Source organism: Rutidosis leptorrhynchoides, chromosome 5 (genome assembly GCF_046630445.1).
Source record: "Rutidosis leptorrhynchoides isolate AG116_Rl617_1_P2 chromosome 5, CSIRO_AGI_Rlap_v1, whole genome shotgun sequence".
Taxonomy (NCBI): domain Eukaryota; kingdom Viridiplantae; phylum Streptophyta; class Magnoliopsida; order Asterales; family Asteraceae; genus Rutidosis; species Rutidosis leptorrhynchoides.
The window spans coordinates 396,127,591-396,199,679 of NC_092337.1; positions in this window are offsets into that span (position 1 = coordinate 396,127,591).

Below are 72,089 nucleotides of genomic sequence, written 5' to 3' on the forward strand. Positions count from 1 at the left end.
TGTTTACAAATAGTTGTTCGTGAATCATTGGGAACGGTCGAAGGTCAATTTGAATATATAAACATAGTTTCAAAATTTTTGAGACTCAACATTACAGACTTTGCTTATCGTATCGAAATCATATGAAGATTAAGTTTAAATTTGGTCGGAAATTTCCGAGTCGTCACAATGGATATCTCCTGATCATTGATACTTAATCATCATTTGTTATATCCAAACCCTCTCTATTATTACACTTTCGGTGTAAATTTTCATATGACTTTCATAAACCCATGTCATTTGAACCCTCAAACATCGATATTACATTTCCTATGTCGAGATGATAAATATCTCATATGCATAATCATTTGAAGAATGGAATCTCCATACGTGTAACGTTTTGACTATCATAGTCAAGAAACTTCTGTACTCGTACACCTACTTATAATAGACTACTTGGCACCATGCAAGTAATGGTGACATACTCAAATAATAATCGATCATTGTCAACTCTAAAATCAAAGGTGAAATACACTATCTCAAGTTGTGGCTTGAGCTAAACTCATCACACCTGAAAAATTGCTGTAACAATTGAAATGATTCCCTCATACTTTAACGTATCCTCCTCCCAGGCCAACAAGGGCTGAATCCAAACGATCATTTCATAGTTGAAAGTCACTGCTTTAGCATTTATTTATACTTGTCTATGCGACTGCCAGCTTATTCATGCCGAGTTCTCGAACTCTCACTATCACTCAAACGATTCAAAGTTGCAAATCTTATTTGAAGTTCTTTCATACATAACTCTAAATCTGAGGGATTTACTCATTTGATGATAATCACATTATCATCCTCCTTACTTTAATGTTAACATTTTTGATTCCAAGGACTCATGCCCTGATAAAAGTCAATTCACTAGTTTTCACTACCTCGAAACAATTATTACACAATTATTCTCCGGAATTTTAAAATCTTCAATCAATTTTTCTCAAACAAATAAACTCTTAAATGATATTTCTTACATGTGTCCTTATTTTCAAATTATCTCAAAGTTTATAAAGAAAATGATTTTTCACTTATGCGATTTATAAAATCTTATACATAAATTTAACTTTACGTACTTTGACTAGTACATATCAAATTATATTTTCGCTTCTACAAATTTCCACTTTGATTAAATCGAAATTACTTTACAAATTTTACGTAATCCTAGTTTTACTATGAACATCATTTTGTCACCTCCTCTAAAGTTACTTTCACTAATTATATAAACACTTTCGCATTTTTATCAATTTACCTTTGTTTTATCAAATTAAACATTCTTTTAATCAACTCTTTTTCGTAATGTTCAAATTATCTCACGTAAAATAATAAGTGTTATACGTAACTCAAGTTTTACTAGTAGCTCCGCTTCGTTTATATTGTTATATCAAACGTCACAACTTTACAAAAAAAATTTACTTTGGCTTATTATTTTTCGTATTGCTCTCCAATGTGTTTGGATCACCTCTATCCTCATTCTCCGTGCAAGAACGAGACTTACCTCCTTACGTACACCATCTCTTCCTTGCTATGCTAATCATTAAGAAGTTTCTACTTTCGGTATTTCACGAATAAACCACAACACACTCGTAAACATCAATTCTACGATCTTTCGAACAAGGAAGCAAAGGTTCCTTCATGGTAGAAACATTACCTTATAGACAATGATTCACATTTATTCTCATCCACATTTAAACTCGTAAGTAAATAATAAACCGACTCCCCATTGGTACGAAAACACTTTTCCTACTCTGAAGGAGTTACCTTTATGAAGATACTCTAAACATTTCTTCCTTCATGAATTGTAACTAGATGTTATTATAGTCAAGTTTTTAATCTATGGTTTGACATGAAACTGAAATCATAAATCTTAAAGCTACATTCTGAAATTATTCCTAAAGACAAGTTCTCATGTATACTGAACGATGTCTTTCATATAATCGCTCATATTATCCTGAGGTCAATGAATCCTCAACTAACATCTCATTTGTCTATTAGACATCTCTTGAAAACTAAATGTATTATGGTTACATTTCTAAACTTGAAGCTGGTACTATCTCTAACAAACACCAGCCATACATCAAACTACGTAACTGAAATCTTTACGTACTCTACTCTATTTTATCTGCCCTAATATTGTGGCATAAACACTCAAGATCTTAACACACTCAATAATACATTTCATGCTGATATAGCATCATTTTTCCTTTTAAAGAAAAACTAGTCAAACGACACTCTTGTTATTCCTTGGAAAATCTTCGCATTTAATGCACTTTGTAAACGACCTATTAAGGTTAAGGATCATGAGATCAAACGTGTAGACAAAATAATATACTTATTATTAACACTCATTCGAATTCACGTAAAGGCCTCGATTGTACCAGGGAACGTGAAAATCAAACTCTATTGTCAAAGTCCATTGGGATTCGCGTAGAAGCCCCTAATATACATGGGAATGCAAAGACCAAATGATACGAAAATATCCCCATCTCTTCTCAACTACTGATGCAAACGAGGAATCTACTTAAAACTTTAGGACGAAGTTTCTAATAACGGGGAGGTACTATAACGACCCTCAATTTTCCATTCTATATTTTTCCAATATTAAATGCCCAAACAATACTTAACAATTAAACTTTAATAGATAATTGTTAAGAATTATAAAACATATTAATTAACTTTGTGTAATAAATGACAAGTTAATAAAAGATAAAAAAAATAATGAGCTAATAAACTTTCGTGAATAAAATGTAAAACTCTAGAACTTGTAGCCTTTAAATATTTGAACTTGAACTAAAAAGGAGCAATTTTAAACAACCAAAAGTACAAAGTTTAAAGTGAAAAAGTTCCAAACTCCTTCCCTAAAACCCTAGCCGAAAATTAAAGGGGTAAAATGTCCATTATACCCTCCAAATTTTCGGCCAAATTAGCCACCATCACCTCCTCATTTAACCTAACTTGTTCCCAAAGTAATTCCTAATTAAACTCTAATTCTAGAATTCTCTAATCCCTCCTATAAATAGAGACCTAGGCTAACCCATTTTCTTGTACCAAATCATTCTCTCAATTCATTCTCAAATCTCTCTCTCCCTCTCCCTATTTTCGGCCAATAACCGAAAACCACCACCACCCCATCGAAAATCATCAACATCATCAAGATCTTCAAGTTGTTCATCATGTTCTTCGCGTTCTTCAAAGATCTTCAAGGTGTTCTTCGATCATCAAGGGTTTTGATCTTCATCTTTAAGTGTTCATCAACTTTTTCTTGTTAGTCTTCATTAATATTCAACAAGGTAAAAACCCTAGATCTAAACTTTTAAAATCCATCTTTTGATTCATGTTCATGTTCATAATCCTATTCATGTTCTTGATTTTAATCATAGTCATAATCATATTGTAAAAAAAAAATATATATATATATATATACATACACATGCATGTACATACACGAAAAAGAAAAAAAAGGATTTTTTTGTTAAACCTTAAAAACCCTAAAGATTTGTTAAATATTTTGTTAGTGTTTAAAAAAGGAAACGAAATATATATATATATATATATATATATATATATATATATATATATATATATATATATATATATATATATATATAAATGGAAACAAAATAATATATACATATACATACATATACATGATATATATATATATACATATATACATATTAAATATTAAAACCCTAATTAAACCTAACCCTAATTTATTAAACCCTAATTTAATAAAACCCTAATACATTAATTAAACCCTAATCATTTATTACTAAACCCTAATCATTAAATACTACTTTAATTAATTAACCCTAATCATTAATTATTATTACTATATTAATTTACTAAAACCCTAATATTATTATATAACACTTATACACTTATATTATTACTAACACATATAATATACTATTATATACGATTACAATAGTCATTCACGATAACGTGAGGATTACTCGAACATCAACGCTACTTAAGGCCTTGGGTGATCCTTGGTACCACTATGGGACGCTTGTGGATTACGAATGCCAAACTTAGATTTTGGTCAAGAAATCCTGGGCCAACCGGTAACAATTGGTCATTCTGGTGACTCGGCGGTGGTATAGATGTTTGGGTATGGTGCATAATATCAACCCGACTATAGTAATTATACACTCAGTTACTTTCACACTTAATAAGTGGTAGACTTATTAAGGACAACTCATTAGTGTTCAACACTAACTTACTAAAAATGAAAGCTTACTATAAATGGAAACTTTCTAAACGTGGAAACTATCTAAATACGGAAACTTACTAAAAGAGGAACTTACTAAAAATGGAAAACTTTCTAAACATGGCAACTTTCTAAATATGGAAACTTTCTAAAAATGGAAATCTACTAAAAGTGGAAATTTACTAAGAATAGAAACTTAGCCAAACGAACTATACTTAAGTACATACATACTTAAACTTAAACGCGGGAAAAACATCTAAACTATTCTTAATGTCATTAGGTTGACATTCGGCTCACGATCATCCAACTCATTTATCTTTCTCTTCCAAGGAATAACGAACTCTTCTCCTATTAAGGTGAATTCATAGCCCCACTCTTTATTACATGCAACTTATTTAACTTTTGGGGTGAGACATGTAGTGACCCGAACTTTTCCATGTTTATATATATATTAAATGAAATTGTTATTTACATGATTAAGTGTTTCCAACATGTTAAGCAATCAAACTTATTAAGACTTGATTAATTGAAATAGGTTTCATATAGACAATTGACCTCCCAAGTTGACCGGTGATTCACGAACGTTATAACTTGTAAAAACTATACGATGACATATATATGGTTATATATATAGTTAACATGATTTTATTATAAGTATGTATCTCATTAGGTATTTTAACAATGAGTTATATACATAAAAATGAGACTATTAATTTAAGAAACTTGAAAACGATATATATAACGATTATCCTTATAACAACGTCTTACTAGGTACATATGAATCATATTAAGATATTGATACACTTGGTTAATTATGTTAAATGATAAGTAAATATATTATTAAGTGTATTAACAATGAAATACATATGTAAAAATAAGACTACTAACTTAATGATTTCGAAACGAGACATATATGTAACGATTATCGTTGTAACGACATTTAACTGTATATATATCATACTAAGATATATTATATATCATAATATCATGATAATATAACAATTTAACATCTCATTTGTTATAATAAACAATGGGTTAACAACATTCAACAAGATCGTTAACCTAAAGGTTTCAAAACAACATTTACATGTAACGACTAACGATGACTTAACGACTCAGTTAAAATGTATATACATGTAGTGTTTTAATATGTATTCATACACTTTTGAAAGACTTCAATACACTTATCAAAATACTTCTAGTTAACAAAAATGCTTACAATTACATCCTCGTTCAGTTTCATCAACAATTCTACTCGTATGCACCCGTATTCGTACTCGTACAATACACAGCTTTTAGATGTATGTACTATTGGTATATATACTCCAATGATCAGCTCTTAACATCCCATGTGAATCACCTAACACATGTGGGAACCATCATTTGGCAACTAGCATGAAATATCTCATAAAATTACAAAAATATGAGTAATCATTCATGACTTATTTACATGAAAACAAAATTACATATCCTTTATATCTAATCCATACACCAACGACCAAAAACACCTACAAACACTTTCATTCTTCAATTTTCTTCATCTAATTGATCTCTCTCAAGTTCTATCTTCAAGTTCTAAGTATTCTTCATAAATTTCAAAAGTTCTAGTTTCATAAAATCAAGAATACTTCCAAGATTGCAAGTTTACTTCCAAGTTTTCTAAATCCATTCCAAGTAATCATCCAAGATCAAGAAACCTTTGTTACTTACAGTAGGTTATCTTTCTAATACAAGGTAATAATCATATTCAAACTTTAATTCAATTTCTATAACTATAACAATCTTATTTCGAGTGGAAATCTTACTTGAAATTGTTTTCGTGTCATGATTCTGCTTCAAGAACTTTCAAGCCATCCAAGGATCCTTTGAAGCTAGATCTATTTTTCTCATTTCTAGTAGGTTTATCCAAGGAACTTGAGGTAGTAATGATGTTCATAACATCATTCGATTCATACATATAAAGCTATCTTATTCGAAGGTTTAAACTTGTAATCACTAGAACATAGTTTAGTAAATTCTAAACTTGTTCGCAAATAAAAGTTAATCCTTCTAACTTGACTTTTAAAATCAACTAAACACATGTTCTATATCTATATGATATGCTAACTTAATGATTTAAAACCTGGAAACACGAAAAACACCGTAAAACTGGATTTACGCCGTCGTAGTAACACCGCGGGCTGTTTTGGGTTAGTTAATTAAAAACTATGATAAACTTTGATTTAAAAGTTGTTATTCTGAGAAAATTATTTTTATCATGAACATGAAACTATATCCAAAAATTATGGTTAAACTCAAAGTGGAAGTATGTTTTCTAAAATGGTCATCTAGACGTCGTTCTTTCGACTGAAATGACTACCTTTACAAAAATGACTTGTAACTTATTTTTCCTACTATAAACCTATACTTTTTCTGTTTATATTCATAAAATAGAGTTCAATATGAAACCATATCAATTTGATTCACTCAAAACGGATTTAAAATGAAGAAGTTATGGGTAAAACAAGATTGGATAATTTTTCTCATTTTAGCTACGTGAAAATTGGTAACAAATCTATTCCAACCATAACTTAATCAACTTGTATTGTATATTATGTAATCTTGAGATACCATAGACACGTATACAATGTTTCGACCTATCATGTCGACACATCTATATATATTTCGGAACAACCATAGACACTCTATATGTGAATGTTGGAGTTAGCTATACAGGGTTGAGGTTGATTCCAAAATATATATAGTTTGAGTTGTGATCAATACTGAGATACGTATACACTGGGTCGTGGATTGATTCAAGATAATATTTATTGATTTATTTCTGTACATCTAACTGTGGACAACTAGTTGTAGGTTACTAACGAGGACAGCTGACTTAATAAACTTAAAACATCAAAATATATTAAAAGTGTTGTAAATATATTTTGAACATACTTTGATATATACATGTATATATTGTTATAGGTTCATGAATCAACCAGTGGCCAAGTCTTACTTCCCGACGAAGTAAAAATCTGTGAAAGTGAGTTATAGTCCCACTTTTAAAATCTAATATTTTTGGGATGAGAATACATGCAGGTTTTATAAATGATTTACAAAATAGACACAAGTACGTGAAACTACATTCTATGGTTGAATTATCGAAATCGAATATGCCCCTTTTTATTAAGTCTGGTAATCTAAGAATTAGGGAACAGACACCCTAATTGACGCGAATCCTAAAGATAGATCTATTGGGCCTAACAAACCCCATCCAAAGTACCGGATGCTTTAGTACTTCAAAATTTATATCATATCCGAAGGGTGTCCAGGAATGATGGGGATATTCTTATATATGCATCTTGTTAATGTCGGTTACCAGGTGTTCACCACATGAATGATTTTTATCTCTATGTATAGGATGTGTATTGAAATATGAAATCTTGTGGTCTATTGTTACGATTTGATATATATAGGTTAAACCTATAACTCACCAACATTTTTGTTGACGTTTAAAGCATGTTTATTCTCAGGTGAATACTAAGAGCTTCCGCTGTTGCATACTAAAATAAGGACAAGATTTGGAGTCCATGTTTGTATGATATTGTGTAAAAACTGCATTCAAGAAACTGATTTCGATGTAATATATTTGTATTGTAAACCATTATGTAATGGTCGTATGTAAACAGGATATTTTAGATTATCATTATTTGATAATCTACGTAAAGCTTTTTAAACCTTTATTTATGAAATAAAGGTTATGGTTTGTTTTAAAAATGAATGCAGTCTTTGAAAAACGTCTCATATAGAGGTCAAAACCTCGCAACGAAATCAATTAATATGGAACGTTTTTAATCAATAAGAACGGGACATTTCAGTTGGTATCCGAGCGTTGGTCTTAGAGAACCAGAAAATTTGCATTAGTGTGTCTTATCGAGTTTGTTAGGATGCATTAGTGAGTCTGGACTTCGACCGTGTTTTCTTTAAAAATGATTGCTTAACATTTTTGTTGGAAACTATATATTATTAACATGTATATATTATGTGATATATTAATCTCTTAACATGTTTGATATTGTGTGATAGATGTCTACCTCTAGCACAAATCCCATTGACTCACCTAATAATAACGAAGAGTCGAATATATATTGGACTGATTCACAAGTTCCCGAAGAAGAACCGGAAGAAGAATCAGAACCGGAAGAAGAATCAGAACCGAAAGAAGAATCGGAACCGGAAGAAGAAATAGAACCAGTGGGGGAAATAATAAAACGGTTAATTAGAAGAAAATCCTCAACCAACCGACCAAAGTTAATTATGGTCAATGGTGTTTCCGCCAAGGAAGCAAAGTATTGGGAGGACTACCAATTCTCCGATGAATCGGATCCCAAAAAGGATTCCGATGATGTTATAGAAATTACCCCAACACAATTTAATTAGTCAAAAGAGAACAATAAGGGAAAGGGCATAAAAATAGAGAAATTTGATTCCAAATACGATGAACTTTATATGTATCGTCAACACCCGTATTTCTTAAGTTGTGACAATAACCCGGGAACCTCTAAACTACCAGGTTTTTCTAAACTAATGTGGAAAACGACGGCTCGTATTAGGGGAACATCATATATCCCTAGAAACTTGGCAAAACGAACCAAAATCGAAGAAGAAGAAACGAGCGAGTCGGAATAAGATAGTTGTATTCGTGTGGTGTAATATATGTAATATAGTGTGCTTATGCTTTATGATATATGTAAAATTGCTTGTATTAATAAGTATTTTTTTATGAATCTAACTCTTGTCTATTTTACAGTATAAAAACACAAAATGGATAGACAACCCAATATTTTAAGAGACCTACCCGGAGACATGATTGATGAAATCTTGTCTAGAGTCGGTCAGAATTCTTCGGCACAACTATTTACGGCGAAATCAGTTTGTAAGACATTCGAAGAACGTTCCAAGAATGTCTTGGTTTATAAGAGACTTTCATTTGAAAGATGGGGGATATCACATTGGGAAACCCATAAGTTACGATGTGTTTACTTTGACGCATATATTGCGGGGAACCCAAATGCTATTTTACGCAATGGGTTAAGAAATTATTTTGACTCAATGTATCCGAATATAGGACTTCATGATTTAGAAAAAGCGGCTAACATGCAACATAAAGAAGCATGCTATGCTTACAGGTTAGTAATGTTCGCTTCTCACCAAAGTGAGAAAAAGAACATCGGGCTACAACTATTAAACAAAACATTCCCACAAGTGACGGAGTCGGTAATTGGGGTAAGAAATGAGGTTTTTAGGTTATTACGAGACTGTTGGTCATTACGTAACCTTCGTCCCTTTGACGACGTTACAACACGCTGTCTTATCAACGGTCATAACGGTTATGTTCCACAAGACCAAGGATGGGAAGTAGTCCTAGTAAAACCAGAATGCATGACTTGTTTCTGGACGTATGAATTACGTGTCTTTATTGCCTTTGCTGAACGACTTGTGTACTAGCTAGAATTATCTTCACAACTATCTTGTATCAAAGTTATTGTGTGCTATATTTCATGCTTTATGTAAAATAAGCGGTATTGTAAGTTTGTAAAATATTGTATAAAAGTTTGAACACGAAATATTATTATAATCAGTTTTTCATATAGAATTGTAGTAGTTGAATTGTATATTAGCTACTAAGTATGAACTTAACGGGTAGGTACTACCCGAATTTAAACTTATAAAACGCTAATATGAAGAAAAAGCTTTTATAAATGAGTTCATATTATGCTACGAAATACTAATAACTACTCTTAATATTCTGTATGATTAACTTGTTCCATTTGACTATTTTGAAGGAAATGGCACCGACTACTCGACACATCGTGAATATGAATGAAGAGGAATTCCGTACTTTTCTAGCTTCAAACATAGCCGCAGTACAGGCTGCGCTACATACCAACAATAACCTTGGATCTAGCAGTACAGGAAATCGTGTAGGATGCACCTACAAAGAATTCACTGCCTGCAAACCTTTGGAATTTGATGGAACCGAAGGACCGATCGGATAGAAACGGTGGACCGAGAAGGTCGAATCGGTGTTTGTCATAAGTAAGAGTACTGAAGAGGACAAAGTGAAGTACGCTACGCATACCTTCACAGGTTCTGAGTTAACATGGTGGAATACCTATCTAGAGCAAGTGAGACAAGATGATGCGTACGCACTACCGTGGTCAGCATTCAAGCACTTGATGAACGAGAAGTACCGTCCCAGAACCGAGGTCAATAAGCTCAAGACAGAACTTAGAGGGTTACGAACCCAAGGATTTGATATTACCACGTACGAAAGACGATTCACAGAATTGTGCCTATTGTGTCCGGGAGCGTTCGAAGATGAGGAAGAGAAGATCGACGCGTTTGTGAAAGGATTACCGGAAAGAATCCAAGAATATATAAGTTCACACGAGCCCGCCTCCATACAATAGGCATGTAGAATGGCTCACAAACTAGTGAACCAGATTGAGGAAAGAATTAAAGAACAGACGGCTGAAGAGGCCAATGTGAAGCAAGTTAAAAGAAAGTGAGAGGAAAACGGTGATAAGAATCACCAATACAACAACAACAGCAATTACAATAATAATCGCAACAATTATCCCAACAATCACAACATCAATCGCAACTACAACAAACGGCCCAACAACAACAACAACAACAACAATAACAACACCAGCAACTACAACAATCATCTCAACAACAATAACAACCGCAACAACAACAACAATCAGAAGCAGCTATGCCAAAGGTGTGAAAAGTATCACTCGGGGTTCTGCACCAAATTTTGCAACAAGTGTAAAAGAAATGGTCATAGCGCAGTGAAGTGTGAGGTCTACAGACCAGGAGTTAACAGAACGAAAGGAACAAATGGTGTCAGAACGAGTAATGGCGGAGCAAGTAGTGTCAGAGCAAGTTATGCCAATGTAGTTTGTTATAAATGTGGAAAACCGGGCCACATTATTAGAAATTTCTCGAACCAGGAGAACACGAATGGACAAGGCCGCGGAAGAGTTTTCAATATTAATGCGGCAGAGGCACAGGAAGACCCGGAGCTTGTTACGGGTACGTTTCTTATTGACAATAAATCTGCTTACGTTTTATTTGATTCGGGTGCGGATAGAAGCTATATGAGTAGAGATTTTTGTGCTAAATTAAGTTGTCCATTGACGCCGTTGGATATAAATTTTTACTCGAATTAGCAAACGGTAAATTAATTTCAGCAGATAATATATGCCGGAATCGAGAAATTAAACTGGGTAGCGAAATATTTAAGATTGATTTGATACCAGTAGAGTTAGGGAGTTTTGATGTAATAGTTGGCATGGACTGGCTGAAGAAGGTGAAAGCAGAGATCGTATGTTATAAAAATGCAATTCGCATTGTACGGAAAAAAGGAGAACCCTTAATGGTGTACAGAGAAAAGGGCAACATGAAGCTACATCTTATTAGTAATTTGAAGGCACAAAAACTAATAAGAAAAGGTTGCTATGCTGTTCTAGCACACGTCGAGAAAGTACAAACTGAAGAAAAGAGCATCAATGATGTTCCCGTCGCAAAAGAATCTCCCGATGTATTTCCGAAAGAATTACCGGGACTACCTCCACATCGATCTGTTGAATTTCAAATAGATCTTGTACCAAGAGCTGCACCAATAGCTCGTACTCCTTATAGACTCGCACCTAGCGAGATGAAAGAACTGCAAAGCCAACTGCAAGAACTATTAGAACGTGGTTTCATTCGACCAAGCACATCACCATGGGGAGCTCCTGTTTTGTTTGTCAAGAAGAAGGATGGTACATTTTGGTTGTGTATTGACTACAGAGAGTTGAACAAACTTACCATCAAAAACCGTTATCCACTGCCGAGAATTGACGACTTATTTGATCAACTACAAGGCTCGTCGGTTTATTCAAAGATCGATTTACGTTCTGGATATCATCAAATGCGAGTAAAGGAGGATGATATTCCAAAAACTGCTTTTAGGACGCGTTATGGTCATTACGAGTTTATGGTTATGCCGTTTGGATTGACTAACGCACCAGCTGTGTTCATGGATCTTATGAACCGAGTGTGTGGGCCATATCTTGACAAGTTTGTCATTGTTTTCATCGATGACATACTTATTTACTCAAAGAATGATCAACAGCACGAAGAACATTTGAGAAAAGTGGTAGAAGTATTGAGGAAAGAAAAACTGTACGCTAAGTTTTCAAAGTGTGCATTTTGGTTGGAAGAAGTTCAATTCCTCGGTCACATAGTGAACAAAGAAGGTATCCAGGTGGACCCGGCAAAGATCGAAATCGTTGAAAAGTGGGAAACCCCAAAAACTCCGAAGCATATACGTCAATTTTTAGGATTGGCTGGTTACTACAGAAGATTCATCCAAGATTTCTCCAAAATAGCAAAACCCTTGACTGCATTAACGCATAAAGGGAAGAAATTTGAATGGAAGGATGAACAAGAGAAGGCGTTTCAATTATTGAAGAAAAAGCTAACTACGGCACCTATATTGTCATTGCCTGAAGGGAATGATGATTTTGTGATTTATTGTGACGCATCAAAGCAAGGTCTCGGTTGTGTATTAATGCAACGGACGAAGATGATTGCTTATGCGTCTAGACAATTGAAGATTCACGAGCAAAATTATACGACGCATGATTTGGAATTAGGCGCGGTTGTTTTTGCATTAAAGACTTGGAGGCACTACTTATATGGGGTCAAAAGTATTATATATACCGACCACAAAAGTCTTCAACACATATTTAATCAGAAACAACTGAATATGAGGCAGCGTAGGTGGATTGAATTGTTGAATGATTACGACTTTGAGATTCGTTACCACCCGGGGAAGGCAAATGTGGTAGCCGACGCCTTGAGCAGAAAGGACAGAGAACCCATTCGAGTAAAATCTATGAATATAATGATTCACACTAACCTTACTACTTAAATAAAGGAGGCGCAACAAGGAGTTTTAAAAGAGGGAAATTTAAAGGATGAAATACCCAAAGGATCGGAGAAGCATCTTAATATTCGGGAAGATGGAACCTGGTATAGGGCTGAAAGAATTTGGGTACCAAAATTTGGAGATATGAGAGAAATGGTACTTAGAGAAGCTCATAAAACCAGATACTCAATACATCCTAGAACGGGGAAGATGTACAAGGATCTTAAGAAACATTTTTGGTGGCCAGGTATGAAAGCCGATATTGCTAAATATGTAGGAGAATGTTTGACGTGTTCTAAGGTCAAAGCTGAACATCAGAAACCATCAGGTCTACTACAACAACCTGAAATCCCGGAATGGAAATGGGAAAACATTACCATGGATTTCATTACTAAATTGCCACGGACTGCAAGTGGTTATGATACTATTTGGGTAATAGTTGATCGTCTCACCAAGTCAGCACACTTTCTGCCAATAAGAGAAGATGACAAGATGGAGAAGTTAGCACGACTGTATTTGAAGGAAGTCGTCTCCAGACATGGAATACCAATCTCTATTATCTCTGATAGGGATGGCAGATTTATTTCAAGATTCTGGTAGACATTACAGCAAGCATTAGGAACTCGTCTAGACATGAGTACTGCCTATCATCCACAAACTGATGGGCAGAGCGAAAGGACGATACAAACGCTTGAAGACATGCTACGAGCATGTGTTATTGATTTCGGAAACAGTTGGGATCGACATCTACCGTTAGCAGAATTTTCCTACAACAATAGCTATCATTCAAGCATTGAGATGGCGCCGTTTGAAGCACTTTATGGAAGAAAGTGCAGGTCTCCGATTTGTTGGAGTGAAGTGGGGGATAGACAGATTACGGGTCCGGAGATAATACAAGAAACTACCGAGAAAATCATCCAAATTCAACAAAGATTGAAAACCGCCCAGAGTCGACAAAAGAGCTACGCGAATAGTAAAAGAAAAGATATAGAGTTTGAAATTGGAGAAATGGTCATGCTTAAGGTTTCACCTTGGAAAGGCGTTGTTCGATTTGGTAAACGTGGGAAACTAAATCCAAGGTACATTGGACCATTCAAGATTATAGATCGTGTCGGACCAGTAGCTTACCAACTGGAGCTACCTCAACAACTCGCGGCTGTACATAACACTTTCCACGTCTCAAATTTGAAGAAATGTTTTGCTAAAGAAGATCTCACTATTCCGTTGGACGAAATCCAAATCAATGAAAAACTTCAATTCATTGAAGAACCCGTCGAAATAATGGATCGTGAGGTTAAGAGACTTAAACAAAACAAGATACCGATTGTTAAGGTTCGATAGAATGCTCGTAGAGGACCCAAGTTCACCTGGGAGCGTGAAGATTAGATGAAGAAGAAATACCCGCATTTATTTCCAGAAGATACGTCAACACCTCCAACTGCTTAAAATTTCGGGACGAAATTTATTTAACGGGTAGGTACTGTAGTGACCCGAACTTTTCCATGTTTATATATTTATTAAATGAAATTGTTATTTACATGATTAAGTGTTTCCAACATGTTAATCAATCAAACTTGTTAAGACTTGATTAATTGAAATAGGTTTCATATAGACAATTGACCACCCAAGTTGACCGGTGATTCACGAACGTTATAACTTGTAAAAACTATACGATGACATATATATGGTTATATATATAGTTAACATGATTTTATTATAAGTATGTATCTCATTAGGTATTTTAACAATGAGTTATATACATAAAAATGAGACTATTAATTTAAGAAACTCGAAAACGATATATATAACGATTATCGTTATAACAACGTCTTACTAGGTACATATGAATCATATTAAGATATTGATACACTTGGTTAATTATGTTAAATGATAAGTAAATATATTATTAAGTGTATTAATAATGAAATACATATGTAAAAATAAGACTACTAACTTAATGATTTCGAAACGAGACATATATGTAACGATTATCGTTGTAACGACATTTAACTGTATATATATCATACTAAGATATATTATATATCATAATATCATAATAATATAACAATTTAACTTCTCATTTGTTATAATAAACAATGGGTTAACAACATTCAACAAGATCGTTAACCTAAAGGTTTCAAAACAACATTTACATGTAACGACTAACGATGACTTAACGACTCAGTTAAAATGTATATACATGTAGTGTTTTAATATGTATTCATACACTTTTGAAAGACTTCAAGACACTTATCAAAATACTTCTAGTTAACAAAAATGCTTACAATTACATCCTTGTTCAGTTTCATCAACAATTCTACTCGTATGCACCCGTATTCGTACTCGTACAATACACAGCTTTTAGATGTATGTACTATTAGTATATACACTCCAATTATCAGCTCTTAACATCCCATGTGAGTCAGCTAACACATGTGGGAACCATCATTTGGCAACTAGCATGAAATATCTCATAAAATTACAAAAATATGAGTAATCATTCATGACTTATTTACATGAAAACAAAATTACATATCCTTTATATCTAATCCATACACCAACAACCAAAAACACCTACAAACACTTTCATTCTTCAATTTTCTTCATCTAATTGATCTCTCTCAAGTTCTATATTCAGGTTCTAAGTGTTCTTCATAAATTCCAAAAGTTCTAGATTCATAAAATCAAGAATACTTCCAAGATTGCAAGTTTACTTCCAAGTTTTCTAAATCCATTCCAAGTAATCATCCAAGATCAAGAAACCTTTGTTACTTACAGTAGGTTATCTTTCTAATACAATGTAATAATCATATTCAAACTTTAATTCAATTTCTATAACTATAACAATCTTATTTCGAGTGGAAATCTTACTTGAAATTGTTTTCGTGTCATGATTCTGCTTCAAGAACTTTCAAGCCATCCAAGGATCCTTTGAAGCTAGATATATTTTTCTAATTTCCAGTAGGTTTATCCAAGGAACTTGAGGTAGTAATGATGTTCATAACATCATTCGATTCATACATATAAAGCTATCTTATTCGAAGGTTTAAACTTGTAATCACTAGAACATAGTTTAGTTAATTCTAAACTTGTTCGCAAATAAAAGTTAATCCTTCTAACTTGACTTTTAAAATCAACTAAACACATGTTCTATATCTATATGATATGCTAACTTAATGATTTAAAACCTGGAAACACGAAAAACACCGTAAAACTGGATTTACGCCTTCGTAGTAACACCGTGGGCTGTTTTGGGTTAGTTAATTAAAAACTATGATAAACTTTAATTTAAAATTTGGTATTATGAGAAAATGATTTTTATTATGAACATGAAACTATATCCAAAAATTATGGTTAAACTCAAAGTGGAAGTATGTTTTCTAAAATGGTCATCTAGACGTCGTTCTTTCGACTGAAATGACTACCTTTACAAAAATGACTTGTAACTTATTTTTCCGACTATAAACCTATACTTTTTCTGTTTAGATTCATAAAATAGAGTTCAATATGAAACCATAGCAATTTGATTCACTCAAAACGGATTTAAAATGAAGAAGTTATGGGTAAAACAAGATTGGATAATTTTTCTCATTTTAGCTACGTGAAAATTGGTAACAAATCTATTCCAACCATAACTTAATCAACTTGTATTGTATATTATGTAATCTTGAGATACCATAGATACGTATACAATGTTTCGACCTATCATGTCGACACATCTATATATATTTCGGAATAACCATAGACACTCTATATGTGAATGTTGGAGTTAGCTATACAGGGTTGAGGTTAATTCCAAAATATATATAGTTTGAGTTGTGATCAATACTGAGATACGTATACACTGGGTCGTGGATTGATTCAAGATAATATTTATTGATTTATTTCTGTACATCTAACTGTGGACAACTAGTTGTAGGTTACTAACGAGGACAGCTGACTTAATAAACTTAAAACATCAAAATATATTAAAAGTGTTGTAAATATATTTTGAACATACTTTGATATATATGTATATATTCTTATAGGTTCGTGAATCAACCAGTGGCCAAGTCTTACTTCCCGACGAAGTAAAAATCTGTGAAAGTGAGTTATAGTCCCACTTTTAAAATCTAATATTTTTGGGATGAGAATACATGCAGGTTTTATAAATGATTTACAAAATAGACACAAGTACGTGAAACTACATTCTATGGTTGAATTATCGAAATCGAATATGCCCCTTTTTATTAAGTCTGGTAATCTAAGAATTAGGGAACAGACACCCTAATTGACGCGAATCCTAAAGATAGATCTATTGGGCCTAACAAACCCCATCCAAAGTACCGGATGCTTTAGTACTTCGAAATTTATATCATATCCGAAGGGTGTCCCGGAATGATGGGGATATTCTTATATATGCATCTTGTTAATGTCGGTTACCAGGTGTTCACCATATGAATGATTTTTATCTCTATGTATGGGATATGTATTGAAATATGAAATCTTGTGGTCTATTGTTACGATTTGATATATATAGGTTAAACCTATAACTCACCAACATTTTTGTTGACGTTTAAAGCATGTTTATTCTCAGGTGAATACTAAGAGCTTCCGCTGTTGCATACTAAAATAAGGACAAGATTTGGAGTCCATGTTTGTATGATATTGTGTAAAAACTGCATTCAAGAAACTGATTTCGATGTAACATATTTGTATTGTAAACCATTATGTAATGGTCGTGTGTAAACAGGATATTTTAGATTATCATTATTTGATAATCTACGTAAAGCTTTTTAAACCTTTATTTATGAAATAAAGGTTATGGTTTGTTTTAAAAATGAATGCAGTCTTTGAAAAATGTCTCATATAGAGGTCAAAACCTCGCAACGAAATCAATTAATATGGAACGTTTTTAATCAATAAGAACGGGACATTTCAAGACACATGCTACTTTTTACTATTTACAATTTAGACACAAGTACCAACTGTTAAACTATGCTATACCCGGCTATGTTCGACTAAGTCCCTACAGTGATATTTTTAATTGCTCGTTAAATGCATTCTTAATTATTAGGGGTAGGCCTATCGGGAGTAACGTCCCCGATACATTTGACCAAGTCATTGTATTACTTAATAATGAAATTAAACCGACAAGGACAGACACAACTTGTCATTGGGGCAAACTTTGAACGTTTAGTCTAAATATCACGAACTGGCATAACTTTTTGATCCCCGCGAGATCAACTTTTAAGATCTTTGTGATCTTCTTTGACAACTAAAGATCTGTGTGATCTACTTTTGAAAACAAATCTTGTGTTCTAAAAACAACGATAACTACTTTTGTTAAACCTATGATTTCACTCAACCTTTTTGGTTGACACTTTAGGATGTTTGTCTCAGGTGCTGATTGTTCAATCTTACTTACTTACTGCTTATGTGATGCTACTTGGACTGAGGATCAAGAATTATCGCATTTATTATTCTTGAATTTGAAACAATTACTTTATTGTAATTTCCATTATTGTAATGACATTTCATTTTCTACTGCGTACTTAATAAAGTTTGTTTTTATCATTTAGTATTATTCTCGTATATTATAATATGTTGGTTTATTTGATATTAGTGACGTTTCTTCCAGACCCTATCTGGAGGATGTCACAAATATCACCCTTTTTAGTCTGGTAATCTAAGAATTAGGGAACAGACACCCTAATTGATGCGAATCCTAAAGATAGATCTATTGGGCCTAACAAACCCCATCCGGGTTACGGATGCTTTAGTACTTCGATTTTATCATGTCCGATGATAGTCCCGGAATGATGGGGATATTCTAGACTCGTTTTGTTAATGTTGATTACCATGTGTTCACCATATGAATGATTTTTATCTCTATGCAGTTTGTGCAAAATGCCTGATATGAGATGTATATTGAAACGAAAATGAAAATCTTGTGGTGTATTAAAATTATGGAAATGATCGACTATGATAAACTAATGAACTCACCAACCTTTTGGTTGACACATGGTCTAGGGATAGATGGTGCTCCTCTAATACGAGCCGTCCTTTTCACACATGGTCTAGAAAAAACTTGGTGGCTTAGATGTTCCCGGGTTATAGTGAAAGTTTAAGAAATACGGGTGTTTATGATATATCCCATCAGGATATTTCATGTTAACATAGAGTGCATCTATTTTGGACTCAAGTTTTTCTATTTTGATAGCTTTTCCTTTATTATTTTCTTTTTCCTTATTAAATTGAGCTGGGGTAATTTCTATAACATCATCGGAATCCTCGTCGGGATTCGATTCATCGAAAAATTGGTAATTTTTCCAATATGCTTCTTCCTCGACGGAAACACCATTGACCATTTTTAACTTTGGTCCATTGGTTGAGGATTTTCTTTTATTTAACCGTTTTTCTGTAGTTATTAATATTTCTTCCTCCGGAACCTCTTCTTCTTCCGGTTCCTCTTCTTCCGATTCCTCCTCTTCCGGTTCCTCTTCTTCCGGTTCCTCTTCGGGAATTTGTGAATCTTCCCAAAATACATTCGACTCTTCATTATTATTAGGTGAGTCGATGGAATTTGTACTAGAGGTAGACATCTATCACACAATATCAAACACGTTAAGAGATTAATATATCACATAATATTTACATGTAAAAAAATATATGTAGTTTTCAACAAAAGTGTTAATCAATCATTTTTTAAGTAAACACGGTCGAAGTCCAGACTCACTTATGCATCCTAACAAACTCGGTTAGACACACTAATACAAATTTCTGGTTCTCTAAGACCAACGCCCGGATAACAACTGAAATGTCCCGTTCATATCGATTATAAACGTTTCATATTAATTGATTTCGTTGCGAGGTTTTGACCTATATATGATGTTTTTCAAAGACTGCATTCATTTTTTAAAACAAACCATAACCTTTATTTTATCAATAAAGGTTTAAAAACATTTCAAAGATTATCAAATAATGATAATCTAAAAAATAGCGTTTTCACACGACCATTACATAATGGTTTACAATAATATTACACAACAACTTAAGTCTTCGAATGCAATTTTTAAACAATATTATACAAGCATGCAGACTCCAATCCTGTCTTTATTTAGCATGCAACAGCGGAAGCTCTTAATAATCATCTGAGAATAAACATGCTTTAAACGTCAACAAAAAATGTTGGTGAGTTATAGGTTTAACCTATATATTTATCAAACTGTAATAATAGACCACAAGATTTCTATTTCCATTTTTCAATAACATGCAATTTGCATAAAAATCATTCATATGTTGAACACCTGGAAACCGACATTAACAAAATGCATATAGAATATCCCCAAAACAGAAATCCATCTGTATTAATAACTCGAAGTACTAAAGCATACCATTTTACAGTATGGGGGGAGTTAGTGCCCGTAGATCTACCTTTAGGATTCGCGTCAATTAGGGTGTCTGTTCCCTAATTCTTAGGCTACCAAGCTAAAAGGGTGATATTCGGTATTCATAATCCAACATAGAATGTAATTTCAAGTACTTGTGTCTATCTTGTAAAACATTTACAAAACTGCATGTATTCTCATCCCAAAATATTAGATAGTAAAAATGAGACTATAACTCACTTTTACAGATTATCAATTCATCGAGAATTAGACTTGGCCACGGGTTGATTCACGAACCTATAACAAATATATATATATATATATATATATATATATATATATATATATATATATATATATATATATATATATATATATATATATATATATATATATATATCAAATTATGATCGAAATATAATTATACCATATTTTATTACATTTTAACGATTTAAGTTTGTTAAGTTGATAGTCCAATGTTTGTAGTCCACAAATAATTGTCCACAGTTAGTAGTACAAAAATAAATCAATATATATTATCTCGAATCAATCCACGACCCAGTGCATACAAGTCTTAGACTCGATCACAACTCAAAGTATATATATTATTTTGGAATCAACCTCAACCCTGTATAGCTAATTCGATCATTACCGCATATAGAGTGTCTATGGTTGTTCCAAATAATATATATAGATGACGTCGATATGATATGTAAAAACATTGTATACATGTCTATGGTCTATCAAGACATGTATAATACAATATAAGTTAGTTATGTTATGGTTAGTATGGATTTGTTACAAATTTCACGTAGCTGCAACAAGCAAAAATATCCAATTTTGTTTTACCCATAACTTCTTCGTTTTAAATCCGTTTTGAGTGAATCCAATTGCTATGGTTTCATAATGAACTGAAATTTATGAAACTAAACATAAAAAGTATAAGTTTATAGTCAGAAATACAAGTTACAAGTCATTTTTGTATGAGGTAGTCATTTCAGTCGAAAGAACGACGTCTTGATGACCATTTTGAAAAACATATTTCCACTTTGAGTTTAACCATGATTTTTGGATATAGTTTCATGTTCATAAGAAAAATAATTTTCCCAGAAGGACAACTTTTAAATCAAAGTTTATCATAGTTTTTAATTATCTAACCCAAAACAGCCCCCGGTTTCACTACGACGGCGTATGTCCGGTTTTACGGTGTTCTTCGTGTTTCCAGGTTTTAAATCATTAAGTTAGCATATCATATAGATATAGAACATGTGTTTAGTTTATTTTCAAAGTTAAGTTAAAAGGATTAACTTTATTTGCGAAAAAGTTTAGAATTAACTAAACTATGTTATAGTGATTACAAGTTTAAATCTTCGAATAAGATAGTTATATATATATATGAATCGAATGATGTTATGAACATAATTACTACCTCAATTATAGTAGGTAAACCTACTAGAAGTGATAAGAAATGATCTAGCTTCAAAGGATCTTGGATGGCTTGAAAGTTCTTTAAGTAGAATCATGACACGAAAACAAGTTCAAGTAAGATTTTTACTAGAATTAAGATAGTTTATAGTTATAGAAATTGAATCAAAGTTTGAATATGAGTATTACCTTGAATAAGAAAGATAACCTACTGTAAATAACAAAGGTTTCTTGATCTTGGATGATTACTTGGAATGGATTAGAAAGCTTGGAAGTAGACTTGCAAACTTGAAAGTGTTCTTGAAGTTTTCTTGAGTAGTTGTTTTATAAGTTGATATAGATTAGGATTTATGAGCTATATTGATGTAGATTTTGATGAATATATGAAGAACACTTAGAAAATCATCATAGAACTAGAGAAAGATCAAATGGATGAAAGAAAATTGAAAAATGAAAGTGTATGAGAGTGTGATCAAGAACGTGAACCATGGTGTCATTATATGCAAATTGTAATTTGATTTTTAGTGTAATGATTCATGCTAGTTGCCAAATTATGGTTCCACATGTTTGTTGACTAAATGACAGCTGCTAAAAGCTGATCATTGAAGTGTATATACCAATAGTATATACATATAGGAGCTGTGTATTGTACGAGTACGAATACGGGTGCATACGAGTAGAATTATTGATGAAAATGAATGAGAATGTAATTGTAAGCATTTTTGTTAAGTAGAAGTACTTTGGTATGTGTCATGAAGTCTTTCAAAAGTGTACTAATACATCTTAATATAATACATGTATATACATTTTAACTGAGTCGTTAAGTCATCGTTAGTCGTTATATGTAAGTGTTGTTTTGAAACCTTTAAGTTAACAATCTCATTTAATGTTGTTAACCCAATGTTTATTATATCTAATGAGATGTTAAATTATTACATTATCATGATATTATGATGTATGAATATATCTTAATGTGATATATATACATTAAAATGTTGTTACAACGATAATCGTAACATATATGTCTTGTTTCAAAATTCTTAAGTTAGTAGTCTTGTTTTACATATGTAGTTCATTGTTAACATACTTAATGATATGTATAATTATAATATTATCATGTTAAATATAGTGTAACAATATCTTAATATGATACATATGTGTTTAGTAAGACGTTGTTATAACGATAATCGTTATATATATCGTTTCGAGTTTCTTAACTTAGTATTCCCATTATTATGTATATAACTCATTGTTAATATACCTAATGAGATACTTACTTATCATAATATCATGTTAACTATATATATATATATATATATATATATATATATATATATATATATATATATATATATATATATATATATATATATATATATATATATATATATATATATATATATATATATATATATATATATATATATATATATCATATAGTTTCTACAAGTTTTAACGTTCGTGAATCGCCGATCAATTTGGGTGGTCAATTGTCTACATGAAACCTATTTCAATTAATCAAGTCTTAACAAGTTTGATTGCTTAACATGTTGGAAACATTTATTCATGTAAATATTAATCTCATATAATATATAATCATGGAAAATTTCGGGCCACTACACAACCTCTATAGCAAATAAACCCACTCGAATATTAAAAGGAATGAGGTAATCAAAATTGGTTACAACACTTATCAGTTGGGCTTATTTTAAGTGTTGGGCCTTGACTTGTATCATAATATTATTGGGCTTAAAAGGTTTCATTTAAAGCCTTGTTCAATTATATTTTTGGGCCGACTGGATTGCTGCTGAAGTTATATGATTCGGTTTCAAGTTAAATGAGGATAAAACGTACGATGGAGAAGATTACAATAATGTTTCTATTTTTTGTTTAAGCTGTGAACAAAAATGATAATAAATGGCGATGATATCGTGATGTTAAATGATAGAAGAGGAGGAGGAAGAGATGATGATGTTATTTATGATGATGATGATAACCGTGATATGATAATTCGATAACAGTGATGATGTTAGGATATAGATGATGATGGAGATGTGATAATTATCATTAAACCGTATGAATATGATTAAGATAGAAATCGAATTTATAACAATGATGATAGACGATGTTAAGAAGATGATTATGATTATGATCATGTCATGATTATGATTATAAAATGTTGATGATCTGTGTAATTTTGAAGAAGATGATGAAGGACAGTTAATACGGGTTATATATTTATCTATGAGTGTTAAATCAGAAAGAAACAGACGGATGAATGGTTAGAGGGTCTTTGGTGAGTGAGAGGTCTTGGGTTCGAGCCCGGGCTATGGCATTTTTTTAAGGCTTGTTTGGAAGGTAGTCTCCTTTTATAATAATAATTATTATTATTATTATTATTATTATTATTATTATTATTATTATTATTATTATTATTATTATTATTATTATTATTTATTATTTATTATTATTATTATTATTATTATTATAAAAATATATTACATTTTATTATTATTATCATTAATATTATTATTACTATCATATTATAATTACTAGTATCATTATTATTATTATTGCAATTATATTATTATCACTATCAATATTACTATTAATATTATTATCATTATTACATTAAGAATTAGTCTTATAAAAAAAACTATATTAATATTTTTTTATAAATTATTTAAAGTATATAAAATAAATATATTTAATTAAGTTCTTAATGAAACACATAATTTATTAAGATAACATTTATATCACTAATAATATATAAATTTGTTCGATTACAATTATGTGTGTTAATATATATATATAAATGATATAGGTTCGTGAATCCGAGGCCAACCCTGCATTTGTTCAGTTCCGTCATACGCATATTTTTACTACAAAATATCGTATTGTGAGTTTCATTTGCTCCCTTTTTAAATGCTTTTGCAATATATATTTTTGGGACTGAGAATACATGCGCTTTTATGAATGTTTTACGAAATAGACACAAGTAATCGAAAATACATTCTATGGTTGGATTATCGAACCGAATATGCCCCTTTTTAGCTTGGTAGCCTAAGAATTGGTGTTTATGATAATTGCCACCAATTGACGTGAATCCTAAAGGTAGATCTTTTTGGCCCAACAAGCCTCATCCGAATTACGGATGCTTTAGTACTTCGATTTATCATGTCCGATGAGAGTTCCGGAATGATGGGGATATTCTATATGCATCCTGTTAAGGTCGGTTACCAGGTGTTCAATCTATATGAATGATTTTTATGCAGATGCATGATATTTATGAGAAATGAAATGAAAATCTTGTGGGCTATTAAATTAATGGAAATGATTGTTTATGATAAACTAATGAACTCACCAACCTTTTGGTTGACACTTGAAAGCATGTTTATTCTCAGGTTTGAAAGAAATCTTCCGCTGTGCATTTGCTTATTTTAAAGATATTACTTGGAGTTATTCATGACATATTTCAAAAGACGTTGCATTCGAGTCGTCGAGTTCATCAAGATTATTATTAAGTCAATTATAGTTAAATATATTATGAAATGGTATGAATGCTATCAACTTTCGATGAAATGAAAGTTTGTCTTCTAAAAACGAATGCAATGTTTGTAAAATGTATCATATAGAGGTAAAATACCTCACGATGTAATCAACTATTGTGAATCGTTTATAATGTATATGAACGGGGTATTTCAGTTGGTATCAGAGCTGGTTTAGGCTGTCTCGTCGGCTTAATCGTAGATGGGGTTCTCACAGTGTTACCTGTGATGAAGCATTGGCTCTTACTCCTTGCGGTCCGATTAAATGATTGGCTTTGCCGAGAGGTTGGGCTGTAAAATCAGTTTCTGAGGTACGCTCAGTGGTCACCAGGCGGTTAGCAGGGAAGACACTGAGTGGGATGCGTCCCCAACATTTCAGTTGGTATCAGAGCGGTGGTCTTAGCGAACCAGGTCTTGCATTAGTGTTCTAACTGATAGTTGTTTAGATGCATTAGTGGGTCTGGACTTCGACCGTGTCTGCATGTCAAAAGTTTTGCTTATCATTTCGTGTCAAAAATTATTTGCTTATCATCCTTAAAGTCTAGACACGTCTTACTGCCTCTATTGCATAGATAGTGTATAGATAAATTCGTATCTTAGCGTATCTGTTACTGTAAACTTTGCCTGACAGCTTCTGAAGATTCCTCCGTAACTTATGGGATCTTGGTATTCTATATACATATGAAAATTATGTGTTTCTAAGTCCTATAATCTATCTCATATCGAAAATCAATTCCCTGATCGTACGAAATGGATCCTTCAACTAGTTCCAGTTCCTAGGATTCCGACAGCTATTCTGTAACGACCCGGGAATTTCTGACCAAATTTAAACTTGATCTTTAATTACTTTCGACACGATAAGCAAAGTTTGTAATGTCGAGTCTTAAAATTTTGAACTATATTTATTTGACCTTCGACCATTCCCGACGATTCACGAACAAATATTTGTAATAGATATTTATATATATATATGTATATAAATATGTATACTACTTGTAAATATATAAAATAATATTAAATATATTTGTTTAAAAACATATAATATATATATTTATGTGATAAGGCTGGTTATTTAAAACTGATTATATATATATAGAGAGAGTAAATGGAAAATGAATGATTTCGAGCTTAATTAGTAAACGTCAGTGACATTCGGTTGACGTTTCGTTAGTTTTAATATAGATATTATACATGTTCATGATTGATTAAGATAAAAGTTGGACTGTAAATCGATTACGAAGATTTTAGATTTGTTAAAAATATTTTTACCTTTTTAACTTTAAATATTAGTACTCCGTACATAAAAATTGAAACAGAAAATAAATAATTATAGAACCTTTATTATCAGGTTTCAAACAGTTAATGAGTGAAATAATTAATTATATTTAATCTAAAAATTTGGGATTTTTAGGAACACTTTTATACGCTAACTGTTTAGCAATGGACACGATATAGCCATCCGGGGAAAAGTGTCGGCAATTAATTACACGTGATGGCTGCTAACTCAAATGAAAATACTATTTGTAACTGTTCAATCAATGACTTTAATTTCATTATTTTTGTATTTATTATTATTATTATTATTATTATTATTATTATTATTATTATTATTATTATTATTATTAATTAACTTTAATATTATAAATCCTATAAATATATTTATATATACATACAAAGATTGGAAGTGCCATCACCAACACTTTCTGTGTTTTCTATCTAGCTTACCATGAGAACACTCTCATCACCACCTTCCCCATTGCTTTAACCACCTGAGACCACCATCGGCCACCACATCACCACCCTTTTTCAACCAAAACAACCATCACCACTCACGGCTACATCCTACAACCACCATGTCCGCCACTCCATCACCAATCACGACCACCATCTCCATCGTCCACTTTCACCACCACAAAACCGCCATCACCAACGATCAAGACAACCACCTCCACCATCACCACCTTTCTCTTTTCTCTCTCCTCTCTCTCTCTCTTCGAATTTGTTTCTGCTGTTTCTGTTGCGAGACCCAAAAGCCTGCGACCATCATCAACATTAGAGCCACCACCATTTCATCATCAACCACCGCACCTTCAACTTGTGTACCATGAAACCCACAACCGTCACTATTAAAACCCACTTGATCATAACTACTTGTACGTTCAATGAAACCCACGAACTCCACTTCTAGGTTGATGTTTTCTGTTGGAGTCTAATAAACGAAAATGATGATGACGATGAACAGTGGAAACAAAATGAAGATGATGATGATTGCATGATACGTTGATAACGATGGTGGGTGTTCGATGGAGAAAATGATCAAGATACGTTAATGGTATAATGATAACTGTGACGAATAAATGATTATAATTATGTTTTCTTTTGATAACAATAAAGATATCAAATGATAAATGATAATATAAAGAGGGTGATTATCATGTATGATTGTGAAATGAAGGAATGTTGATGGTGAAACTTTGTTGAAGAGGGAAAACTATTTTTTACATGTTAATTGATTTTTCACATGAGTATAAACAGAAACGAAATAATGGTACAATGGTATGGAGAGTCTCTTGTTAAACGACTGGTCCTGGGTTCGATTCTCGCCTGCTTCGGTTCTCCTTAATTTTTTTTATTTAAACAGTCTTGGGCTATAGCAAAATGGATAGATTATTGGGCTGTCATATTCCTACTTGGGCCGAGAACTAGTTACAGTTGGGCTTATGAAACTCGGTTGGGTTTGTGAAACTGTTTTGGGCTAGAGTGATTGAGCTTTACGTATTAAAAGCAGAAAACGGTATATATATATCTGGGTCGCAACATTAATCAGAAAACTGGAAATGGATTGATAGTTAGGAGTGTTTTGATTTGGCGAGAGGTCGTGGGTTCGAATCTCGTATGGGGCATATCGACCTATCATATCGACCCATCTATATATATATTTCGGAACAACCATAGACACTCTATATGTGAATGTTGGAGTTGGCTATACAGGATTGAGGTTGATTCCAAAATATATATATGGTTTGAGTTGTGATCAATACTGAGACCGGTACACGGGTCACGATACGTATTAATTAATTCGAATATTATATATTAAATTATATACGAATGCATTGGACTATTGGACAATTGGACTATTGGACTGCTAACTTTGGACAATTAAAATGAATTAAAATATTGATTATACCATATGAAACTAAACAATTCTTCAAGTTTGCCACTTGATTTCATCTTAAACCTCATTTGCATCTTGACGATTGCAATCTGCGATTCAAACCTTTCAAAATTCTTGAAAACACCTCGATCGAGAGGGTGAACCAGCCGCACTTCATCTACGGAAGAAAAGATTGATGCACCTAAAAACACTCGTAACCTAAGTGAACGTTTATCACGTAGCTGTATTAATTTCTTCGACGTTGTTACTACTGAAAATAACTTTGCAATCCCTTTTCAAAGTAGCCAATTTTGTCACAGCTCCAGCAAGTCAACCTTGACTTTTCATTCGAAACAACCATATTGTAACTTTGATATATATATATACGTGTTTATTTATTGTTACCAGAGAACCTTTTATATTTCACCATACTACCATCAGCGTTTAATCATCTCAAAAGGCAAATCTCCTGAAAACACCTCGGTTTGATAACCGATGACCCATATCCGTTAACTTTGAAAATGCTGACGAAGCAGCATGTAGTAAATGGTCTTAATGGCCAAAAGTGATAATAAAAGAATGGAGTATTGGGAACGCTCGATAGAAAATTTGGTAATGAAAAATGGATTCAGCTAACCATGAAGGAGATCAAGAACAAATACAAGGACCAAACCCTATATTCAAAGAATCCAGGTAATTCTGGATCCAATGAAATCTTTAGAGAATATCTTACTCCGAAGTCATGTTAAAATCTTGCGGAAAATCTTTCTTCATCAACCTTCGAACTTAGAAATTCTAAAATATCATCATAAATATCTTCGATATTTCTGAGGATATTTTCATAAATATTCTTGTCCAAAAATATCTACCTCTTCGTGTTTTCCTTATTTCATCATATTGGAAACTTCTGTAAAATATAAGTATAAATTAGGAATGAATTGCGGAGAAGTGTTGGGAATTGAAGCATGAGTTAGTATAATATAATAACGCTTGGCCAACGTGATTATATTACAGTAAGTCATGCTGAAAGTTCTAATGAAACATGATGATTCACAGATCATAACGTCATCATGTGCCATGTTACATAACTCTTTCATTCTACTTAAGCTCTAAGCATATCACGGAAATATTTCCTTGATATTTCTGTTCTTCCGTAATTCCAACAGTTGCTAATAATTCGTGCTAATACATTTTCCTTCTGATTAGAAGATTTTCTTAAATTCCTTGAATTCCGAAATTCAACAGTGACTACGTCAAAAGTTAAAACGAACCTCTATTTACTTCATTTCACTCTTTTGTGATAGCTTCATTCGTACGCTTCACATAATCGAATTGTTTTACCACTATTACTAAATGGTGATAAAACTCTAGTTATTAACTCATATTCGTCATAAAAACAATCTTATTATTAGCCATGACCATCTCGATCAAATTTCGGGACGAAATTTCTTTAACGGGTAGGTACTGTCACGACCCAGAAAATTTCGACTAATTTTGAACCAAACTCTCGATACGATATTATATTTTTGACACGATATGCAAAGTCTGTTAGGTTGAGTCTCAAAATTTTTGAACTATTTTCATACATTCATTTAGCTTCGACTTTCTCCGACGATTCACGAACTATGTTTTTAGTAAATGTGTGTATATATACATATGTACAAGAATTTTAATTACTGAATTAAATTAAGCATAACACTTAAATATTTATAAATCATAATATATTAGATAACAACATAATGTGTATATAAGTATTAATGTATTATAGTGAGTTGGGCTAGTTATCATCCATCATCTATATATATGGTACAAAACAACAAATTAAATTATGTATGAATTCTTTCAACTGATTTTAAGACCATGTTAAAATACTACCTGAAACCTTTTGCAAAAAACAAAATTATAGGGAAATAGTGTCGGTAGGAAAAGGTTCAAATAAATGGTCATGGTTGTCAACAAAGTGGTTCTGGATGTTTAACTTATTAAGTACGTTGGATTCCATATTCAATTAATATGTCTATAAACAACTATTAATCAAAATAATGAGTGTAAGCATATTATCACTATCATGATTGGAAAAGACAACATCCAATACTCTTCTTGTTTATTTTAGTTAAATGCACATGGGATCCTGTACGACACTTGTATGAATATCTAATTAATATTTCTAAAGTCAATCTGCTAAATGAATAAGGATAAGAGTATTGTATATATAATAATGCACGCCATGTGGTGTCATTTTAAACGTTCAACCATTATGTTGTTACACATATGAGCCACTTTTTGATCATCACATACATATATATGTCTTACTGCCGATATGCGTTCGAAGTTACTAACACTATTTTAGTAATTATTATTAATATCATTAATTAATATTTATTATTATTGTGATAATTATTATTATTAATATTAAACAATATTATATATTTTAGTAATTATTAATAATATTATATAAAAACATATATGTGCTCAGATTTCGTTACAAATCACAATCAACCTTTATCTTTCTGATTACCCGTGATTGTCGATTCATTCTTACACATGTCATTTGGATTACTAACATTAATTTATACTATTAATTACTTTTATTATTATATTGATATTGATATTCCATATGATATATAGTTAGAAGTTAGATACATATGGGAGTTAGGATCACATACACCATCTCTTCTTTTACCTCACCACCCAAGCCTTCACAATACCACACCCGCAACCACCATATCACCTTCTTCGTTGATCACCACCCCTCTCAAACATCCACCATCTCCATCGCCACCCTACCACCATTCTCCATCTCTCTCTCTACTCTCTCTCCTCTCCCTCTCCTATCTTTTCGTTGATAAAACCCACAAACCCACACTGTTATGCGAATGATTATTGCTTCGATCATTGTTGCTGTACGAAACCCGTTTACAAACCACCAACCCTTTTCCCTTTTATGTTTTCACTTGAATCATCATTACCGAACACCACCCTGTGATTTCTTCTCGTGCCGAAATCAAAAATCACAATCAACAAAACCCAATTATTTCTTATTTGCTACCATCTGACTGATGCTATCTCCTATTTCATATTGATTAGACCACTCTAAACAACCTGGCACTTGTGATCGTTATTACTACTATTATGAGTACTGATGCCCACTTTTGCTTCTAGATCGGTTAAAACAAAACAACCAACATCACCATCGATTACAATACACCCACCACTTTATGGTTATTGTTTCAGTCATAAACTCACCAGTTCCAACCTGCTACTGGTTCGCTTCTGTTCCTACATCGAAGGATCACTATGACCGTTTGATGCTGCAACTTATGTTTTTTTTTCTTTTATTATTCGAACGGCTCCAAAGTTATGTAACCCACCTGCAAACCCTCGTGGAAACCTGCTAATTTTCCTCTTCTGTTGATCGACGAACAGTAACTAAAACGAAACCTTCTTAATTGTCGACCAACACAACTGGATTTTCTGTTTCTGTTTTCCCATTCGATCAGGCCTCCTGTTTCAGCTTCTGCTTTCTGTTTTTCTTTCAAGTCGACACCAAGAGCACTACCAATTAAATCTATAGGCTGCTACAACTTTATTAAATTGTTTCCTGTTACACCGACAGCTTTTCTTTCCTCCCTTTCTTTATTAAACGGGCCATTTAAAGATATTCACGTAAATGGCTTAATTATCCCTTAGGGCCGAGATCCATGATATGGTTGTTTGTTGGGCTGTTGAGGCTGTTGGGCTTCGGTTTTCTTTTTGGGCCGTAAGCCAACTTCTGTTGGGCTGGAACAAGGATAGTAATGATACATGATGATGTACGTAGAAGGTGAATGCAGAGGATATTGAAAATGATTATGATCATATTGATTAAGTTGATGATGATAAACACTCATGATAATGATGATGATTGTGTACATGACTCGAAGAAGATGATGTGATATTGAAGATGATCACGATGATGATGAAAATAGATATAAGATGATAGTATAGATTATAGATGATAATAATGAAGTTTTAATTTAGAAAATGAAACGGTTAAACGGGTTAAAAGGATTTAAATCCTTATTATTACAGAAAATACGAAACGGTGGAATGGTTATGGATGTTGGTGTTTAACTAAGAGGTCTTTGGTTCGAGCCCGAGCTAGGGCATTTATTTTTAGGTGTATTTTGAAGGTAGTCTCTTTTTATTATTTTTATTATTTCTTATTATATCTTATTATTATTATTATTATTATTATTATTATTATTATTATTATTATTCTTATCATTATTACTTTTATTATTATTATTATTATCATAAGTATTAGTATTGTTATTAGTAAAACCATTATTTTATTAGTATTCATTATTATTAAAATTATCATTATTTCTATCATTATTATTATTATAACTAGTATTATTATTATTATAGGATGAAACAACTTTTTTATCTATCAATATTATTTTATCGAATAACTATAGGTTATATAAAATTATATTTTTACAATAGATATTAATAAATGCAAATAATTAGATTATTAATGAAAAACATAATTAAAGTAACAAATAACACATTGATAATATATAAATTGTTTGATTATCATTACTATTAATATTATTAATATTATTACTAAGTATTACCGTTAAATTATCATTTTCAAAAATTATTATTATTAACAAAAGTATTTTTTTATTAAAAATTATCATTTTTATGAAAATTATCATTTTTGGAATTACTATTAATATTATTATCAGTATTATTACTATTACTATTAGTATTAACAATATTATTATTATTATTATTTTAACATTATTATTATTATCCTCAATATTTTAGTATTATTATAACTATTATTTAAAAACAAATAAAATTAATCAAAAATAAGCCTAATAACATATGATACAATTATATTAATACATTAATGGAATATGAGTTCTAAAATGATATCACTAAATAAATACATATATAAATTTGTTCGATTACCATTATATGTATTAATATACATGATTGAATAATAGGTTCGTGAATCCAAGATCAACCGTACACTTGTTAAATGTTGTTATATGTATTTTTACTACAAAATACAGTATGGTGAGTTTCATTTGCTCCCTTTTTAATTGCTTTTGCAATATATATTTTTGGGCTGAGAATACATGCGCTGCTTTTATAAATGTTTACGAAATAGACACAAGTACATAAAAATATATTCTACGTTGAGTTGTACCACTGGCATACTTCCCTGTAGCTTGGTAACTACTATTTACATGTGGTATTGTAAACGCGAATCCTGTTGATAGATCTATCGGGCTTGACAACCCCAACCGGGCTGGACGACCAGTATTCAACGGTTGCACAGTACTTCGTTTCGGTGACTACACTTGGTACGGTGTAGTGAGATTTCATAATAAAGGGAATATGCGACGTTGATTAAATGTTAAGTATGGTTACCAAGTGCTCAACCACTTAGAATATTTTTATTAAAACATTTATGAATATGAAATCTTGTGGTCTATTAACATATTGAAATGATTGTTATGATAAACCTATGAACTCACCAACCGTTTGGTTGACACTTTTAAGCATGTTTATTCTCAGGTACGAATTAAGTCTTCCGCTGTGCATTTGCTCAATTTAAGGACATTACTTGGAGTCGATCATCGCAATGGGACCAAATGTTGATGACTTTGTCCAGGTGGATAAGGACGGGTTGTCACAGGTGGTATCAGAGCAGTGGTCTTAGCGAACCAGGTCTTGCATTAGTGAGTCTAATTGATAGTTGTTAGGATGCATTAGCAAGTCTGGACTTCGACCTTAGCTGCATATTATAATTATTGTTTATCATTCCTAGTGGAAAATTTACCTGCTTATCATTCCTAAGTCTAGACACGTCTTACTACCTTTATTGCATAGATAGTGTATAGACAGATTCATATCATAGCGTATCTGTTACTGTAGAATTTATCTGACGCGATTCCTTTAAATCCCTTTGTAATCTACGGGATCTTCCGTACTATGTATAGGTATTCTATATAATTAGAATATCATCCGACATCCGAAAATCATTTCATATCGAAAACCCTTTATATAATCGTACGAAATGGAACTCACCACTAGTTCAAGTCCCTCGGATTCCGATATGGAGTCCCACTCCAGCCCCAGAAGCAGCGTCACCAGAATGAATCAATCAATCAGTCATCCCCGATTCATCTGATGGGTTCGTAGTCGATTTAATTAATGGAGACGCAAAGAAGGCGATCCTTTTCAACAACCGAATTTACTTCTTGGTAATGAACCTGAAGCATTTACCGACAAATCAGTCCGAAACCCCATATCTCAACACGATTACATTTTATCTAAAATTCTAAACCTTATTCATCCGCTCGTTCCGACCGACAATCATCCTGGAATAATTGCAGAAATCAACGAACTTCGCGCTCGAGTTGTAGTTTTGGAAAATATGGTGCAAAACCTACCAGCTCCAACAACATCACCGGCACCAACAGTACCACCAATATCAACACCAGTACCACCAACAACTCAAGTTTCAACACCACACACCTCAACATCTCATTCTGTACCACGAGCATAATCATTGTTCTACACATCGTTCTATCTACTTTATCTTCGTTCTACATATCGATCTACATCAATTATCTTCGTTCTACATCAATTATCTTCGTTCTTCATGACGATTATGTAATCTCTAATGTTTTAGAGATTATGTAATCTAGTATTAACGATAAATCAAATGAGTTTAATATCTTATTGACTCATTAAATCCATGATTACATCTAAAGAAAATATAAATGCAAGTATATTTTCATAAAGATTGTAATTAAAAATTCTTTTGTACAAATTGTTAATGATGAAAATATTTTAACGGGTAGGTAATACCCGAGGAATATTTAGATTTCACATTAATTAGTTACACGGTACATTCTTTGACTCTGATTTAACAGCCAGTCACTATCATATTTGTATCCATAGATATACGTATCCGTTCACCACAGAATCCATTTTCGTTCAACTTCATATTTGGATTTTGACCTATCAGAATTCAACAAGTGCCAAAATGAAAAAAAAACATTGTAAAAATAAAATTTGTTAGAAACAAACATTTTAATTACGAGAAGAATTTTGTTAAGAATCCACGCTAACTGTTCCTAGCTAACTGTTCCTAGCTAACTGGTTACATTTTATTTATCGCAATTTACATTCTCGCAATTTACATTCTCGCAATTTTATTTATCGTCATTTAATTTCTGTTATTTTATTTTATGCACTTTCATGCCGTCGGGACACATGTACACAATACATCGGATTAATTCTGAGACAATACGTTGTACACGGGTCATGATACATATTTATTTATTTTACGCACTATAAATAACGGGACACGTTTACAAGGTTTCGACCTATCATATCGACCCATCTATATATATATTTCGGAACAACCATAGACACTCTATATGTGAATGTTGGAGTTGGCTATACAGGATTGAGGTTGATTCCAAAATATATATATGGTTTGAGTTGTGATCAATACTGAGACCGGTACACGGGTCACGATACGTATTAATTAATTCGAATATTATATATTAAATTATATACGAATGCATTGGACTATTGGACAATTGGACTATTGGACTGCTAACTTTGGACAATTAAAATGAATTAAAATATTGATTATACCATATGAAACTAAACAATTCTTCAAGTTTGCCACTTGATTTCATCTTAAACCTCATTTGCATCTTGACGATTGCAATCTGCGATTCAAACCTTTCAAAATTCTTGAAAACACCTCGATCGAGAGGGTGAACCAGCCGCACTTCATCTACGGAAGAAAAGATTGATGCACCTAAAAACACTCGTAACCTAAGTGAACGTTTATCACGTAGCTGTATTAATTTCTTCGACGTTGTTACTACTGAAAATAACTTTGCAATCCCTTTTCAAAGTAGCCAATTTTGTCACAGCTCCAGCAAGTCAACCTTGACTTTTCATTCGAAACAACCATATTGTAACTTTGATATATATATATACGTGTTTATTTATTGTTACCAGAGAACCTTTTATATTTCACCATACTACCATCAGCGTTTAATCATCTCAAAAGGCAAATCTCCTGAAAACACCTCGGTTTGATAACCGATGACCCATATCCGTTAACTTTGAAAATGCTGACGAAGCAGCATGTAGTAAATGGTCTTAATGGCCAAAAGTGATAATAAAAGAATGGAGTATTGGGAACGCTCGATAGAAAATTTGGTAATGAAAAATGGATTCAGCTAACCATGAAGGAGATCAAGAACAAATACAAGGACCAAACCCTATATTCAAAGAATCCAGGTAATTCTGGATCCAATGAAATCTTTAGAGAATATCTTACTCCGAAGTCATGTTAAAATCTTGCGGAAAATCTTTCTTCATCAACCTTCGAACTTAGAAATTCCAAAATATCATCATAAATATCTTCGATATTTCTGAGGATATTTTCATAAATATTCTTGTCCGAAAATATCTACCTCTTCGTGTTTTATTTATTTCATCATATTGGAAACTTCTGTAAAATATAAGTATAAATTAGGAATGAATTGTGGAGAAGTGTTGGGAATTGAAGCATGAGTTAGTATAATATAATAACGCTTGGCCAACGTGATTATATTACAGTAAGTCATGCTGAAAGTTCTAATGAAACATGATGATTCACAGATCATAACGTCATCATGTGCCATGTTACATAACTCTTTCATTCTACTTAAGCTCTAAGCATATCACGGAAATATTTCCTTGATATTTCTGTTCTTCCGTAATTCCAACAGTTGCTAATAATTCGTGCTAATACATTTTCCTTCTGATTAGAAGATTTTCTTAAATTCCTTGAATTCCGAAATTCAACAGTGACTACGTCAAAAGTTAAAACGAACCTCTATTTACTTCATTTCACTCTTTTGTGATAGCTTCATTCGTACGCTTCACATAATCGAATTGTTTTACCACTATTACTAAATGGTGATAAAACTCTAGTTATTAACTCATATTCGTCATAAAAACAATCTTATTATTAGCCATGACCATCTCGATCAAATTTCGGGACGAAATTTCTTTAACGGGTAGGTACTGTCACGACCCAGAAAATTTCGACTAATTTTGAACCAAACTCTCGATACGATATTATATTTTTGACACGATATGCAAAGTCTGTTAGGTTGAGTCTCAAAATTTTTGAACTATTTTCATACATTCATTTAGCTTCGACTTTCTCCGACGATTCACGAACTATGTTTTTAGTAAATGTGTGTATATATACATATGTACAAGAATTTTAATTACTGAATTAAATTAAGCATAACACTTAAATATTTATAAATCATAATATATTAGATAACAACATAATGTGTATATAAGTATTAATGTATTATAGTGAGTTGGGCTAGTTATCATCCATCATCTATATTTATGGTACAAAACAACAATTAAATTATGTATGAATTCTTTCAACTGATTTTAAGACCATGTTAAAATACTACCTGAAACCTTTTGCAAAAAACAAAATTATAGGGAAATAGTGTCGGTAGGAAAAGGTTCAAATAAATGGTCATGGTTGTCAACAAAGTGGTTCTGGATGTTTAACTTATTAAGTACGTTGGATTCCATATTCAATCAATATGTCTATAAACAACTATTAATCAAAATAATGAGTGTAAGCATATTATCACTATCATGATTGGAAAAGACAACATCCAATACTCTTCTTGTTTATTTTAGTTAAATGCACATGGGATCCTGTACGACACTTGTATGAATATCTAATTAATATTTCTAAAGTCAATCTGCTAAATGAATAAGGATAAGAGTATTGTATATATAATAATGCACGTCATGTGGTGTCATTTTAAACGTTCAACCATTATGTTGTTACACATATGAGCCACTTTTTGATCATCACATACATATATATGTCTTACTGCCGATATGCGTTCGAAGTTACTAACACTATTTTAGTAATTATTATTAATATCATTAATTAATATTTATTATTATTGTGATAATTATTATTATTAATATTAAACAATATTATATATTTTAGTAATTATTAATAATATTATATAAAAACATATATGTGCTCAGATTTCGTTACAAATCACAATCAACCTTTATCTTTCTGATTACCCGTGATTGTCGATTCATTCTTACACATGTCATTTGGATTACTAACATTAATTTATACTATTAATTAATTTTATTATTATATTGATATTCATATTCCATATGATATATAGTTAGAAGTTAGATACATATGGGAGTTAGGATCACATACACCATCTCTTCTTTTACCTCACCACCCAAGCCTTCACAATACCACACCCGCAACCACCATATCACCCTCTTCGTTGATCACCACCCCTCTCAAACATCCACCATCTCCATCGCCACCCTACCACCATTCTCCATCTCTCTCTCTACTCTCTCTCCTCTCCCTCTCCTATCTTTTCGTTGATAAAACCCACAAACCCACACTGTTATGCGAATGATTATTGCTTCGATCATTGCTGCTGTACGAAACGAGTTTACAAACCACCAACCCTTTTCCCTTTTATGTTTTCACTTGAATCATTATTACCGAACACCACCCTGTGATTTCTTCTCGTGTCAAAATCAAAAATCACAACCAACAAAACCCAATTATTTCTTATTTGCTACCATCTGACTGATGCTATCTCCTATTTCATATTGATTAGACCACTCTAAACAACCTGGCACTTGTGATCGTTATTACTACTATTATGAGTACTGATGCCCACTTTTGCTTCTAGATCGGTTAAAACAAAACAACCAACATCACCATCGATTACAATACACCCACCACTTTATGGTTATTGTTTCAGTCATAAACTCACCACTTCCAACCTGCTATAGGTTCGTTTCTGTTCCTACATCGAAGGATCACCATGACCGTTTGATGCTGCAACTTATGTATTTTTTTATTTTATTATTCGAACGGCTCCAAAGTTATGTAACCCACCTGCAAACCCTCATGGAAACCTGCTAATTTTCCTCTTCTGTTGATCGACGAACAGTAACTAAAACGAAACCTTCTTAATTGTCGACCAACACAACTGGATTTTCTGTTTCTGTTTTCCCATTCGATCAGGCCTCCTGTTTCAGCTTCTGCTTTCTGTTTTTCTTTCAAGTCAACACCAAGAGCACTACCAATTAAATCTATAGGCTGCTGCAACTTTATTAAATTGTTTCCTATTACACCGACAGCTTTTCTTTCCTCCCTTTCTTTATTAAACGGGCCATTTAAAGATATTCACGTAAATGGCTTAATTATCCCTTAGGGACGAGATCCATGATATGGTTGTTTGTTGGGCCGTTGAGGCTGTTGGGCTTCGGTTTTCTTTTTGGGCCGTAAGCCAACTTCTGTTGGGCTGGAACAAGGATAGTAATGATACATGATGATGTACGTAGAAGGTGAATGCAGAGGATATTGAAAATGATTATGATCATATTGATTAAGTTGATGATGATAAACACTCATGATAATGATGATGATTGTGTACATGACTCGAAGAAGATGATGTGATATTGAAGATGATCACGATGATGATGAAAATAGATATAAGATGATAGTATAGATTATAGATGATAATAATGAAGTTTTAATTTAGAAAATGAAACGGTTAAACGGGTTAAAAGGATTTAAATCCTTATTATTACAGAAAATACGAAACGGTGGAATGGTTAAGGATGTTGGTGTTTAACTAAGAGGTCTTTGGTTCGAGCCCGAGCTAGGGCATTTATTTTTAGGTGTATTTTGAAGGTAGTATCTTTTTATTATTTCTTATTATATCTTATTATTATTATTATTATTATTATTATTATTATTATTATTATTATTATTATTATTATTATTATTATTATTATTATTATTATTATTATTATTATTATTATTATTATTATTATTATTATTCTTATCATTATTACTTTTATTATTATTATTATTATTATCATAAGTATTAGTATTGTTATTAGTAAAACCATTATTTTATTAGTATTCATTATTATTAAAATTATCATTATTTCTATCATTATTATTATTATAACTAGTATTATTATTATTATAGGATGAAACAACTTTTTTATCTATCAATATTATTTTATCGAATAACTATAGGTTATATAAAATTATATTTTTACAATAGATATTAATAAATGCAAATAATTAGATTATTAATGAAAAACATAATTAAAGTAACAAATAACACATTAATAATATATAAATTGTTTGATTATCATTACTATTAATATTATTAATATTATTACTAAGTATTACCGTTAAATTATCATTTTCAAAAATTATTATTATTAACAAAAGTATTTTTTTATTAAAAATTATCATTTTTATGAAAATTATCATTTTTGGAATTACTATTAATATTATTATCAGTATTATTACTATTACTATTAGTATTAACAATATTATTATTATTATTATTATTTTAACATTATTATTATTATCCTCAATATTTTAGTATTATTATAACTATTATTTAAAAACAAATAAAATTAATCAAAAATAAGCCTAATAACATATGATATAATTATATTAATACATTAATGGAATATGAGTTCTAAAATGATATCACTAAATAAATACATATATAAATTTGTTCGATTACCATTATATGTATTAATATACATGATTGAATAATAGGTTCGTGAATCCAAGATCAACCGTACACTTGTTAAATGTTGTTATATGTATTTTTACTACAAAATACAGTATGGTGAGTTTCATTTGCTCCCTTTTTAATTGCTTTTGCAATATATATTTTTGGGCTGAGAATACATGTGCTGCTTTTATAAATGTTTACGAAATAGACACAAGTACATAAAAATATATTCTACGTTGAGTTGTACCACTGGCATACTTCCCTGTAGCTTGGTAACTACTATTTACATGTGGTATTGTAAACGCGAATCCTGTTGATAGATCTATCGGGCTTGACAACCCCAACCGGGCTGGACGACCAGTATTCAACGGTTGCACAGTACTTCGTTTCGGTGACTACACTTGGTACGGTGTAGTGAGATTTCATAATAAAGGGAATATGCGACGTTGATTAAATGTTAAGTATTGTTACCAAGTGCTCAACCACTTAGAATATTTTTATTAAAACATTTATGAATATGAAATCTTGTGGTCTATTAACATATTGAAATGATTGTTATGATAAACCTATGAACTCACCAACCTTTTGGTTGACACTTTTAAGCATGTTTATTCTCAGGTACGAATTAAGTCTTCCGCTGTGCATTTGCTCAATTTAAGGACATTACTTGGAGTCGATCATCGCAATGGGACCAAATGTTGATGACTTTGTCCAGGTGGATAAGGACGGGTTGTCACAGGTGGTATCAGAGCAGTGGTCTTAGCGAACCAGGTCTTGCATTAGTGAGTCTAACTGATAGTTGTTAGGATGCATTAGCAAGTCTGGACTTCGACCTTAGCTGCATATTATAAGTATTGTTTATCATTCCTAGTGGAAAATTTACCTGCTTATCATTCCTAAGTCTAGACACGTCTTACTACCTTTATTGCATAGATAGTGTATAAACAGATTCATATCATAGCGTATCTGTTACTGTAGACTTTATCTGACGCGATTCCTTTAAATCCCTTTGTAATCTACGGGATCTTCCGTACTATGTATAGGTATTCTATATAATTAGAATATCATCCGACATCCGAAAATCATTTCATATCGAAAACCCTTTATATAATCGTACGAAATGGAACTCACCACTAGTTCAAGTCCCTCGGATTCCGATATGGAGTCCCACTCCAGCCCCAGAAGCAGCGTCACCAGAATGAATCAATCAATCAGTCATCCCCGTACAGTATGGTGAGTTTCATTATTCCCTTTTTAAATGCTTTTGCAATATATATTTTTGGGACTGAGAATACATGCGCTGCTTTTATAATTGTTTTACGAAATAGACACAAGTACGTGAAATTACATTCTATGGTTGAATTATCAAAATCGAATATGCCCCTTTTTATTAAGTCTGGTAATCTAAGAATTAGGGAACAGACACCCAAATTGACGCGAATCCTAAAGATAGATCTATTGGGTCCAACAAGCCCCATCCAAAGTAACAGATGCTTTAGTACTTCGAAATTTATATCATGTCCGAATGAGGATCCCGGAATGATGGGGATATTCTTATATATAAATTGTGAATGTCGGTTACCAGGTGTTCAATCCATATGAATGATTTTTGTCTCTATGCATGGGACGTATGTTTATGAGAAATGGAAATATGAAATCTTGTGGTCTATTAAAATTATGAAATGATTATTTATGTTAAACTAATGAACTCACCAACCTTTTGGTTGACACTTTAAAGCATGTTTATTCTTAGGTACGAAAGAAATCTTCCGCTGTACATTTGCTTATCTTAGAGATATTACTTGGAGTCATTCATGACATATTTCAAAAGACGTTGCATTCGAGTTGTTGAGTTCTTCAAGATTATCATTAAGTCAATTATAGTAAGATATATTACGAAATGGTATGCATGTTGTCAACTTTCGATGTAATGAAAGACTGTCTTTTCAAAAATGAATGCAATGTTTGTAATATGTATCATATAGAGGTCAAGTACCTCGCGATGTAATCAACTGTTGTGAATCGCTTATAATCAATATGGACTTCGTCCGGATGGATTAGGATGGGCCCTTTCAGTTGGTATCAGAGCGGTGGTCTTAGCGAACTAGGTTTTGCATTAGTGTGTCTAACTGATAGTTGTTTAGATGCATTAGTGGGTTTGGACTTCGACTGTGTCTGCATGTCAAAAGTTTTGCTTATCATTTCGTGTCGAAAATCACTTACTTATCATTTTTAGTCTAGACACGTCTTACTGCATTTAGTGCATCGATAGTGTACAGACAAAAATTCATATCTTAGCGTATCTATTACTGTAGACTTTGCCTGACAGCTTCCGTAGATTCCTCCGTAACTTATGGAATTTTAGTATTATATATGCATATGTAAATTATGTATTGCAGGGTACTAATCTACATCCTATAATCTATTTCTTATCGAAAATCCTTCATATGATCGTGCGAGATGAATCCCTCAACCAGTTCGAATTCCTCGGATTCCGACAGCTATTCCGATATGGAGTTTCACCTATCAGCGTCACCAGAATGAATCAACCAATCAGTCATCCCCAATTCATCCGATGTGTTCGTAGTCGACTTAATCAATGGAGACGAGAAAAAGGCGATCCTTTTCATCGACCGAATTCACCTCTTGGCGATGAACCTGAAGCACTTACCTACGAACCTATTCGAAACACCATTTTCTCTCTCATTTCCAAAGTATCTCGTCACGATTAAATACTATCTCAAATTCTAAACCTTATTCATCTGCTCGTTTCTATCAACAATCATCCCGGAGAAATGAGTCAACGAGCTTCGCGTTCGAGTTGTAGCTTTGGAACATATGGTGCAAAACGTACCAGCTTCAGCAACAGCACCAGCAACATCAATACCATCAACAATCCATGACTCAACATCTCATTCTATACCTCGTGTATAAACATCATTCTACATCAATTATCTTCGTTCTTCATGGCGATTATGTAATCTCTAATGTTTTAGAGATTATGTATTCTAGGTCGGATGTTGAACCAAATGAGATTAATATCATATTAACTCATTAAATCCATAATTACATCTGAAGAAAATATATATATGTAAGTATATTTTCATAAAGATTGTAATTAAAAATTCTTTTGTACAAAGTGTTAATGGTGAAAATATTTTAACGGGTAGGTAATACCCGAGGAATATTTAGATTTCACATTAATAAGTTACACTATACATTCTTCGAAGCTGATTCAACAGTCATTTACTATCTTATTTACAACCACCGTTATACGTATTCGTTCACCGCAGAATAACCATTTTCATTCAATTTTAAATTTGGATTTTGACCTATCAGAATCCAACAAGTGCATAATGAAGAAAACATTTGACAAAATAAAATTTGTTAGAAACAGACTAATTAACTATGAGAAATTTTGTTAAGAATCTACGCTAACTGTTTCCAGCTAACTGTTCCTAGCTAACTGATTACATTTTATTTATCGCAGTTTATTTATCGCAAATTAATTATCGCAATTTATTTATCGTCATTTAATTTCTGTTATTTACTTTACGCATTTAATTTATCGTCATTTAATTTCTGTATTTATTTTACGCACTTTAAATATCGGGACACGTATATAAGGTTTTGACATATCATATCGACGCATATATATATATTATTTAGAATAACCATAGACACTCTATATGCAGTAATGATCGAGTTCTCTATACAGGGTTGAGGTTGATTCTACAATAATATATATACTTTGAGTTGTGATCGAGTCTGAGACGTATACGGGTCACGACACGTATTAATTAATTCGAATATTATATATTAAACTATATATGAATTATTGGACTGTCAACTGTGGACTATCGACTGAGGACTAATAACATTGGACAATTAAAATGAATTAAAATATTGATTATAATATAAGAAACTAAACAATTCTTCAAGTTTGCCACTTGATTTCATCTTAAACCTCGTTTAAATCTTGACAATTACAATCTACGTCCAAACCTTTTGTAATTCTTGAAAACACCTCAATCGAGAGGAGGAACCAACCGCATTTCATCTACGGAAGAAAAGATTGATGCATATAACTTTTCACCTGAGAAACTCTCGGCAACTGAGTAAATGTTTAAAACATAACTATACTAATTTCTTAGTGTTATTATTACCCAAAATAACTTTGCAATCCCTTTCCAAATTAGCAAATTTTGTCACAGCTCCAGCAAGTCAACTTTGACTTTTCGTTCGAAACAACCTTATTATAACCTTGATTTATATGTGTACTCTTATTGTTACCAGGGAACCTTTTATTATATTCCACCATATTACCAGCAGAAGTACCAGCAACCTCGTCGCTCTTTGGTTTAAATCTCTCCGACAAATCACTAAATTTATCTATTGAAGTCTCATCATATACTCATCCGCACTGTGTAACGAGAGTTGCCGTACCAAATACCGAGAATCAGCAATCAGTATTTTGAAATCTCGCAGCATGTCTATATCAACAGTTATATGCAAACATATAACATTTATCTCTTAGAATTATGATCTTCCATTCTGAAATTCTGAAAAAGCTGAAATACAGCGGCACAAACTGTACACGACCTTAACTGTCGAAAATTTGATAATAAAGATTGGAATTTTGGAAACACTCAATAGAAAATTTAGTACCGAAAAGCGGATTATGCGAAACTATGAAGGAATCCGTGGACAAATCACAAAGAATAAGTTTGACTTCAAAGAATCCAAATGATTCTGTTTCTGATGAAATCTTTAGCGAATACCTTGCTTCCGAATCTAAACCTTTACGGATAAATCTTCATCATCATCCATCGATATCAGAAATTCCAAGATATCATCGTATCTTTCATTATAAATATCCTCCATATTTCTGAAGATATTTTCATGACTATTCTTATCTGAAATCAATAATCTCTTCGTGCTATTAGTGTTACATCATATAGAAACTGTTAGTTTCTATATTCTGTAAACTTTAGAGCTTAAAATATGAATGTTTCTGAAGTAGTGAGGGGAACTGATGCATGAGTTAGTATAATATAATGACAGTTGATCAACGTGATTATATTACAGTAAGTCATGCTGAGTTTCTAAATGGAACATGATGATTCACAGATCATAACGTCATCATGTGCCATGTTACACGACTCTTACGTTCTGTCTAATCTATAAACATATCAAGAACATATTTTTCTTGATAGTCCTATCTTTCCTTGAATTCTGGTAATTTGACAAGTCAAATTGTGCTATTACCATTCTTTCTTAGGACATTAACGATGTTCATTCTGAAACTTATATCTGCGAATTCTGGACCGATACTCGCTTTACTAGAGGTCGGGAGGATAATAAAAAGGCAAAGAGCTCCAAAATATAAGAGAAAATATAAAGCCCAACAATAACACCGAAATTACAAACCGTGGATATCAGTGCGTATAGTAATATAAAGACACGGGAGGATTATAAATACAATAATCCCTAGAGCATAGTAGAAATAAACAGATTCTTCCGGTGGGAGTTGGAAAAGAAGAACGATCATTGCGATAGTCAGAATAAGAACAAGGATTAGAACCGAATTAAGCATTATTATAATCTTTTGGATATATGAACTGAGAAAGAAAGTATTGAGGTGGCGAAAACTAATGGAACTGAAGAGTTTAATTTATAATGGAAATATCAGACAGAGTAATCGAAGCAGATCACCGTATTTAATAGAGATCTTAATTTCCTTACTCGCCGAAGAGTCAAATCTTTTAGATTTCAAAGATTTTCTTTAAATCCCTTGAATTCTGGAATTCAGCCCTCCACATCAAAAGTTAAGACGCACCTTAAATTCTAAAATCAACCGTGACTACATCACCGGTAAAGACGAATCTCATTTATTCATTTCACACTCTTGTGATAGCTTCATTCGTGCTCATTGAATAATCGAATTGTTTTATCCATATTACTCAATGACGATGAAACTCTATTTATCAACTTATATTCGTCATGAAAACATTTTTATTGTTAACCATGACCACCTCACTCAAATTTCGGGACGAAATTTCTTTAACGGGTAGGTACTGTAATGACCCGGGAATTTTGGACCAAATTTAAACTTGATCTTTAATTACTTTCGACACGATAAGCAAAGTATGTAATGTTGAGTCTTAAAATTTTGAACTATATTTATTTGACCTTCGACCATTCCCGACGATTCACGAACAAATATTTGTAATAGATATATATATATATATATATATATATATATATATATATATATATATATATATATATATATATATATATATATGTATATAAATATGTATACTACTTGTAAATATATAAAATAATATTAAATATATTTGTTTAAAAACATATAATATATATATTTATGTGATAAGGCTGGTTATTTAAAACTGATTATATATAGAGAGAGAGAGTAAATGGAAAATGAATGATTTCGAGCTTAATTAGTAAACGTCAGTGACATTCGGTTGATGTTTCATTAGTTTTAATATAGATATTATACATGTTCATGATTGATTAAGATAAAAGTTGGACTGTAAATCGATTACGAAGATTTTAGATTTGTTAAAAATATTTTTACCTTTTTAACTTTAAATATTAGTACTCCGTACATAAAAATTGAAACAGAAAATAAATAATTATAGAACCTTTATTATCAGGTTTCAAACAGTTAATGAGTGAAATAATTAATTATATTTAATCTAAAAATTTGGGATTTTTAGGAACACTTTTATACGCTAACTGTTTAGCAATGGACACGATATAGCCATCCGGGGAAAAGTGTCGGCAATTAATTACACGTGATGGCTGCTAACTCAAATGAAAATACCATTTGTAACTGTTCAATCAATGACTTTAATTTCATTATTTTTGTATTTATTATTATTATTATTATTATTATTATTATTATTATTATTATTATTATTATTATTATTATTATTATTATTATTATTAATAATTTACTTTAATATTATAAATCCTATAAATATATTTATATATACATACAAAGATTGGAAGTGCCATCACCAACACTTTCTGTGTTTTCTATCTAGCTGCCATGAGAACACTCTCATCACCACCTTCCCCATTGCTTCAACCACCTGAGACCACCATCGGCCACCACATCACCACCCTTTTTCAACCAAAACAACCATCACCACTCACAGCTACATCCTACAACCACCATGTCCGCCACTCCATCACCAATCACGACCACCATCTCCATCGTCCACTTTCACCACCACAAAACCGCCATCACCAACGATCAAGACAACCACCTCCACCATCACCACCTTTCTCTTTTCTCTCTCCTCTCTCTCTCTCTTCGAATTTGTTTCTGCTGTTTTTGTTACGAGACCCAAAAGCCTGCGACCATCATCAACATTAGAGCCACCACCATTTCATCATCAACCACCGCACCTTCAACTTGTGTACCATGAAACCCACAACCGTCACTATTAAAACCCACTTGATCATAACCACTTGTACGTTCAATGAAACCCACGAAGTCCACTTCTAGGTTGATGTTTTCTGTTGGAGTCTAACAAACAAAAATGATGATGACGATGAACAGTGGAAACGAAATGAAGATGATGATGATGATTACATGATACGTTGATAACGATGGTGGGTGTTCTATGGAGAAAATGATCAAGATACGTTAATGGTATAATGATAACTGTGACGAATAAATGATTATAATTATGTTTTCTTTTGATAATAATAAAGATATCAAATGATAAATGATAATATAAAGAGGGTGATTATCATGTATGATTGTGAAATGAAGGAATGTTGATGGTGAAACTTTGTTGAAGAGGGAAAACTGTTTTGTACATGTTAATTGATTTTTCACACGAGTATAAATAGAAACGAAATAATGGTGTAATGGTCTGGAGAGTCTCTTGTTAAACGACTGGTCCTGGGTTCGATTCTCGCCTGCTTCGGTTCTCCTTAATTTTTTTTTATTTAAACAGTCTTGGGCTATAGCAAAATGGATAGATTATTAGGCTGTCATATTCCTACTTGGGCCGAGAACTAGCTACAGTTGGGCTTATGAAACTCGGTTGGGTTTGTGAAACTGTTTTGGGCCAGAGTGATTGAGCTTTACGTATTAAAAACAGAAAACGGTATATATATATCTGGGTCGCAACATTAATCAGAAAGCTGGAAATGGATTGATAGTTAGGAGTGTTTTGATTTGGCGAGAGGTCGTGGGTTCGAATCTCGTATGGGACATTTAAAAAAAAAAAAAAAACAACTTGGAGAGGGTATACACTTTTACTTTATTTCTATTATTATTATTATTATTATTATTATTATTATTATTATTATTATTATTATTATTATTATTAGTAAAATAAGTATGATTATTATTATCACTATCAATATAAGTATCATTATTAATAAAATTATTATTTTTAGAATTATTGTTATTAATATTAGTATTATTATTAGTAATAAGGATATTATTAGTAACACCATTATGAGTAAAACCATTATTGTTATTATTATATTTATTACTAATAAAACCATTAACATTATGAACATTATTATTATTATTATTATCATTGTAATGTTATTATGATCCCTATTACTAAAAGTAATTTTTTTTATTATTGAAATTAACCTTTTATTTAAACTATCAATTTAAATTGAAAGTATCACTTTTGTTATTATTAGAATTATCATAATTTTTATCACAAGTAGTATTACTTTTATCATTAGTATTATTTATATATTAAATAAAGATTTTCTATATAGGACATAAAATCTAACTATATTAATACTTTAGTAATAAATGTTAATTATCTATATAAAAATAAATATATCTAATTAAGTTATTAATAAAACTCATGATATAAAATAACAATTAAAATCACTAATAATTTATATATATATATATTTGTTCGATTTTCATTACATATGTTAATATACATAAATAAATAATATAGGTTCGTGAATCCGAGGCCAACCCTGCATTGTTCAATGTCGTTATATATATTTTTACTACAAAATACAGTATGGTGAGTTTCATTATTCCCTTTTTAAATGCTTTTGCAATATATATTTTTGGGACTGAGAATACATGCGCTGCTTTTATAATTGTTTTACGAAATAGACACAAGTACGTGAAATTACATTCTATGGTTGAATTATCAAAATCGAATATGCCCCTTTTTATTAAGTCTGGTAATCTAAGAATTAGGGAACAGACACCCAAATTGACGCGAATCCTAAAGATAGATCTATTGGGTCCAACAAGCCCCATCCAAAGTAACAGATGCTTTAGTACTTCGAAATTTATATCATGTCCGAATGAGGATCCCGGAATGATGGGGATATTCTTATATATAAATTGTGAATGTCGGTTACCAGGTGTTCAATCCATATGAATGATTTTTGTCTCTATGCATGGGACGTATGTTTATGAGAAATGGAAATATGAAATCTTGTGGTCTATTAAAATTATGAAATGATTATTTATGTTAAACTAATGAACTCACCAACCTTTTAGTTGACACTTTAAAGCATGTTTATTCTCAGGTACGAAAGAATTCTTCCGCTGTACATTTGCTTATCTTAGAGATATTACTTGGAGTCATTCATGACATATTTCAAAAGACGTTGCATTCGAGTCGTTGAGTTCATCAAGATTATCATTAAGTCAATTATAGTAAGATATATTACGAAATGGTATGCATGTTGTCAACTTTCGATGTAATGAAAGATTGTCTTTTCAAAAACGAATGCAATGTTTGTAAAATGTATCATATAGAGGTCAAGTACCTCGCTATGTAATCAACTGTTGTGAATCGCTTATAATCAATATGGACTTCGTCCGGATGGATTAGGACGGGTCCTTTCATATTCCGATATTGATTTCCACACGAGCTCCGACCGCAGTATAACCGGAATGGATCAACTAATTAGTCATCTTCAGTTCTAGATGAATTGGGGATGAGTTCGTAGTCGACTTAATCAATGAAAACTAGAAGAAGGCAATTCCTTTCCACCAACCAAATTTTCCTCTTTGCGATGAACCTGAAACACTTACCGGCGAATCAATCCGAAACACCATTTTCACCCTCATTTCCAGAGTATCTCGTCACAATTATATACTATCTCAGATTCTAGATCTTATTCATCCACTAGTCCGAACCAACAATCATCCCGGAGTAATAGCAGAAGTCAACGAGCTTCGTGTGACAACCCGGAAATTTCGGACCAAATTTAAACTTTATCTTTACATTATTCCGACACGATAAGCAAAGTTAGTTAAGTTAAATCTCAAGAATTTTAAACTGTGTTCATACATTCATTTAACCTCGACCAAATTTCGACGATTCACGAACCATCATACAATTTAATATGAATATGTATATGTATGTATGTGTATATATATATTATAACTTGAGAACGTTAACAAAGTATTAAACGTATAATACTTTAAGTGAACATATTTGTTTTAATATAATTATCGATGGAATTAGAAGATAATATCAAATGATTGATTTATCAGATACATTGTATGAATATGAGTCTCTGTTGAGAGGTCCACTTTGACTTAAGAAACTTTTCTTTTTAACATTATTCGAAAAAATGGTAAAGTGATTTACATATAAGAACAAAGTGTCCATTAACGGGAACTAGACAAGAGTTAGTGGAGATTCCTATTTGATTTTCAATTCATGCTTTACAACATTTACCTCGTGATTTTAATTAGATAACTGATAATGCTAAAAACGAACATATATTTCATAGCATTATCCCTCAAGAAAGACAAGCTTTTAGTTGCAATTGTTCTATTTACAAGTGATATTCATTTAAATAATAAAAGGTGAAGACAAAAGACAGATTCGATGAATTGAAGACGCAAACGACCAAAAAGCTCAAAAGTACAAAGTACAATCAAAGTGGTTCCAATTATTGATGAGAAACGTCTCAAAATTACAAGAGTACAAGACGCGAAATGCAAAATACAAGATATTAAATTGTACGCAAGGACGTTCGAAAAACCGGAACCGGGACTAAAGTCAACTCTCAACGCTCGACGCAACGGACTAAAAATTATGAGTCAACTATGCACAAGAATATAATATAATATTTAAATAATTATATAAATTATTTATATATTATATTATATACTATAAACGTCGACAAACAAGAAAACAAAGAATTTTGAGCTGATACCTACCACCATGCGATCGCATGGCCTGTAGGCATATTTGCCATGCGATCGCATGGCCCTGAAATTCTGGCCACATGCCTATAAAAAGCAGGCTTTGCACGAACAGATATCCATCCATCTCTCTATCTACATACGTAATATATATATATATATATATATATATATATATATATATATATATATATATATATATATATATATATATATATATATATATATATATATATATTATATTTTAATTTTAATTTTAATTTTAAATTCTAATAATAAGGGTATGTTAGCGAATGTTGTAAGGGTGTAAGTCGAAATTCTGTTCGTGTAACGCTACGCTATTTTTAATCACTGTAAGTTATGGTTAATGTTATTTTTAATTTAATGTCTCGTAGCTAAGTTATTATTACGCTTATTTAATGCCGACGTAATCATGGTGTTAGACTAAATATTAAAATTAGGTAATTGGGCTTTGGACCATAATTGGGGTTTGGATAAAAGAACGACACTTGTGAAAATTAGACTATGGGCTGTTAATGGGTTTTATATTAACTAAATGATACCTCGTTAAATTAATATATAGACTTATAATTTGACGTATTTATATATAACCACATACGCTTGACTGGGTACGGTGGGCAGGATATCTATAATTACCAATAATTGTTCATTTTACCGGACACGGAACTGGATTAATAGTTAATAGACTTGTTGAAACAGGGGTGGATTACATTCGAGGATAATTGGTGTAATTGTTAACAAAGTAGTAAAACCTTGGTTTACACGCAGTCGATAACCTGGTGTATTCATTAAACAAAGTATTAAGACCTTGTTACAATTCGAATCCCCAATTAGTTGGAATATTTGACTTCGAAAATAAGAATAATTTGACGAAGACTTTCGCACTTTATGATTATGACTGATGGACTATTATGGACAAATCCATATGGACATATCGAATAATCCAGGACAAAGGACAATTAACCCATGGGAATAAAGTAAAAATCAACACGTCAACCATCATGATTACGGAAGTTTAAATAAGCATAATTCCTTTATTTCATATCTAATTTCCTTTATTTTATATTTAATTGCACTTTTATTTATTGTCATTGTATTTAATTGCACTTTTAATTATCGTACTCTTTAATTATCGTAATTTTAATTTATCGCACTTTTATTTATCGCAATTTCATTATCGTTATTTACTTTACGCTTTAAATTAAGTTGTATTTATTTTTAATATTTAACATTAGGTTTTAACTGCGACTAAAGTTTTAAAAATCGACAAACCGGTCATTAAACGGTAAAAACCCCCTTTTTATAATAATAATATTATTTATATATTTTTATATTTTTACAAATATAGTTTTTAAAATTATAGTGTTAAGCTTGTTTAAGAGTTCCCTGTGGACGAACTGGACTTACTAAAAACTACACTACTGTACGATTAGGTACACTGCCTATAAGTGTTGTAGCAAGGTTTAGGTATATCCATTCTATAAATAAATAAATATCTTGTATAAAATTGTATCGTATTTAATATTATTTCGTTGTTAAAATAATACTATTTCCTAGTACACCTTGCACGCATCAAGTATTTTTGGCGCCGCTGCCGGGGAACTCTGCTTAAACGTCGAAAGCGCAACGCTATATAAAAAAATTTTTTTTTTATTAATTTTTAGTTTACTTTTATAAAACTACGCTTTTATAAAAATACGTTTTAAATATTCAAAAATATAAAAACAAAAACAAAAATTATATATTTTTAATAGTTTGTTAAATATATAAGTTTTATAAATTTTCTCTATTTCTATTTTTGGTTTGTAAAAATATAAGTTTTATTTAATTTATATAAATACTTTTTATAAATATAAAAACAACAAAACAGAAAAAAATATATATATAAAAACTCGAGGCCCGTACTGTATCAGCCCAAAGTGTGGCCCGATACTCTTATCCATGTGATCACATGGATTTTTAAGGTGAGGACCATGCGATCGCATGGCCCTGACTGACACGCCTGTTTTGACCTAGTTTCGCATTAGTTACGGTGTATTATTTTTTATTATTACTTTAAACCCTAATTAGGGTTATATTTTTATATTATTTAGTTTAGTTTTATTAATTAATTTGTATTTTAAGTTTAATAAGTTTTAATAAATTATAAAATTAATAGTTTTATAAAATAAATAATATAAAAATAATATTTTTATAAATTTTTTTTTTACTTTTTACAACTTTAAGTTTTTTTTTTTATATTTTGTTTCTTTTTATTCATTTTAGCGTAATATTTGTATTTTTCGCTCGTTTTAGTTTTAATATATAGTTGTTGCCATAGTTATTTTTATTTCTAGATTTTTAAGCTTTGCCGTAAAATCCCTTAAGTGCTTTTTCTTTAGACTAAGATTTAGGTGCTTTAGAATTTTGCGACGCCGTTTTATATATTTTAGTATTTTTTTTAAGTAATTGCCATTTGGGATATAGTATTCATTCTAAGCTTTAATATTTTTAGACGTAATTTTTAATTCTTAGTTTTTAGTTCCTTTTTAAGTTTCGACGCGCTACTTTCTTATTTTTATTTTTCGACGCCTTTTATTTTTCGACGTTTTTCGACGCACTCTTTTTCTTTCTTATTTCTCGCTTATCTAGTTTTTAGGACTTAGATTTTTTTCTATTTCTTATCTAAAATTTCTTTAAATTTAAACGAAAAATTATTTTAAGTGGTTAAATTGATAGACATCCATTTTCTGGTTCGTAGTAATAGTTGGATTTGTACGTGGACCGGGTTATTAGAGCCAAACAGTACTCAATTATATTGAGACCAAACGAATCCTGCCCCTCTGCTGCATCTTTTGGCTATTCAAAACGTGGGCAAAATCAGAAAAGTCTATTAATTTGATAACTTATATAATTTTTCTTATTTTTAAAACTAATAGGATATTCAGTGAATGCACCGAGCAAAACGTTCACCACCTTTTGTACGTTCACCACCTGTAACTAGATCAAGACATCTAGCAAATATTGTCGCCATTGATTTTTCTTTAGAATCGTCATCTAGTCGACCAAGTACTCCAATTCAAATTTTCGATAATCCATTTTTTGAACCCGACCTCACAATTGAGAATCCGGAGAATATTCAGGGACAATTCATAGATCCTGAACCACTAATGTTTCCTCCGGAACCACCAATCATTCAAACGGAGATTGTCGAGGAACCAACCATTAAATCAGAATCCTATAGTGATTCAGATTCAACAAATTCAATCATGGAGAATCTGGAACCCCTAAGTATGGAAGACCGAATGGGAGCTAAACGCACTGGCCAAGGTCACGCAATTACTCAACCTGACATTAATGCGCCAGATTATGAAATCAAAGAACAAATCCTGTAGTGACCCGAAATTTTCCATGTTTATATATATATTAATTGAGATTGATATTTACATGATTAAATGTTTCCAACATGTTAAGCAATCAAACTTGTTAAGACTTGATTAATTGAAATATGTTTCATATAGACAATTGACCACCCAAGTTGACCGGTGATTCACGAACGTTAAAACTTGTAAAAACTATATGATGATATATATATGGATATATATATAGTTAACATGATACTATGATAAGTAAACATATCATTAAGTATATTAACAATGAACTACATATGTAAAAACAAGACTACTAACTTAATGATTTTTAAACGAGACATATATGTAACGATTATCGTTGTAAAGACATTTAATGTATATATATCATATTAAGAGATATTCATACATGATAATATCATGATAATATAATAATTTAAAATCTCATTTGATATTATAAACATTGGGTTAACAACATTTAACAAGATCGTTAACCTAAAGGTTTCAAAACAACACTTACATGTAACGACTAACGATGACTTAACGACTCAGTTAAAATGTATATACATGTAGTGTTTTAATATGTATTTATACACTTTTAAAAGACTTCAATACACTTATCAAAATACTTCTACTTAACAAAAATGCTTACATATGTGGGAACCATCATTTGGCAACTAGCATGAAATATCTCATAAAATTACAAAAATATGAGTAATCATTCATGACTTATTTACATGAAAACAAAATTACATATCCTTTATATCTAATCCATACACCAACGACCAAAAACACCTACAAACACTTTCATTCTTCAATTTTCTTCATCTAATTGATCTCTCTCAAGTTCTATCTTCAAGTTCTAAGTGTTCTTCATATATTCTACAAGTTCTAGTTACATAAAATCAAGAATACTTTCAAGTTTGCTAGCTCACTTCCAATCTTGTAAGGTGATCATCCAACCTCAAGAAATCTTATTTATTACAGTAGGTTATCATTCTAATACAAGGTAATAATCATATTCAAACTTTGGTTCAATTTCTATAACTATAACAATCTTATTTCAAGTGATGATCTTACTTGAACTTGTTTTCGTATCATGATTCTGCTTCAAGAACTTCGATCCATCCAAGGATCCGTTGAAGCTAGATCTATTTTTCACTTTTCCGGTAGGTTTATCCAAGGAACTTAAGGTAGTAATGATGTTCATAACATCATTCGATTCATACATATAAAGCTATCCTATTCGAAGGTTTAAACTTGGAATCATTAGAACATAGTTTAGTTAATTCTAAACTTGTTCGCAAAAAAAAGTTAATCCTTCTAACTTGACTTTTAAAATCAACTAAACACATGTTCTATATCTATATGATTTAATGATTTAAAACCTGGAGACACGAAAAACACCGTAAAACCGGATTTACGCCGTCGTAGTAACACCGCGGGCTATTTTGGGTTAGTTAATTAAAAACTATGATAAACTTTGATTTAAAAGTTGTTATTCTGATAAAATGATTTTTATTATGAACATGAAACTATATCCAAAAATTATGGTTAAACTCAAAGTGGAAGTATGTTTTCTAAAATGGTCATCTAGACGTCGTTCTTTCGACTGAAATGACTACCTTTACAAAAACGACTTGTAACTTATTTTTTCGACTATAAACCTATAATTTTTCTGTTTAGATTCATAAAATAGAGTTCAATATGAAACCATAGCAATTTGATTCACTCAAAACGGATTTAAAATGAAGAAGTTATGGGTAAAACAAGATTGGATAATTTTTCTCATTTTAGCTACGTGAAAATTGGTAACAAATCTATTCCAACCATAACTTAATCAACTTGTATTGTATATTATGTAATCTTGAGATACCATAGACACGTATACAATGTTTCGACCTATCATGTCGACACATCTATATATATTTCGGAACAACCATAGACACTCTATATGTGAATGTGGGAGTTAGCTATACAGGGTTGAGGTTGATTCCAAAATATATATAGTTAGAGTTGTGATCAATACTGAGATACGTATACACTGGGTCGTGGATTGATTCAAAATAATATTTATCGATTTATTTCTGTACATCTAACTGTGGACAACTAGTTGTAGGTTACTAACGAGGACAGCTGACTTAATAAACTTAAAACATCAAAATATATTAAAAGTGTTGTAAATATATTTTGAACATACTTTGATATATATGTATATATTGTTATAGGTTCGTGAATCAACCAGTGGCCAAGTCTTACTTCCCGACGAAGTAAAAATCTGTGAAAGTGAGTTATAGTCCCACTTTTAAAATCTAATATTTTTGGGATGAGAATACATGCAGGTTTTATAAATGATTTACAAAATAGACACAAGTACGTGAAACTACATTCTATGATTGAATTATCGAAATCGAATATGCCCCTTTTTATTAAGTCTGGTAATCTAAGAATTAGGGAACAGACACCCTAATTGACGCGAATCCTAAAGATAGATCTATTGGGCCTAACAAACCCCATCCAAAGTACCGGATGCTTTAGTACTTCAAAATTTATATCATATCCGAAGGGTGTCCCGGAATGATGGGGATATTCTTATATATGCATCTTGTTAATGTCGGTTACCAGGTGTTCACCATATGAATGATTTTTATCTCTATGTATGGGATGTGTATTGAAATATGAAATCTTGTGGTATATTGTTACGATTTGATATATATAGGTTAAACCTATAACTCACCAACATTTTTGTTGACGTTTAAAGCATGTTTATTCTCAGGTGATTATTAAGAGCTTCCGCTGTCGCATACTTAAATAAGGACGAGATTTGGAGTCCATGCTTGTATGATATTGTGTAAAAACTGCATTCAAGAAACTTATTTTGTTGTAACATATTTGTATTGTAAACCATTATGTAATGGTCGTGTGTAAACAGGATATTTTAGATTATCATTATTTGATAATCTACGTAAAGCTTTTTAAACCTTTATTGATGAAATAAAGGTTATGGTTTGTTTTAAAGTGAATGCAGTCTTTGAAAAACGTCTCATATAGAGGTCAAAACCTCGCAACGAAATCAATTAATATGGAACGTTTTTAATCAATAAGAACGGGACATTTCAGTTGGTATCCGAGCGTTGGTCTTAGAGAACCAGAATTTTGCATTAGTGTGTCTTATCGAGTTTGTTAGGATGCATTAGTGAGTCTGGACTTCGACCGTGTTTACTTGAAAAATGATTGCTTAACATATTTTGTTGGAAACTATATATTTTTAACATGTGAATATTATGTGATATATTAATCTCTTAACGCGTTTGATATTATGTGATAGATGTCTACCTCTAGAACAAGTCCCATTGACTCACCTAATAATAATGAAGAGTCAAATGTAAATTGGAATGATTCGTGGACTGATTCACAAGTTCCCGAAGAGGAACCGGAAGAAGAGTCGGAACCGGAAGAAGAATCGGAACCGGAAGAAGAATCTGAACCGGAAGAAGAATCGGAACCGGTGTGGGAAATAATAAAACGGTTAAGTAAAAGAAAATCCTCAACTAACCGACCAAGGTTAATTATGGTCAATCGTGTTTCCGCCAAGGAAGCAAAATATTGGGAGGATTACCAATTCTCCGATGAATCGGATTCCGACGAGAATTCCGATGATGTTATAGAAATTACCCCAACTGAATTTAAAAAGGCAAAAGAAAATAATAAGGGAAAGGGCATAAAAATAGAGAAATCTAATTCCAACCCCGATGAACTTTATATGTATCGTCAACCCCCGAAGTCCTTAAGTTGTAACAATGACCCGGGAACCTCTAAACCACCAGGTTTTTCTAAACCAATGTGGAAAACGACGGCTCGTATTAGGGGAACATCATATATCCCTAGAAACTTGGCAAAACGAACCAAAACCGAAGAAGAAGAAACAAGCGAGTCGGAATAAGATAGTTGTATTCGTGTGGTGTAATATATGTAATATAGTGTGCTTATGCTTTATGATATATGTAAAAATTGCTTGTATTAATAAGTATTTTTTTATGAATCTAACTCTTGTCTATTTTACAGTATAAAAACACAAAATGGATAGACAACCCAATATTTTAAGAGACCTACCCGGAGACATGATTGATGAAAGGCGAGATCAGTTTGTAAGACATTCGAAGAACGTTCCAAGAATGCCTTGGTTTATAAAAGGCTTTCGTTCGAAAGATGGGGGATATCACATTGGGAAATCTATAAGTTACGATGTGTTTACTTTGACGCATATATTGCGGGGAACCCAAATGCTATTTTACGCAATGGGTTAAGAAATTATTTTGACTCAATATATCCGAATATTGGACTTCGTGATTTAGAAAAATCGGCTAACATGCAACATAAAGAAGCATGTTATGCTTACGGATTAGTAATGTTCGCTTCTCACCAAAGTGAGAACAAAAACATCGGCCTACAACTATTAAACAAAACGTTCCCACAAGTGACGGAGTCGGTAATTGGGGTAAGAAATGAGGTTTTTAGATTGTTACGGGACTGTTGGACATTACGTAACCCTCGTCCCTTTGACGACGTTACAACACGCTGTCTTATCAACGGCCATAACGTTTATGTTCCACAAGACCAAGGATGGGAAGTAGTCCTAGTAAAACCAGAATGCATGACTTGTTTCTGGACGTATGAATTACGTGTCTTTATTGCCTTTGCTGAACGACTTGTGTACTAGCTAGAATTATCTTCACAACTATCTTGTATCAAAGTTATTGTGTGCTATATTTCATGCTTTATGTAAAATAAGCGGTATTGTAAGTTTGTAAAATATGGTATAAAAGTTTGAACGTGAAATATTATTATAATCAGTTTTTCATATAGAATTGTAGTAGTTGAATTGTATATTAGCTACTAAGTATGAACTTAACGGGTAGGTACTACCCGAATTTAAACTTATAAAATGCTAATATGAAGAAAAAGCTTTTATAAATGAGTTCATATTATGCTATGAAATACTATTAACTACTCTTAATATTCTGTATGATTAACTTGTTCCATTTGACTATTTTGAAGGAAATGGCACCGACTACTCGACACACCGTGAATATGAAAGAAGAGGAATTCCGTACTTTTCTAGCTTCAAACATAGCCGCAGTACAGGCTGCGCTACATACCAACAATAACCTTGGATCTAGCAGTACAGGAAATCATGTAGGATGCACCTACAAAGAATTCACTGCCTGCAAACCTTTGGAATTTGATGGAACCGAAGGACCGATCGGATTGAAACGGTGGACCGAGAAGGTCGAATCGGTGTTTTCCATAAGTAAGTGTACTGAAGAGGACAAAGTGAAGTACGCTACGCATACCTTCACAGGTTATGCGTTAACATGGTGGAATACCTATCTAGAGCAAGTGGGACAAGACGATGCGTATGCACTACCGTGGTCAGCATTCAAGCACTTGATGAACGAGAAATACCGTCCCAGAACCGAGGTCAATAAGCTCAAGACAGAACTTAGAGGGTTACGAACCCAAGGATTTGATATTACCACGTACGAAAGACGATTCACAGAATTGTGCCTATTGTGTCAGGGAGCATTCGAAGATGAGGAAGAGAAGATCGACGCGTTTGTGAAAGGATTACCGGAAAGAATCCAAGAAGATATAAGTTCACATGAGCCCGCCTCCATACAACAGGCATGTAGAATGGCTCACAAACTAGTGAACCAGATTGAAGAAAGAATTAAAGAACAGACTGTAGAAGAGGCCAATGTGAAGCAAGTCAAAAGAAAGTGGGAGGAAAACGGTGATAAGAATCACCAATACAACAACAACAGCAATTACAACAATAATCGCAACAAGTATCCCAACAATCGCAACATCAATCGCAACTACAACAAACGGCCCAACAACAACAACAACAACAACAACAACAACAACAACAACAACAACAACAACAACAACAACAGCAGCAACTACAACAATCATCCCAACAACAATAATAACCGCAACAACAACAACAATCAGAAGCAGCTATGCCAAAGGTGTGAAAAGTATCACTCGGGGTTCTGCACCAAATTTTGCAACAAGTGTAAAAGAAATGGTCATAGCGCGGCGAAGTGTGAGGTCTACGGACCAGGGGTTGATAGAACGAAAGGAACAAATGGTGTCGGAACGAGTAATGGCGGAGCAAGTAGTGTCGAAGCAAGTTATACCAATGTAGTTTGTTATAAATGTGGAAAACCGGGCCACATTATTAGAAATTGCCCGAACCAGGAGAACACGAATGGACAAGGCCGCGGAAGAGTTTTCAATATTAATGGGGCAGAGGCACAGGAAGACCCGGAGCTTGTTACGGGTATGTTTCTTATTGACAATAAATCTGCTTACGTTTTATTTGATTCGGGTGCGGATAGAAGCTATGTGAGTAGAGATTTTTGTGCTAAATTAAGTTATCCATTGACGCCTTTGGATAGTAAATTTTTACTCGAATTAGCAAATGGTAAATTAATTTCAGCAGATAATATATGTCGGAATCGAGAAATTAAACTGGTTAGCAAAACATTTAAGATTGATTTGATAGTAGTAGAGTTAGGGAGTTTTGATGTGATAATCGGTATGGACTGGTTGAAAGAAGTGAAAGCAGAGATAGTTTGTTACAAAAATGCAATTCGCATTATACGAGAAAAAGGAAAACCCTTAATGGTGTACGGAGAAAAGGGCAACACGAAGCTACATCTTATTAGTAATTTGAAGGCACAAAAACTAATAAGAAAAGGTTGCTATGCTGTTCTAGCACACGTCGAGAAAGTACAAACTGAAGAAAAGAGCATCAATGATGTTCCCGTCGCAAAAGAATTTCCCGATGTATTTCCGAAAGAATTACCGGGATTACCCCCACATCGATCCGTTGAATTTCAAATAGATCTTGTACCAGGAGCTGCACCAATAGCTCGTGCTCCTTACAGACTCGCACCCAGTGAGATGAAAGAACTGCAAAGCCAATTACAAGAACTTTTAGAGCGTGGTTTCATTCGACCAAGCACATCATCGTGGGGAGCTCCTGTTTTGTTTGTCAAGAAGAAAGATGGTACATTCAGGTTGTGTATCGACTACCGAGAGTTGAACAAACTTACCATCAAGAACCGCTACCCACTACCGAGAATCGACGACTTATTTGATCAACTACATGGCTCGTATGTTTATTCAAAGATTGACTTACGTTCCGGGTATCATCAAATGCGGGTGAAAGAAGATGATATTCCAAAGACTTCTTTCAGAACACGTTACGGTCATTACGAGTTTATGGTCATGCCATTTGGTTTAACTAATGCACCAGCTGTGTTCATGGACCTTATGAACCGAGTGTGTGGACCATACCTTGATAAGTTTGTCATTGTTTTCATTGATGACATACTTATTTACTCAAAGAATGACCAAGAACACGGTGAACATTTGAGAAAGGTGTTAGAAGTATTGAGGAAGGAAGAATTGTACGCTAAGTTTTCAAAGTGTGCATTTTGGTTGGAAGAAGTTCAATTCCTCGGTCACATAGTGAACAAAGAAGGTATTAAGGTGGATCCGGCAAAGATAGAAACTGTTGAAAAGTGGGAAACCCCGAAAACTCCGAAACACATACGCCAGTTTTTAGGACTAGCTGGTTACTACAGAAGGTTCATCCAAGACTTTTCCAGAATAGCAAAACCCTTGACTGCATTAACGCATAAAGGGAAGAAATTTGAATGGAATGATGAACAAGAGAAAGCGTTTCAGTTATTGAAGAAAAAGCTAACTACGACACCTATAATGTCATTGCCTGAAGGGAATGATGATTTTGTGATTTATTGTGACGCATCAAAGCAAGGTCTCGGTTGTATATTAATGCAACGAACGAAGGTGATTGCTTATGCGTCTAGACAATTGAAGATTTACGAACAAAATTATACGACGCATGATTTGGAATTAGGCGCGGTTGTTTTTGCATTAAAGACTTGGAGGCACTACTTATATGGGGTCAAAAGTATTATATATACCGACCACAAAAGTCTTCAACACATATTTAATCAGAAACAACTGAATATGAGGCAGCGTAGGTGGATTGAATTGTTGAATGATTACGACTTTGAGATTCGTTACCACCCGGGGAAGGCAAATGTGGTAGCCGATGCCTTGAGCAGGAAGGACAGAGAACCCATTCGAGTAAAATCTATGAATATAATGATTTATAATAACCTTACTACTCAAATAAAGGAGGCGCAACAAGGAGTTTTAAAAGAGGGAAATTTAAAGGATGAAATACCCAAAGGATCGGAGAAGCATCTTAATATTCGGGAAGACGGAACCCGGTATAGGGCTGAAAGGATTTGGGTACCAAAATTTGGAGATATGAGAGAAATGGTACTTAGAGAAGCTCATAAAACCAGATACTCAATACATCCTGGAACGGGGAAGATGTACAAGGATCTCAAGAAACATTTTTGGTGGCCGGGTATGAAAGCCGATGTTGCTAAATATGTAGGAGAATGTTTGACGTGTTCTAAGGTCAAAGCTGAGCATCAGAAACCATCAGGTCTACTTCAACAACCCGAAATCCTAGAATGGAAATGGGAAAACATTACCATGGATTTCATCACTAAATTGCCAAGGACTGCAAGTGGTTTTGATACTATTTGGGTAATAGTTGATCGTCTCACCAAATCAGCACACTTCCTGCCAATAAGAGAAGATGACAAGATGGAGAAGTTAGCACGACTGTATTTGAAGGAAGTCGTCTCCAGACATGGAATACCAATCTCTATTATCTCTGATAGGGATGGCAGATTTATTTCAAGATTCTGACAGACATTACAGAAAGCATTAGGAACTCGTCTAGACATGAGTACTGCCTATCATCCACAAACTGATGGGCAGAGCGAAAGGACGATACAAACACTTGAAGACATGCTACGAGCATGTGTTATTGATTTCGGAAACAGTTGGGATCGACATCTACCGTTAGCAGAATTTTCCTACAACAACAGCTACCATTCAAGCATTGAGATGGCGCCGTTTGAAGCACTTTATGGTAGAAAGTGCAGGTCTCCGATTTGTTGGAGTGAAGTGGGGGATAGACAGATTACGGGTCCGGAGATTATACAAGAAACTACCGAGAAGATCATCCAAATTCAACAACGGTTGAAAACCGCCCAAAGTCGACAAAAGAGCTACGCTGACATTAAAAGAAAAGATATAGAATTTGAAATTGGAGAGATGGTCATGCTTAAAGTTGCACCTTGGAAAGGCATTGTTCGATTTGGTAAACGAGGGAAATCATTCATGACTTATTTACATGAAAACAAAATTACATATCCTTTATATCTAATCCATACACCAACGACCAAAAACACCTACAAACACTTTCATTCTTCAATTTTCTTCATCTAATTAATCTCTCTCAAGTTCTATCTTCAAGTTCTAAGTGTTCTTCATAAATTCTACAAGTTCTAGTTACATAAAATCAAGAATACTTTCAAGTTTGCTAGCTCACTTCCAATCTTGTAAGGTGATCATCCAACCTCAAGAAATCTTTGTTTCTTACAGTAGGTTATCATTCTAATACAAGGTAATAATCATATTCAAACTTTGGTTCAATTTCTATAACTATAACAATCTTATTTCAAGTGATGATCTTACTTGAACTTGTTTTCGTGTCATGATTCTGCGTCAAGAACTTCGAGCCATCCAAGGATCCGTTGAAGCTAGATCCATTTTTCTCTTTTCCAGTAGGTTTATCCAAGGATCTTAAGGTAGTAATGATGTTCATAACATCATTCGATTCATACATATAAAGCTATCTTATTCGAAGGTTTAAACTTGTAATCACTAGAACATAGTTTAGTTAATTCTAAACTTGTTCGCAAACAAAAGTTAATCCTTCTAACTTGACTTTTAAAATCAACTAAACACATGTTCTATATCTATATGATATGCTAACTTAATGATTTAAAACCTGGAAACACGAAAAACACCGTAAAACCGGATTTACGCCTTCGTAGTAACACCGCGGGCTGTTTTGGGTTAGTTAATTAAAAACTATGATAAACTTTGATTTAAAAGTTGTTATTCTGTGAAAATGATTTTTATTATGAACATGAAACTATATCCAAAAATTATGGTTAAACTCAAAGTGGAAGTATGTTTTCTAAAATGGTCATCTAGACGTCGTTCTTTCGACTGAAATGACTACCTTTACAAAAACGACTTGTAACTTATTTTTTCGACTATAAACCTATACTTTTTCTGTTTAGATTCATAAAATAGAGTTCAATATGAAACCATAGCAATTTGATTCACTCAAAACGGATTTAAAATGAAGAAGTTATGGGTAAAACAAGATTGGATAATTTTTCTCATTTTAGCTACGTGAAAATTGGTAACAAATCTATTCCAACCATAACTTAATCAACTTGTATTGTATATTATGTAATCTTGAGATACCATAGACACGTATACAATGTTTCGACCTATCATGTAGACACATCTATATATATTTCAGAACAACCATAGACACTCTATATGTGAATGTTGGAGTTAGCTATACAGGGTTGAGGTTGATTCCAAAATATATATAGTTTGAGTTGTGATCAATACTGAGATACGTATAAACTGGGTCGTGGATTGATTCAAGATAACATTTGTCGATTTATTTCTGTACATCTAACTGTGGACAACTAGTTGTAGGTTACTAACGAGGACAGCTGACTTAATAAACTTAAAACATCAAAATATATTAAAAGTGTTGTAAATATATTTTGAACATACTTTGATATATATGTATATATTGTTATAGGTTCGTGAATCAACCAGTGGCCAAGTCTTACTTCCCGACGAAGTAAAAATCTGTGAAAGTGAGTTATAGTCCCACTTTTAAAATCTAATATTTTTGGGATGAGAATACATGCAGGTTTTATAAATGATTTACAAAATAGACACAAGTACGTGAAACTACATTCTATGGTTGAATTATCGAAATCGAATATGCCCCTTTTTATTAAGTCTGGTAATCTAAGAATTAGGGAACAGACACCCTAATTGACGCGAATCCTAAAGATAGATCTATTGGGCCTAACAAACCCCATCCAAAGTACCGGATGCTTTAGTACTTCGAAATTTATATCATATCCAAAGGGTGTCCCGGAATGATGGGGATATTCTTATATATGCATCTTGTTAATGTCGGTTACCAGGTGTTCACCATATGAATGATTTTTATCTCTATGTATGGGATGTGTATTGAAATATGAAATCTTGTGGTCTATTGTTACGATTTGATATATATAGGTTAAACCTATAACTCACCAACATTTTTGTTGACGTTTAAAGCATGTTTATTCTCAGGTGATTATTAAGAGCTTCCGCTGTCGCATACTAAAATAAGGACGAGATTTGGAGTCCATGCTTGTATGATATTGTGTAAAAACTGCATTCAAGAAACTTATTTTGTTGTAACATATTTGTATTGTAAACCATTATGTAATGGTCATGTGTAAACAGGATATTTTAGATTATCATTATTTGATAATCTACGTAAAGCTTTTTAAACCTGTATTGATGAAATAAAGGTTATGGTTTGTTTTAAAGTGAATGCAGTCTTTGAAAAACGTCTCATATAGAGGTCAAAACCTCGCAACAAAATCAATTAATATGGAACGTTTTTAATCAATAAGAACGGGACATTTCAAATCCTACACATGGTGACTAATCAATGCCAATTTAGTGGTGCGCCGAAGGAAGATCCAAATGAACATCTTCGTACATTTAATAGGATCTGTACACTATTTAAAATCAGAGAAGTTGAAGATGAACATATATATATCATGTTATTCCCCTGGACTTTAAAGGGAGAAGCCAAAGATTGGTTAGAATCGTTACCTGAAGGGGCGATTGATACATGGGACGTTTTAGTTGAAAAATTTCTTAAACAATTCTTTCCGGCATCTAAAGCCGTAAGACTTCAAGGAGAAATTGTTACGTTCACACAAAAGCCAAATGAAACTCTATATGAAGCGTGGACAAGATTTGGAAAGTTATTAAGAGGATGTCCGCAACATGGTTTAGACACCTGTCAAATAGTACAAATATTCTACCAAGGATGCGACATCACTACAAGAAAAGACATCGATATAGCAGCTGGTGGTTCCATTATGAAGAAAACAGCAACTGATGCTTACAAAATTATTGATAATACTGCTTCCCACTCACATGAGTGGTACCAAGAAAAAGATATCGTTAGATCATCTAAAGCAGCTAGAGCCGATTCTAGCCATGACTTAGATTCCATTTCCGCAAAGATAGATGCTGTTGAGAGATGAATGGAAAAGATGACTAAAGATATCCACTCAATACGAATTAATTATGAGCAGTGTGGAGGACCACATTCGACAAAAGATTGTCTCAGTTTTGAACTAACAATGGAACAAAGAGAGAATGTTTCATACATAAACCAAAGGCCTGAAAATAATTATCAGAATAATTATCAACCGCCAAGACCAATCTACAATCAAAACTAGAATTATAACCGAAATGTTCCATACAACAACCAACAAGGTTCTAGCAATCAACAAGTATCCAACAATACTTACAACCAGCAAAGACCTAATTTTCAAAATAAACCACCACAAACCGATGATAAAAAGCCAAATTTAGAAGACATGATATCAAAGCTAGTTGAATCTCAAACACAGTTTTTCACATCTCAGAAACAAACCAATGAACAAAATGCTCAACAATTTAGAAATCAACAAGCTTCGATTCAAAATTTGGAACAAGAAGTAAGTTACCTAGCAAGGTTGATAGGTGAAAGAAAACCGGGAAGTCTACCTAGTGATACAAATGCTAACCCCCGGAATGAAACAGCTAAAGCCATTACCACAAGAAGTGGTATTATACTTAAACCACCTGAAATACTTGTAATTTCTGATGAAGCTATTCCTACTCTATAAGAACCACAATCTGAACAAGATAAGGAAAAAGAACCGGTAGTTGAAAAGGTTAATGAAGATAACGCAGTTAAGGCTAAACCTTATGTTAAACCATACCAACCACCACTTCCTTACCCGAGTAAAATAAGAAAAGAGAGACTTGAAGCCGAGCAATCTAAATTCTTGGATATGTTTAAACAAATAAATGTCAATCTTCCTTTCATTGATGTAATTTCAGGAATGCCTAGATATGCTAAATTTCTGAAAGATTTTATCACAAATAGAAAGAAAATGGAAGAACTCTCGGCTGTTACTATGAATGCTAATTGTTCAGCAGTGCTGTTGAATAAGATACCAGAAAAACTATCTGATCCAGAAAGTTTCACAATTCCATGTTTTCTGGGTAGTCTTAGTTCAATAGAAGCATTGGCAGACTTAGGTGCTAGTATAAATTTAATGCCGTATTCATTATACACTAAACTAGACCTTGGAGAATTGAAACCAACAAGAATAAGTATACAACTAGCAGATAGATCAGTAAAATATCCTAGAGGGATAATGGAGAACATGCTAGTTAAAGTTGGTACTTTAGTATTTCCAGTAGATTTTGTTATTTTGGACATGGAAGAAGATTCTCGAGTTCCTCTCATATTAGGAAGACCATTCTTAAACACGGCTAAAGCAATAATAGACGTGTTTGGTAAGAAACTGACCCTAAGTATAGAGGACGAGAGTGTTACCTTTTCAGTTGATAGAGCCATGCAACAACCGCAATCTGCAGATGATACATGTTATTATATTCAAACTATAGAATCACATGCAGAATTGTTAGAAGAATTTTCAGAATTACAAGGAACAGGAGAATGTTCTTTAGGAGAAGGAACTGAACCAATTGATGAAACTGAAATGTTAGCTACACTTATGGCTAATGGATATGAACCAACAACAGAAGAAATTCAAATGCTAAAAGAGGAAGACAGATATCGATATAAATCATCGATAGAAGAACTACCGACATTGGAGTTAAAGCCACTTCCAAACCATTTGGAATATGCTTATTTACATGGTGAATCTGAATTACCTATAATAATATCGTCTTCTCTTACTTAAAATGAAAAATCTCAATTCATTTCAGTGCTAAAAGCTCATAAACCAGCGATTGCATGGAAAATTCATGACATTAAAGGAATAAGTCCTTCGTATTGCACACATAAAATCCTTATGGAAGAAGGTCATAAAACGTATGTGCAACACCAACGAAGACTAAATCCTAATATGCAAGATGTTGTTAAGAAAGAAATTATTAAACTGCTTGATGTAGGTTTAATTTATCCAATCTCTGATAGTCCATGGGTAAGTCCAGTTCAATGCGTACCTAAGAAGGGTGGCATGACTGTCATCACAAATGAAAAAAATGCGCTTATTCCTACTAGGACTGTAACATGATGGCGTGTTTGTATTGATTATAGAAAATTAAATGACGCCACCAGAAAAGATCACTTTCCCTTACCTTTCATTGATCAAATGTTAGAAAGATTAGCTGGAAATAGTTACTATTGTTTTCTTGATGGTTTTTCCGGATATTTTCAAATTCCAATAGCACCCGAGGATCAAGAGAAAACCACATTCACGTGCCCTTATGGTACTTTTGCTTACAAACGCATGCCATTTGGACTTTGCAACGCCCCTGCAACCTTTCAAAGGTGCATGATGGCGATCTTTCACGACATGATAGAAGAATGCATGGAAGTTTTCATGGATGACTTTTCAGTCTTCGGTGATACATTTGAATCATGTCTAGTTAATCTTGAACGAATGCTTATTAGATGCGAACAATCAAATCTAGTACTTAATTGGGAGAAATGCCATTTCATGGTTAAAGAAGGCATCGTTCTTGGTCATAAAATTTTAAAGGAAGGAATTGAAGTGGATAGAGCTAAAGTAGATGTAATTGCTAAACTTTCACATCCCACAAATGTTAGAGGAGTTAGGAGTTTTCTAGGACATGCCGGTTTTTACCGACGTTTCATAAAAGATTTTTCTAAAATTGCCACTCCTATGAATAAACACCTTGAAAAAGATGCTCCATTCATCTTTTTAGATGAATACATCAAATCTTTTAATATTCTCAAAGAAAAACTCACTAATGCGCCGATCATGATAACTCCAAATTGGAATCTACCATTCGAACTAATGTGCGATGCAAGTGATTTTGCAATGGGAGCCGTTTTAGGACAAAGGATTGAAAAACGATTTCAACCTATATATTATGCTAGTAAGACGTTACAAGGAGCACAAACGAACTATACAACTACTGAAAAAGAACTCCTTGCTATTGTCTTTGCTTTTGACAAATTTCGTTCATATCTCGTTCTAGCTAAAACGGTGGTCTATACCGACCATTCTGCTCTTAGATACCTATTTTCGAAACAAGATGCTAAACCAAGATTAATCCGTTGGATCTTACTCTTACGAGAGTTCGATATTGAAATCCGAGATAAAAAGGGAGCAGAAAATCTCGCCGCTGATCATCTCTCTCGTCTTGAAAATCCCGAATTAGAAGTTCTAAATGAATCGGCCATACAAGACAACTTTCCTGATGAATATCTATTGAAGATAGATTATAATGAAATTCCATGGTTTGCAGACTATGCAAACTACTTAGTATGTGGATTCCTTGAAAAAGGGTTGTCGTACCAAAAACGAAAGAAATTCTTTAGTGACATAAAACACTATTTCTGGGAAGATCCACATTTGTTTAAAAGTTGTCCCGATGGAATAATACGCCGATGTGTATTCGGAGATGAAGCTAGTCAAATTTTAAACCATTGTCACATAGGACCAATAGGAGGGCATTATGGGCCTCAGCTTACAGCAAGAAAAGTTTACGATGCTGGATTCTATTGGCCTACAATTTTCAAAGACGCACACCTTCTTTGCAAATCCTGTGATGCTTGTCAAAGGGCCGGAAAAATAAGTCAACGTGATGAAATGCCACAAAATATCATTCAAGTATGTGAAGTATTTGACATTTGGGGTATTGACTTTATGGGTCCATTTCCAAAATCTCATAATAATCTCTACATTCTCGTAGCCATTGATTATGTATCTAAATGGGCGGAAGCACAAGCTCTCCCAACTAACGATGCATGAGTTGTAGTCAACTTTTTAAAACGTCTTTTTGCTAGGTTTGGAACACCGAAAGCT